The sequence below is a fragment of the Ichthyophthirius multifiliis genome, assembly GCF_000220395.1.
Source record: "Ichthyophthirius multifiliis unplaced genomic scaffold scaff_1120509251430, whole genome shotgun sequence".
In the NCBI taxonomy this organism is placed as follows: domain Eukaryota; phylum Ciliophora; class Oligohymenophorea; order Hymenostomatida; genus Ichthyophthirius; species Ichthyophthirius multifiliis.
The window spans coordinates 1-60684 of NW_004085881.1; the positions used below are offsets into that span (position 1 = coordinate 1).

The 60684-nt window shown below is 16.3% G+C and overlaps 13 protein-coding genes across 13 annotated transcripts, besides 76 other annotated features; 8 read left to right on the plus strand and 5 right to left on the minus strand. All coding sequences in view use genetic code 6, as the record gives it.

Moving 5' to 3' along the window:
• Window positions 1-472: 472 nt before the first annotated feature.
• Window positions 473-514: a microsatellite.
• A 913-nt stretch (window positions 515-1427) lies between these two features.
• Window positions 1428-1496: a microsatellite.
• Window positions 1439-1497: a microsatellite.
• Window positions 1439-1498: a microsatellite.
• IMG5_202940 (Yip1 domain protein) lies at window positions 1497-3701 on the plus strand (the record flags this gene model as incomplete). Its single annotated transcript, XM_004023845.1, has 7 exons — window positions 1497-1844; window positions 2681-2757; window positions 2798-2908; window positions 2968-3049; window positions 3107-3163; window positions 3226-3500; window positions 3566-3701. 7 exons carry the CDS (start codon window positions 1497-1499, stop codon window positions 3699-3701), a joined length of 1086 nt encoding a protein of 361 aa, XP_004023894.1.
• A 118-nt stretch (window positions 3702-3819) lies between these two features.
• Window positions 3820-3867: a microsatellite.
• A 92-nt stretch (window positions 3868-3959) lies between these two features.
• IMG5_202950 (hypothetical protein) lies at window positions 3960-4737 on the minus strand (the record flags this gene model as incomplete). The annotated part of the gene is made up of 4 exons (XM_004023846.1): window positions 3960-4083; window positions 4137-4323; window positions 4378-4482; window positions 4602-4737. 4 exons carry the CDS (start codon window positions 4735-4737, stop codon window positions 4050-4052), a joined length of 462 nt encoding a protein of 153 aa, XP_004023895.1. The 3' UTR covers window positions 3960-4049.
• A 740-nt stretch (window positions 4738-5477) lies between these two features.
• Window positions 5478-5556: a microsatellite.
• Window positions 5557-5575: 19 nt separating this feature from the next.
• Window positions 5576-5637: a microsatellite.
• Window positions 5638-5732: 95 nt separating this feature from the next.
• Window positions 5733-5835: a microsatellite.
• Window positions 5753-5837: a microsatellite.
• Window positions 5756-5842: a microsatellite.
• Window positions 5843-6449: 607 nt separating this feature from the next.
• Window positions 6450-6489: a microsatellite.
• An 899-nt stretch (window positions 6490-7388) lies between these two features.
• Window positions 7389-7431: a microsatellite.
• A 14-nt stretch (window positions 7432-7445) lies between these two features.
• Window positions 7446-7478: a microsatellite.
• A 1521-nt stretch (window positions 7479-8999) lies between these two features.
• Window positions 9000-9029: a microsatellite.
• A 1484-nt stretch (window positions 9030-10513) lies between these two features.
• Window positions 10514-10552: a microsatellite.
• Window positions 10514-10554: a microsatellite.
• A 348-nt stretch (window positions 10555-10902) lies between these two features.
• Window positions 10903-10970: a microsatellite.
• A 197-nt stretch (window positions 10971-11167) lies between these two features.
• Window positions 11168-11214: a microsatellite.
• A 416-nt stretch (window positions 11215-11630) lies between these two features.
• IMG5_202960 (major facilitator superfamily protein, putative) lies at window positions 11631-12230 on the minus strand (the record flags this gene model as incomplete). The annotated part of the gene is made up of 2 exons (XM_004023847.1): window positions 11631-11911; window positions 12152-12230. 2 exons carry the CDS (start codon window positions 12228-12230, stop codon window positions 11631-11633), a joined length of 360 nt encoding a protein of 119 aa, XP_004023896.1.
• A 1047-nt stretch (window positions 12231-13277) lies between these two features.
• Window positions 13278-13309: a microsatellite.
• Window positions 13279-13307: a microsatellite.
• Window positions 13307-13349: a microsatellite.
• Window positions 13350-14678: 1329 nt separating this feature from the next.
• Window positions 14679-14730: a microsatellite.
• Window positions 14731-14762: 32 nt separating this feature from the next.
• Window positions 14763-14826: a microsatellite.
• An 840-nt stretch (window positions 14827-15666) lies between these two features.
• Window positions 15667-15738: a microsatellite.
• A 2579-nt stretch (window positions 15739-18317) lies between these two features.
• Window positions 18318-18376: a microsatellite.
• A 3799-nt stretch (window positions 18377-22175) lies between these two features.
• Window positions 22176-22221: a microsatellite.
• Window positions 22222-22614: 393 nt separating this feature from the next.
• On the minus strand, window positions 22615-26033 carry IMG5_202970 (map kinase phosphatase, putative; the record flags this gene model as incomplete). Its single annotated transcript, XM_004023848.1, has 8 exons — window positions 22615-23206; window positions 23264-23382; window positions 23436-23673; window positions 23725-24109; window positions 24258-24872; window positions 25158-25664; window positions 25758-25839; window positions 25905-26033. The coding sequence occupies 8 exons, from the start codon at window positions 26031-26033 to the stop codon at window positions 22615-22617; spliced, it is 2667 nt and encodes an 888-aa protein (XP_004023897.1).
• Window positions 23224-23262: a microsatellite.
• Window positions 23828-23858: a microsatellite.
• Window positions 24573-24703: a microsatellite.
• Window positions 25675-25742: a microsatellite.
• Window positions 26034-27199: 1166 nt separating the features above from the next.
• Window positions 27200-27272: a microsatellite.
• Window positions 27273-27622: 350 nt separating this feature from the next.
• Window positions 27623-27674: a microsatellite.
• Window positions 27623-27680: a microsatellite.
• Window positions 27681-27851: 171 nt separating this feature from the next.
• Window positions 27852-27891: a microsatellite.
• Window positions 27853-27891: a microsatellite.
• Window positions 27855-27906: a microsatellite.
• A 1455-nt stretch (window positions 27907-29361) lies between these two features.
• On the plus strand, window positions 29362-30681 carry IMG5_202980 (ribonucleoside-diphosphate reductase small chain, putative). Its single transcript, XM_004023849.1, has 2 exons — window positions 29362-30263; window positions 30319-30681. Exons 1-2 carry the CDS (start codon window positions 29379-29381, stop codon window positions 30532-30534), a joined length of 1101 nt encoding a protein of 366 aa, XP_004023898.1. The 5' UTR covers window positions 29362-29378; the 3' UTR covers window positions 30535-30681.
• Window positions 30682-30892: 211 nt separating this feature from the next.
• Window positions 30893-30946: a microsatellite.
• A 751-nt stretch (window positions 30947-31697) lies between these two features.
• Window positions 31698-31749: a microsatellite.
• Window positions 31702-31762: a microsatellite.
• Window positions 31763-31866: 104 nt separating this feature from the next.
• Window positions 31867-31909: a microsatellite.
• Window positions 31910-32711: 802 nt separating this feature from the next.
• Window positions 32712-32754: a microsatellite.
• A 170-nt stretch (window positions 32755-32924) lies between these two features.
• Window positions 32925-32959: a microsatellite.
• Window positions 32960-33074: 115 nt separating this feature from the next.
• Window positions 33075-33109: a microsatellite.
• A 434-nt stretch (window positions 33110-33543) lies between these two features.
• Window positions 33544-33595: a microsatellite.
• A 161-nt stretch (window positions 33596-33756) lies between these two features.
• Window positions 33757-33789: a microsatellite.
• Window positions 33790-35278: 1489 nt separating this feature from the next.
• Window positions 35279-35349: a microsatellite.
• A 1214-nt stretch (window positions 35350-36563) lies between these two features.
• Window positions 36564-36596: a microsatellite.
• Window positions 36597-37258: 662 nt separating this feature from the next.
• Window positions 37259-37285: a microsatellite.
• Window positions 37286-37633: 348 nt separating this feature from the next.
• Window positions 37634-38168, plus strand: IMG5_202990 (hypothetical protein; the record flags this gene model as incomplete). The annotated part of the gene is made up of 3 exons (XM_004023850.1): window positions 37634-37876; window positions 37898-38082; window positions 38132-38168. The coding sequence occupies 3 exons, from the start codon at window positions 37634-37636 to the stop codon at window positions 38166-38168; spliced, it is 465 nt and encodes a 154-aa protein (XP_004023899.1).
• A 1342-nt stretch (window positions 38169-39510) lies between these two features.
• Window positions 39511-39615: a microsatellite.
• A 249-nt stretch (window positions 39616-39864) lies between these two features.
• Window positions 39865-39936: a microsatellite.
• Window positions 39937-39947: 11 nt separating this feature from the next.
• Window positions 39948-40091: a microsatellite.
• Window positions 39951-40057: a microsatellite.
• Window positions 39960-40057: a microsatellite.
• Window positions 39962-40057: a microsatellite.
• A 1-nt stretch (window position 40092) lies between the features above and the next one.
• Window positions 40093-40132: a microsatellite.
• Window positions 40099-40134: a microsatellite.
• Window positions 40104-40159: a microsatellite.
• Window positions 40105-40154: a microsatellite.
• Window positions 40142-40172: a microsatellite.
• Window positions 40173-40208: 36 nt separating this feature from the next.
• Window positions 40209-40260: a microsatellite.
• Window positions 40211-40260: a microsatellite.
• An 802-nt stretch (window positions 40261-41062) lies between these two features.
• On the plus strand, window positions 41063-42742 carry IMG5_203000 (hypothetical protein). Its single transcript, XM_004023851.1, has 2 exons — window positions 41063-42052; window positions 42282-42742. The coding sequence occupies exons 1-2, from the start codon at window positions 41487-41489 to the stop codon at window positions 42739-42741; spliced, it is 1026 nt and encodes a 341-aa protein (XP_004023900.1). The 5' UTR covers window positions 41063-41486; the 3' UTR covers window position 42742.
• Window positions 42743-44055: 1313 nt separating this feature from the next.
• Window positions 44056-44101: a microsatellite.
• Window positions 44102-45388: 1287 nt separating this feature from the next.
• Window positions 45389-45478: a microsatellite.
• Window positions 45428-45497: a microsatellite.
• Window positions 45498-45598: 101 nt separating this feature from the next.
• Window positions 45599-45632: a microsatellite.
• A 224-nt stretch (window positions 45633-45856) lies between these two features.
• Window positions 45857-45919: a microsatellite.
• Window positions 45871-45931: a microsatellite.
• A 166-nt stretch (window positions 45932-46097) lies between these two features.
• Window positions 46098-46131: a microsatellite.
• Window positions 46132-46181: 50 nt separating this feature from the next.
• IMG5_203010 (kelch repeat protein) lies at window positions 46182-47867 on the plus strand (the record flags this gene model as incomplete). The annotated part of the gene is made up of 2 exons (XM_004023852.1): window positions 46182-47084; window positions 47226-47867. Exons 1-2 carry the CDS (start codon window positions 46266-46268, stop codon window positions 47865-47867), a joined length of 1461 nt encoding a protein of 486 aa, XP_004023901.1. The 5' UTR covers window positions 46182-46265.
• Window positions 47868-48172: 305 nt separating this feature from the next.
• Window positions 48173-48913, minus strand: IMG5_203020 (peroxiredoxin 2, putative; the record flags this gene model as incomplete). Its single annotated transcript, XM_004023853.1, has 1 exon — window positions 48173-48913. One exon carries the CDS (start codon window positions 48911-48913, stop codon window positions 48299-48301), a length of 615 nt encoding a protein of 204 aa, XP_004023902.1. The 3' UTR covers window positions 48173-48298.
• A 444-nt stretch (window positions 48914-49357) lies between these two features.
• On the plus strand, window positions 49358-49833 carry IMG5_203030 (hypothetical protein; the record flags this gene model as incomplete). Its single annotated transcript, XM_004023854.1, has 2 exons — window positions 49358-49387; window positions 49438-49833. The coding sequence occupies 2 exons, from the start codon at window positions 49358-49360 to the stop codon at window positions 49831-49833; spliced, it is 426 nt and encodes a 141-aa protein (XP_004023903.1).
• A 196-nt stretch (window positions 49834-50029) lies between these two features.
• Window positions 50030-51531, plus strand: IMG5_203040 (translation elongation factor g, putative; the record flags this gene model as incomplete). Its single annotated transcript, XM_004023855.1, has 4 exons — window positions 50030-50929; window positions 50977-51171; window positions 51220-51366; window positions 51424-51531. The coding sequence occupies 4 exons, from the start codon at window positions 50030-50032 to the stop codon at window positions 51529-51531; spliced, it is 1350 nt and encodes a 449-aa protein (XP_004023904.1).
• Window positions 51369-51419: a microsatellite.
• Window positions 51532-51650: 119 nt separating the features above from the next.
• Window positions 51651-53461, minus strand: IMG5_203050 (hypothetical protein; the record flags this gene model as incomplete). Its single annotated transcript, XM_004023856.1, has 3 exons — window positions 51651-52303; window positions 52359-52892; window positions 53047-53461. The coding sequence occupies 3 exons, from the start codon at window positions 53459-53461 to the stop codon at window positions 51651-51653; spliced, it is 1602 nt and encodes a 533-aa protein (XP_004023905.1).
• Window positions 53462-54079: 618 nt separating this feature from the next.
• Window positions 54080-54115: a microsatellite.
• A 580-nt stretch (window positions 54116-54695) lies between these two features.
• Window positions 54696-54762: a microsatellite.
• Window positions 54717-54752: a microsatellite.
• Window positions 54763-55259: 497 nt separating the features above from the next.
• On the plus strand, window positions 55260-57728 carry IMG5_203060 (protein kinase domain protein; the record flags this gene model as incomplete). Its single annotated transcript, XM_004023857.1, has 11 exons — window positions 55260-55494; window positions 55582-55676; window positions 55728-55867; window positions 55919-56191; window positions 56232-56597; window positions 56652-56741; window positions 56790-56879; window positions 56926-57102; window positions 57231-57413; window positions 57474-57563; window positions 57638-57728. 11 exons carry the CDS (start codon window positions 55260-55262, stop codon window positions 57726-57728), a joined length of 1830 nt encoding a protein of 609 aa, XP_004023906.1.
• Window positions 57145-57213: a microsatellite.
• Window positions 57729-57766: 38 nt separating the features above from the next.
• Window positions 57767-57795: a microsatellite.
• A 165-nt stretch (window positions 57796-57960) lies between these two features.
• Window positions 57961-57998: a microsatellite.
• Window positions 57999-59461: 1463 nt separating this feature from the next.
• Window positions 59462-59551: a microsatellite.
• The last annotated feature ends 1133 nt before the right edge of the window (window positions 59552-60684 follow it).

Consider the following 60684-nt stretch of genomic DNA (forward strand, 5'->3'; position numbering starts at 1 on the left):
AATGAAAGTAATTATATATACTACATACTTATATTTTCTTTTTAAAAACACAATCAATTAAATTAAAAAACTATTAAAATTTTGATAGCTTTTATTTTTAATTGAGTTTTTAAAATAAAATAAAAAACAATACGTAAAAGTGATATTTAAAATAAAATAAATATACATGCCCTAAAAAAAAAAAATATGACTTATTAACAAAGCAATTCATCTTATCATAAAATTAACGGAGTTTTAAATAAATATAAAAAGTGGTATAAATTAGCTATTAATTTATTTTGGCCCTAAGATTCTACTGATTTAAATCTAACTAAAATCATTTGAATAAATGATTGAAATTAAAAAAATACATTTCATAAATGGACAAGAAAATAAATAATAAATTTTAATTAAAAAAAAAAAGATAGATATTTGAATTAAAATAATTTATTTTATACATATAGTCGAAACTATACAAGAAGTAAACGCTTACATATATAATATATATAAATATATATATATATATATATATATAATTTATTTTCAAATATTTTTCATTATATTATTTTTTTTAATTTTGATTTATTAAAAAAATTCTTAAATTGATTTTTTTTTATTTATTTTGTCTTTATATTTATAATATATTTGATTTTAGTATTTTTATAAAATTGAACAGATAATCAAAATAAATCCATCCTATTTTTAATATGAATATTATATAAAAATTAATTTTATATAATTTGTGTTTAATATATTAATTGATTAAAAAAAACATATTTTTTATTATTTCTATTTAGTTATTAAAAATATTTATTATCATTACAAAAAAATAAATATACTATGTTTTTTTTAGTTAAGACTTTAAATTTTAATTTTTTTATTATGAAAAAAACAAATATTACATATTTTTTAAATATTATAATTTTGTTAATAAATGAAATATAAATTTAAAATTTAGTTAATTCATTTGATAATAAATAAAGGTTTTGAAACCAAACGAGCCAAATTAAGAAAGTCCTTTGATTCATGCCATGCCAAAAAAAAGTGAGAGCTGGAAGACTTATTCTTATCGCGTTAGTATTTACTTATATAATTCTATTCCTAGATAAAATTATAAAAAACTTATAAAATTGAATTTAAAAGAAGAATAAATTTACAATTTGTTCTTAAAGACATAATATTTTTATTGATATTATTTGACATTAAGAAATATTAAACTTAATTTAAAGAATAAAAATCAAATACTAGAAAAATAAAATAATTTTTTTATAAATTAATTAAGTCAAAAAGATTATATTTATTTATAAAAAAAAAATTATATTAATTAAAATTACTGATTTATCATTACAATAGTTATTTATATTTTAAAAACTCTAAAATTCATAAATAATACTTATTTTAATTTACAAAAAATTGCATTATTTTGAAAAAAAATATTATTCCATTATATAAAATAACTAAAAATAAAAAAATTAATTAATAAAAAATATAAATAAAAAAATTAATAAAGAAAAAAAATGCTTAATAAAGAATAAAATTTCTTTACAGTAAAAGACGTTGCAGCAGCCTCATTTATTAGAGCATATGCTGACCACTTAAAAAAAGCAAACAAGCTTAAAGTTCCTTCATGGACGGAATGGACAACAACATCTACTGCCAATGAATTAGCTCCAACAGACCCTGATTGGGTTTATTTAAGAGTAGCTGCAATTGCACGTAAAGTTTATTTAAAACCTCATACTGGTGTTTCAACTTTAAGACATATTTTTGGATCAGTTAAAAGAAGAGGGTGCTTAAGAAACATCCACGAGCATGCACATGGTAAATTTATTAGATGGTCCTTGTAATAATTGGAAGAATTAAAAGTAATAAGAAAAGATAAAAGTTCATCCTTAAAGAAATTTTCAAGAATTATCACCAAAGAAGGAATGACTGAACTAAATAGAATTTCAACTTAAATTGTATTACATAATAAGGAAAAATAATAATAAAATTGAAGTTAAATAAATATATAGTGATTTTTATTAAAGAAAATTTTTGTTTAAAACATATATATTTATTTTTAATAAAAAGTAAATAAATACATAAAAAAAAATTATTTTATTTTTAGATTTATATAAATTTATTTTTAAATATAAAGTAAAAAACATATATTTTTTAATAATTATATTATTATAAAAAAATATTAATAATAAATATAATTTTATTAAATATTTTATAAAATGTATTTTTAAATAAACAAAAAATGATATTTATTATATTACGCTTTTATTAAATAAATTTTAAAATAAAGTTTTTATGATTTAGATTTTTTAATTGATCATAAACTTTTATTTTACTAAATTAAAATTACTTTAAAAAAGAAATACAGTTTCTAATTAGAAAACAAATTAATAATAATTTTTTTTAAAATCATTATAAAAAATAAAGCTATTTCTATTTAGAATAATATATTTATTTATATATTTTTTGTTAAAATATAAATTTTAAAATATTTTAAAACTTTATACTATAATTAAAATAATTATATAATATTATTTATCTTAAATAAAAAAATAACAAAAACAACTTAAAATAAGACATAGAATTTAAATATTAAATAATGAGCAAAGAAATAACATCTTAATTAGTAGAAGGAACATTAAATGTAACAAATTTAATAAATATAATTATTCATAATTTCATATTAAAATTAAAATAGGCATTAACTGGTAACAATAAATCTAATACAAATAATTAATAAAATTCAGCTGGTTGTTGTCCTTGTTGTACTTTAACGTATTAATTTATTATTATAATTTAAAATAAATAAAAATAGTTTTTGGAGAAGATACTTTGACGTAACAGAAGGAGACGTGGCAAAAAGATTAAGATCAGCATTATTTTTGACACCTTCATTTTGCGAAATCATGGAAGGACATCCAGATTTGTAAAATATAAAATTTTTATAATTATTTCTAAATATTTATAAATAAATTAAAAATTAAGATATGGACCATTTTGGATTTATACAACCATAGTTGTTATATTATCAATATCTTCAAATATTTGTAGTTATTTACATTTACGGGTAATAAAAACATAAAAACTAAAAATGTATTTATTTATATTATTTTTTATGAAAAAGGGATCTTAAACATTATTTAATTATGATTTTAACTTTGTTTCAGTAGCAGCGAGTTTAGTAATAATAATAAAATAAATATATAAAAAAATAGGTTTAAATAATTATATATTTATTTCTAGGTATATGGTATTGGTATATTGACACCTATTGTATTATGGTGTGTTGTTAAGTTATTATTTAAAGTAAAAATCAAACTTATTTAAACAATATGCTTATATGGCTATTCTGAAACTTGCTTTATTATTATTTCCTGCCTATTACTTATTCCAAGCACAGTAAAATAATAATATCAGTATATTTTAATTTTATAAAAAATAAAAAAGATTTTACAATGGGTTTTGATTGCTTATGGAATGATTGTTTCTTCAACGTTTTTCTTTAGAAATATAAAAAAGTAATATATATAATTATACATATTTACTTTTTTTAATTATCATTATATTTATTAATTAATATCAGAGAAATGGATGAATTAGATTCCAATTAAAAATATGTTGTTTTTGCTATTGTTTTAGGTTTTCAAAGTGTATTATGCTTAACATTCAAATTTTATTTCTTTAGATTAATTAAAATACCTGATACACCATAAAATTGATAAAATATTAAATTTATAAAATTAAATGTTATATTTATTTTCAAATTTATGAATAAAAATCATATAATTTTACAAAAAGTTTTTTTTATATTAAATTATTTTTTTATATAACTTTTATTATTTTTTTAAATTAATAAAAATATATTTTTTTATGAATTATAAAAATTTATCTAGTTTTTTTTTAAAAAATAAATTTTTAATGAGTTTAAATAATTTATAATACATTAAAAAAAATTAATATTTTATAAAAATGAGAAATAAATATAAATATGCGAATTTGTTTTCATTTTATATAATTCTAAAACTTATTTTAAATTAATTTTACTTATTAATTTTTATTTAAAATTTTCATTATACTAATGCTGATGCAGTGTTTGCATTGCTTTTTTAAAAATAATTAAATTTTTGAATAGTCTATAATTTTTTTAAAATTACTATTTCCAAGTAGGAGGAAGTTTTTAATTAAGTTTGTAATATCTTACCAATCTGTGTATTCTAGATTCAACAAGAATAACTCTGAATTTAGAATCTTTGTCTTTTCTATTTTTTTCTAAATGTTTTCTTATAGCAACTGCTTTTTTAATTAAACAGTGAAGATCTTCAGGAATCGAAGGAGCACAACCTTTTTTATTATTTATAAAAGTAAAATTTATGCATTTTTATATATTTAAATTACCATTTTTTTTCAAAATTCTTAATATTTTTTAGCCTGTTAAAAATCTTACTTAAGGAATACCATGCTAATCTCTAAGAATTACACCAACTTAAGATGGAGTAAGACCTTAATTTTTATTTTATGATTTTTTATTTATATTAAAATATTTTTAAAAAATAAAAAAAATAATAAATAAAATAACAAATATAATTTCTAAAATCATAATTTAATTTTTATATTTTTACCTTTTTTAGCTAATTTAACGATTAAATCAGATGCTTAAGAAGGACTCATATGGAGCCATTTCGGCGCTTTTCTTTTATAAGGTAATGCAGATCCGGAAATACCTTTTCCTTTTCCTTTCATTTACATGCGTCCCATTTTTTTTTTTTTATTATTTAAATTAAAATAAATATTTAATATTTTCTTTTTTTTAACTTTGTTGTTTGTTTATCAATTAATTATTTTAATTTTTTTATATCTTTTTTAATTTTCTCTTTTTATTAATTTTAAATAAAAATAATAATATGAATATTCTGTTAATAATAAAAAATGTTTAAATGATTACATTAAAAAATTTTCACTATAATATTCTTTTATCTATATTTATTACTAAATGAATTCATTAAATAAAATTGAAATTTATTTGTACTTATCTTTAATAAATAAAAAGTTAATTGAAAAAAAATATTCAATTATAAATTTGTAAGCATAATAAAAAAAAATATTATTTACATTTAATAGTAGTTAAGAAATTTAATTTATAAAATGTTTAATAGATAAATTAATTTTTAGATTATATGTATATATAGAATCATGAATAGACAAAATAAAATTAAAAAATTTGCATTGGCATTTTAATTATATATATAAATTCTATCATTAGAACGCAAATTTATTATATAAATTGAATTTTTTTATGAATAAAAAATTATATTTATTTTTAAATTTTTTGCAATATAAAAATAAAATTTTAGTTAGTAAATGTATTTTGTAAAAAATAAAAATTAATAAATTTATATTTTAATATAAATAGTAATAATTATATATATATATATATAAGAATTTAGTTTATAAAAAATATTTTTTAAAACATAATTAAAATCTATGTAATAATTCATAATAAAAAAAAAATTAATTTATTATATATAATAAAAATTAAATAAAAAAAAATTTTAAATTTATATAATATAAATAAAATCATATTTTTATTAAAATAATAAAAAAATTAATATCAATATATTTAAAAAATATTGAATATTAGTATATGTATAAAAAATAAAAAAGTTAAGAAAAGATTTATAATATTAAAATAAAAAAAGAAAATAAGAATATTAATTATATTATATAAATTAAAAAATATATATGATGAATATATAAAAAAAAAAATATGTATAAAAAAAAATAAAAATATAAAAAATAAAAAATAAAAAATAAAACAAAGTAAAAACAAAATAAAAAATAAATAAATAATAAATAAATAAATTAATTATATTATTTTTATATATATATAATTTACATAATTATTTATATATAAACTATATATTTAAAAATTATTTTAATATATTATATTTTTTATTTAAAAAATAACAAATTATTTTCTTTTTTTTATTATTAAGTTAAATTATAAATTTTTCAATTTTTTAATTTTATATAATATAAAATAATTTTATAATTTTTTTATAAATAATAAAAAAAATTTTAATGTATTTTGCAAATTAAAATTTTATTCTTTTTTCTTAAATATAATAAAAATTGCATTAAAATAATTTAAATTTTAAATTTTATTTTTTGAAAAAACTTGCTAAACTTGAATGTATTTAACCTATTAATTTAAAATGAAAATAAACTTATTTAAAAAATATCCAACAATATCCTAATCGAATAGCTGATGCCTAAACTTTAGTTTCTGCTAAGTATAACCTAAAATCGAAATTTTAGATGGCTGCTAATACATAAATATATAAAATAAATAAGAATATACCTAATTAATTTTTGGATGACCTAATAAATGTTATCGTTAACCTTAATAACTATTAAGTTAAAAAAATAAAGGGATATTTTTATCTTAATTTAAATATTTTGAGTCTCTTATTATTATATATTTATAAATTATTAAATATTATATAAATTTAAAATTTTACTCATAAATTTTTGATTATTTATTTAAATTAATTAAAAATACATATATTTTATTAAGGAAGTTAAAGTTTTACAAGTAAAAATTAATTCCCAATCTAATAAGAACTTTTAAAATATAGTGGAATAAGAATTAAAAAAAAATATAATATTAAAAATATACAAAAATCAACCTAAATCAATAGACTTAGCATGATTATATTCTATAGACTGTAAAAATATATAAAAATTGTTAGTTGAATTAGAATTCAAAGATTTAGAAAAATATTGAAACCAAAAGACAGCAACAATTTATGTTTCTGAATTTTATAAATTAAAAAAGGTAAAAACTAACGAATAAATATATGAAAACTATAGCACTGCATCACATTTTCTAATATGTATAAAATTTCATGAATCAAAATGTTTAGAAACAAAATGATTTATAGAATTTAGAGCTGTAGAGGTGTAATGGCTATTAGAGTGAAAGAGATTTTGAATATAAAGCTCAGTTCTCCTGAAGGTTATTTTATAAATTAGAAATTTAACTGGAATTAAGAGCATATTTTACTAAAAACTCTATTAAAAGAAAAGCAAAGAAGCAAATTTTGAAGATTATTTATTATGTGCTTAGTTTTAAGGAAAAGTTATGAAACTTTAGAGGAATTAAAGCTTAAGGAGGTATAAAAGATTATTTAACAACTTTCAAACATACTAATTTAACGTAAAATATCATAAGAAATAGTAGTAAGACATATTTCAGAATTGAAAATTAAAAATATTTAAAATTTGTAAAATTAAAATTATTTTATTTAAGATTTTTTTGTTTAATTTAACTTTATAAATTTTCTTATTATTTAAGTATTTAAATATTAATATTTTTTTTTTTAATTATATTTTAAAAATAATTTATTTAATTATTATTTTAAAAATAATATTTTTTTAATATAATTATTTAATTATTTAGTTATTTATTTTAAATAAAAATTATTTAAAGATAAAAAAATAATACAAATTTAAAACATTTAAAATTATTAAATAATTTGATGTAATCTTAATAAGAAATTGAATATGATATTGCGAATATAATTAAAGGTATAGCATTTTATGAAATTCACGTAAAATTTTACTTTATTAATAATTTTTATAAAAATAAACATAATTAAAAATCGAACATTTAAAGATTGAAAATTTAAAAATAAAAGCATGTGAAAATCCTAATTTTGATCCATTAGATGCATGGAATTGTATAAATATCAACAATTAAGAATATATAAATTAAGATTACATAAATAACTTTCCCTCGTAATAAAATAAACAACACTAAAATAAATATTTTATTTTAAAAATATTTCAAATAATAAAATAGTGCTAATAGGATTGCTTGTGGTCTAAAAGAATGTCAATATATAATAAATTTAATTTCTAGAAATGGAAAAACTTTATTAATTTGCAAGAGTAAAAATTAAAAAAATATTTTTTTTAATTTTAAAATTCAAAAATTCTAAAGATTTATAGATTTCATATTACCAAAAACAAACTAAGCCCTTCGAGAAATTTCTCTTTAAAAATAAAATAGAAATCGATTTTAAATATCAGATATAGTGCAAAGAACTTCTTCATTATTAGTATCAGAAATACTATTTAAAGAAATATAAGGTTTTAGAGAAATAGAAGATCTAAGGAAAAGTTTATCAAATCAATATAATATTTAGCAAATTTTTAAAATAGTGGATTATAAAGAAAAAGGAATTATAGATTATGTAGTGTAAATTAAATAAATAAAAATTTATTTCAAATTTTATTAATAAAAAAAAATTATAAAATTTATATTAAAAAAGTTTATCCTAATTTTTCAAAAAAAATGAAATAATATTTACTTAAGATGAATATGATGCTTTTATTTTTCGTACAACTTTAAATAATGATAATAAATTAGATTATGAAGAATTAATTCTCGCTTTACTTCCTTTAGATCCTTTTGTATATCCTTCATTTAAAAACAATTTCAATCGATCTAATTTGACATAATATGTATTATAAAAAGCTTAAGAATTCAAAGTCGATGTATAAAATCCTCCTTTTCCTAATTTTTAATAGACAAGCAACAAAAATAGAAAAAATAATTAAAATTTTAGAAGTTCATTTGATCGACATACTTAAGAAAGATAATCATATAATGTAGATTAAGGATATATGAAACAATTAAAATATTATAATTAAATTTATTATAAACCATGCAAAGATTATAGATATTTTTAAGGAAATTATGACTCATATTTAAATTTGAGGCATCATGATTAATTTTTTGATAAATATTACCAGTTTATATAAGAACGAGATAGAAATGAGTTTTTTTTTAATAGGTTTGGAAAAAGATATGCTTTTGATAATGAATTAGATTCTCTTAGAAATAAAATAAAATTCAGAAATGACATCAATAAAGAAGTTTATGAAAATTTTAATGATAATACTGTTAAACTTACTAACAAGCCTGTGTCTATTTTAGAAGAAAATAAAAACAGTAAAAATAATTTAAATAAAAATAAATTTAATAATAATTTTGATTATGACTTTGAATGAATTTTTATTATTTATTAAAACATTTATATTTATGTATTTGTTTTTTTACTATTAAAATTATATTTTTTTTAATATAAAAAAAAAACATTATAAATATTTATTTAAAAAAACAAAAATATAATAAAACTAAATTTATATCATTCAAAATTATAGATTTTTCTAAAAAAAATAAGTTTTAATAATTTGTTTCTTTGTTTTTAAATTTATTTCTTGAAAATTGATTTTCTTATATATTTTACATATTATTAGTACTATTTTTTATATTAATTTAAATTATCAAGATGTATCTATTTAAAATAATTAATTATTCATTAAATTATATATATATATATTACTTTATCTTATAAATGTCTTTATAATTACTTTTCATTTCCTATAAACTCTATATCACATAATCTACAAAAATTGGTTTTTTCTTAAATTTCCTTATATTAAATTTCTTTAAAATCTTAAGGTGTTACTTATAGCTTACCTTATTTTATTAATGCAGTTTCTCTTTGTTAATTAAATATTTCCAAAACTTCTTGGATTTCGTTTTCTTTTTCTAAAGTTCTAAAATGTTTTTGAATTCTTTTATACATTTCTAATTTTATATTTATTTTCGGCTAATTTAATTTAAAAAATATATATAAATAAAAAATAAGAATTAAAAAACAATTAAATATATACTAAAATAAAGTCTAAAAAACATAAAATAAAATATTATATAAAAATTATGATAGATTTATTTGTTTAAAAAAATTAAAGTTGAATGAATTCAGTAAATGAAGAATGTTTAACTCAGTAAGAAAAAATCAAAAATCCTTAGAAAAATATAAACTCAATTTTTATTATGAATTCATGAGAAACAATTTTTTTGCAACTTCATTGATTTTGATTTATTTGGATTTCAAATATCATAGATTATGCTTTTTTATTTTTTTAGGTTTAAAATTTCAATTTATTTATAGTTTTATTATTAATTATCTATTTTTTTCTCATTTTCACTATTTTATTATATTTTTTTATAAAAATGTAATAAAATGAATAAAAAAAAACTAAAAATAGTCAATCAAAAGATAGTAAGCATATTTAGAACGACTAAAATAAAATTATAATCAAATCATTTAAATCTAAAAGACTGTAACTATTAAGGTGTTTAGAAAAGATAAAAGTAATTTTTATTCTGCAAATAAAAATTTAATGAAAAAGAATTGTCTTTAAACGACATAAAAAATAAATTGAAAAACATATATTATAATTGCTTATTATTTGATATAAAGTAACAAACAAGTTTAAGAAATTCCTTCAAAATTAAAATAATAAAAATATTAATGGGAGAAAAAATAATAGAGACGAAATTTTCTTTTAAGATACTAAAAAATTATATAAAGAATAAAAAAAAAAATAATAAGAATAAAAAAACCTAAAAATTTAAAAGCAAGAGAAAAAGCAGAAATCGAATGGACAAAGAATAAAATTATCAAAAAAATAAAATAAATTTCAAAAAATAAAAAACAAAAAAATTAATTTTTATAATTATAAAAAGATAGAATCAAGAAATTAGTTAAAAATAAGATTTTATATATAAATATAATTCTAAAAATATATAAACAATTTATATTAATAAAAATATTATTATTAAAATTATTTTTTATTTAAATTTGTTTATATAATAAACTCATAAATATTAAATTGAATATATTTATATTAAAATAGTTTTTAAATAAAATTCAGAAAAAAGAAAAATAAAAGTAAAAAAATAATATATATTAAATAATAAAAATAAATAAATAAAATTTCATTATTTAATAATGCTAAATTAATAAAATAAGAAAAAAGTTTTGTAATTCAGAATAAAAGATAAAATAAATAAATAAATAAATAAATAAATAAATAAATAAATAAATAATTAAATAAATAAATAAATAAATTTTAATATATTTATTTTGAATATTATTTTAATTATTAATATACTTATTAGTAAGATTTTTAATAGATTAAATTATATTTTTTATTTTTTTATCTTAATATATTTATTTTTTTATTTTATTTTTTAAACATTTTTGTCAATATATAAGAGTTATTCTTTATATAATTATATATATAATTTTTTTTATATTGATTGATTTTTTTTTAATTTTCAAATTTTTAGATTTTTCAATTTTTTAAATTTTTACGTTTAAGTGTTTAATCAATTGCTTTTTAAATTAATAAAATATATTATAATCTTTTTTATATAGATTTTTATTAAAGGATAATATTAATGAATATATTTGTTAAATTTTTTTCAGATTTTATATTTTAATATAAATATAAATATCTTTAATTTAAAGCTATGGTTTTTAGTTAAATTTATTTTTAAATTTTAATAAATATTAGAGTTTTCAGTTTATTTGAAAAAATTTTCTAGTTCAGAAAAACAAATTGCTCCATCATAAACTTTTATTTATTATATGAAAATAAATAATAAATAAATAAATAATAATAATGAAATTTTTTTTTTTTAAAAAAAAAAGAAATATTAAATCTAAATATTGAAATAAAAAGATATTATTTTATATAAATAAATAAATAAAAAATTAATTATTAAATCATTCTTATTTATAGCCATTTTTGTCTCTTTCAACAACAAAAAAATCTTCTTCCTAATTATTTAATTCTTCAATTTAATCTAATAATTTTTCTCCTTTAGTTTCTTTTAAAGGAATTAGACATAAAACTCCTGCAATTCCTATAACTCCTAAAGGTACCATAGCTGATAAATTAATTCTTAAGCAAATTAGTTTAATATATGGGGCAGCTGTACTACCAATAGTTCCAGCTGCTGAACTAAATCCTAAAGCCAGATTTCTGACAGCTGTAGGAAATAGTTCTGTAATATAAATATAAACAATAGTCCATACAAAACAAATAATAAATCTCATAATACCAGCGACAACAATTTATAGTATTTTTTAATAACATATTTTATCTCCAGAACAACTATCGGGTATTTTAATAAAAATAAATGAAAAAGAAAGTAAAGTAACAATTGTTAGACCAATAAAGCTAAGACGTTTTCTTTTAATAGATGGAATAAAATAATTTGTAATAGAATAAGAAATTAGTTCACAAATTCCTATAATAATTGAATTTATATAAATATTAAATCCAACAGATGTTATAGCAAATGTAATTCCATAATAAATCATCTGTATTGTCAAAAATACAATTGCACAGCAAATATTTTTTACTCTCAGACTTTTATATTTAAATAAATCTATAATAGAATAAGAAATCTTTTAATTATTTTTAATCACACTTTATAAAATATTAATTTATAATGGATTTTTTTTATTAACTTTTGCTATTTTATTTAACACTTAAAGTCCTTTTTAAGTGTTTTATTCATGTAAAAATTTAGGTGACTCATAAATTAAAAACGCGCCAAAATTTAATAAGGTTATAGGCACAAGAAAAGTATATAAAATCAAACTTCTCCAATAAGGCATTAAATAGGCTATTAAAACTAGGAAACACTCGCCCAAAGCATATACTACTTAAACCCCTATAGATGTATATTCCCTAAATTTGCCCAAAGAATGCTCATTTAGAAAGGAAAAATGAATAGTAATAGCCGGATTAGCCCCCAATCCTTACAAGAAAAGTCCTATAAAGCAAAAAGCAAGGTTCTTATTAGTCGTAGCAATCAAAACAGTACTTAAAGTGGCAATAAGCCAGCTTATAATCAATGCATTTTTCCTTCCTTTATTATCAGCAAACCAAGAAAAAACAAAAAACCCAATTAAACTTCCCAAATAAGTCATAGAACTCATAATCGTATATATATATGATCTATCACAAACTAAAGGAGGATCATAATAAAAAATAAGCGAATTTTAATTAAACTTTATATAATCCATAAAATTCTCTTAATCACAAACCCAATCCTAAGTACAATCTAAAGAAAATTTTAACCCTTTACAATCATATTCAGGATCCATAAACACGAAATTAGATTACATTAAAATCATAGCAGTAAAAAACCATTGTAATGAAAACCATAAAAAAGCACGGAATTAATACCAATTCGCACTTCCTACTTCATCTAAAGCTTCCTCAAATGTTATTTTAGATATATTTTTTTTTTAATGTAAATTTGAGGTAAATGAAACATGAAGTTAATTATTATCTTACACTGATATAATTTCAGAGTAGCTTGGATTAATATTATTCATAATTATTTTTATTTTAGATATTAAATAAAATAAATAAAATAAATAAATAAATATATATATATATATATATATTTCTATATATATATATTTATAATTTTTTTTTTATATTATGATTTACTTTTATACATATATATACTTTTTTTTATTTTAAAATAATAATATATAAATAATTCAATTATTTGCCATATTTATATATTAAATTTTTTCATCCATTTTTTTATATATATATATTTTTTTTTTAGTCATTAATTTATCTTTTAAAATACTATTCTTTTATAAAATATTTTAATTTTTTATTCTATTATTTTTATATAATAATTTAATTTAATTTTTCTTCTTCAATATTATGGTGTTTATTTAATAAATTATTTTAGATCATTTGCAAGGTTTAATACTTTTTAATTTTTGTTTTCTAAAAATTTATATTTATTGGCTTTATTATTTATTTTTTCATCTATTACAAATGTAAAATTAAATTATTATAATGATAATAGCTTCTATAATAGCTCTTTTATCCTCTCTTTTTTTGATATTATTAATTTTTGTTGGTTAACCCATAGATTATTTTTAATATAGGTTCTTAAGTGAATATATTTACTATCGCAAACATATATATATATTTAAAATGAATTTTTTAATATATATTTATGATTTATTTATCTTTTTTAAAATTATTAATTTGTAAACAAACTAAATAAACAAATTTAATACTAATTCGGTATTTATTATATTTATAATTAGTTTATTTGAAAATTTTACAATTATTAATTGTTTGATTTGCTTTTCTTTCATTTTCTCTGTGTTTTTTTTTTGTCAACTAATTTTTTTTTAAATATAAAGAAATATAAAAAAAATATTTTAATGTATTATAATAGGTAATTATATTTATATTTTGATTATCTTAATTATTAAAGGTATTTAAAATTATGATAAGGCATACTATGCTTCTTTTCAGCATGAATAAAAAAGAAAATATTTTCCTCTACATTTTATTTTTTAAAAAGATAAACATATGGCTATTTAAAATAATAATTAAGGAGTAATTTTTTTCTGTTTATTCTATCGCTGTTTATTTATTTTTAGATATATTAATATAGTTATTTAGTTATTATTAACTTATTAACTTTATTTTTTATTAAATATTTTTAAATTATATGTATTTCGTATATAAATTTAAAATAATTATTTTCTGTATATAATTTTAATTAATAATCAAATAAAAGTTTATTAATTTATAAAAATAAAAATAAATATTTCTTTATAAAATTAAAAAAAAACTAAATGAGCATTAATTAATTTTTATTAAAGTAATTTTATTCTCATTTTGTATAATATTTATTAACTGATTATACTTAAGTGAGTTTAACAAGTATATTTAATTTATAATATAAAAAAGATAAAATTGAAATATAATAAATTGGCAATTATTAAAATATTTTTTAAATAATATTAAATATTTTAAATTATTAAAAATTAAATAAATTATATATGAATTTTTTTTAAAAAAAATAAAATATAAATATAAATATAAATATAAATATAAATATAAATATAAATATAAATATAAATAATATCATTTATTTTATTTTTATTTGTATTTATACAAAGTAGATCATAAAAAGATATTAGAATTTTTTATACTTTGATTAATTTTTTTTTATATTTTCCACAAATTTTAAATTTTTAATTTTTGATAAAGACTAAATATTATGTTTATATTTGAATTGTTTTTAGCACTTAATTTTTTAAATATAATTTTTTTTTTTGCAGTACATTATCTATTTTAATCTGAAATTTCTCTTAATTATTCTAATTCCTCTTTATTTTCCACATAAATATAAAATTTACTTTATATTCCATCATATTTTATTGCTTAATATAGCATTTTTAAAACTTTATTAAAAATATATGTTATAGTTTAATTATATACACATATAAAGCCGTGTGTTTCTTTATAATGATTTAATCTCATTGCTGATAAACACCCTTTACAGGCTGTATCCCGTATTTTTAATTTTATTACCTTATTATATATTTCTAAAGTTTTTATTTTAAAATAAACTTTAATTGTTGAAATATAAGTTTCGCTGAAATCTTAATTTATATATTAATTTAATATCGAAGTTTTCGCAGAATTAGAAGGTCCTATTAGTATTATTTATAAAACCCTGGTATAATGATCTCCCTATAAAAAATTTTTTTGATTAGGTTTAAGAAAAAGCAAAACTATTTGAACATGTTATGGATAATTAGGCAGTTTAGCAAAAGATATTTTCAAAAATTAATTTTATTTTGGTCTATGATACTCAAATTATGTTATTTTAAATATATAATCTATTGTATTTTTAATTTTTATTTTTTTTCAAAAAAAATGTGAATAAAAAAAATTATTAATAGATATTAAAAAATAAAATAAAATTATAATTTATAAATAAATTAAATTTTAAAAATATTTTTATTTATAAATATAATTATATTTATATTAAACTATTATATTTAAAATAATTCTAATAGTTCATACTAATTTTTATTATTATTTTTATCTATTAAAAAAACAATAACGTAATTATTTAATTTTAAACTCATCCTATCATGATCATTCCTCTTAATCAATTTTAATTGCTTTATTAAATTCAAATTTTAATTGGTTTTTATTTTATATAAATCCCCTTCTTCCATGTCAACTTATTTATATAATTTAATATAAACTAATTATTTTAGATGCAATGTATTTTTAGAATTGAAATGGTTTACGAATTTAATTTCGAAAATCTAACTATTATTATTTTCTAAAAGCTTAAAAATATCAAATTAAAATTAATTTACCAAAATTTTATTATTTTTTTGTCATGCAATTTAGATCATTTTTTGAAATACAAAAAAATTATCCAAAAAAATAATTTTTTTAAAAAATAAATTTTAAAATTCGTATAATAAAATTTTATTAGCAGTATTAATAAAAAATTAATTATATTTATGATTTTATCTAGATAATATAAATTAGTTTAAAAATTCAAATTTAAAAGAAATAATCTATTATTATATTATTTTTTCTATATTTTTTTAAAAGAAAAATCAAAAATAAATAAGGAAAGAATATATTGATAATAATGACCTTTTTGTTTATTGAGTTTTTTATTAAAAATAAAATAAAGAAAAACAATAAGAAAAGGTAATATAATAAATATATTTATATCACTCATTAAAGTTTAAAAATATTTTTAATAAATTTACCCTCGAAAAACTTGATTTTTATATTTTTTGAGGGCATGCAGGTTATAGAAAGGTTTTAAATGTATGTATATAAATATATATTTGAATTTTCATATAAATATTATTTCACTTCTTATACTTAGATACTTTTTACTTTTAATTTTTTATAAATTGTTTTTATTTAAAAAATAAAATAAAAATCATTGTTTTTATACTAAAAAATACATTTAAATTTTATATGAAATAAAAATATTTATAAAATAAAATTAAATTAAATAAAGTTTCGAGAATATAATAATATTATCATACTTCTCCATACAATTTAAGTACTACATTTTTACATATTTCACTTATTTTTCTTTAGTCTAAATGAGGATTTTTCATCTTTGCTATTTTTTAAATCCCAAGCATTTATTATTTATCATAAATTTTATACTCTAAAATAGCATTTAGAATTTGTTTTTTTAACTCTTCATAAGGATTATATCCACTAATATTGTTATTAATACTAACGTAAGGGATATTAATATTATTTTACAAATTTAAGTTTTCATTATTTTTATTTTAAACACTCTAAAAGCATTCACTTTATTAATTTTGAAAAGCTTCTGAATAATCTAAAATATTCTAATCTTAAATGCTTTGAGAAGGTTTAGCGAATCCATATATATAATCAATAGAATATCTATCTTAATTATTAGAAGAAGTAAAAGGTCGTTTTTTATTTGGGCTAAAAAATGCACTATATTAATGTTTTGAAGGTTATTAAAGAAGCATGGAATTTTTTAAACTTTATTATCTTATTTTGCCAACATTTTTATTTGAATTTAAATTTACTTCTTTTAATTTTCTTACTAAATTTGTAATATTTCTTTAATGATCTTACATTTAAATATTTTTAGCAAATATCTGACGGTTTTTTATAAAATATTTTCTGTTGAATGCTGTTGGTTATTTCATATCTATATACCCTTTTTTTAAATCTTTTACTTTTCGCTATGATTCATATACTTCTCGAAATTCCAACTGTAGTTAACAAAGGTTTTTGCGCTTTTGATTGCTTATTTAGTTTATATGCTTATGGGGTTCTTTTAAACTAAAATTGTTACTTTTAGTGTTTATTAATGCTAACAAATGGTTCTTCTGAAGATTATCTATATTTTTTTTTCCTCCTAAATTCCTACGATCAGGTATAAAATACATTTTTTTCTATTTTAAAATTTCTTATTATTAAACGTTATGAAAATTATTATTTTTCTTTTTATAAATAAAATATTAATTTAATGATTATTTTGATTCAAGTTTTATAATTTTTATTTGGTATTTTTTTTTAATTTGTAAAAACATAAGAAAATAGTTAATAATTTGTAAAGTTAAAATAAAATTATTAATGAAAATTAAAAACAAAATAAATGTTATTAATTTATATTTTTATATTAATTATAAAAAGATGTATTCAATCTAATTAACAATAAATAATAAATTTTTATTAAATTAATTATTAATATTTTTATTTTATTTATTTTCGACATCACTTATATTTATTTTTTTATAATCTATAATTTTTTTTAAAAAAATAAACTTACAAGAAAAAATAAACTAACTCTTATACAATTTTGTTTATTATTTTTTAAGATATTTTTTCATTTCATAAAAGAAGTTATAATTAACAAAGTAAATCGTATTTTTCGCATTTTCAAATTCTTAGCTTTCAAAAAGCTACATATGTTAAAAGTCATATATTTTAATCAAATCCTGAATATTAAAACTTCCTTAAAGTTTTCATTTGTCAACTTAGTTTCAGATAAGAGTTTTTCTTATTTATATTTTAGTCTATTATTATCTGCTATATATTAATTTATTTCTTTTAGCATATATTAATTTAATTTCGTTTCATATTTTAATTTCAAATAAATATAAATTGTGTCGATTTTCCTTTTTCTAAAAAAAATTTCCGCCAAATTTTTAATCAAAAAACTATTACCTTCAAATTTTTTTGTTAAATAAGTAAGTATGCACTCAAATTTTGTTTTTTTAATTAAGCTCTTCAGTCAGATTTTTAAAAATTAATTTAAAAATTACATATACACAGTATTTTTTAAAAAAATTATTCTGTATAAATCTTAATATATAAATTCGATTCTTTATTACATTGTTTTTTCTTTCTAAAGTATAAAACAATTAAACAGTATTTATTTTTTCACTTTAATAATTTTAACATACTTATTGATAATTTTCAGAACTCATAATTTAAAAAAGTTTTCTAAATAAATATTGACTATTTCTACTTATCAAAACTTTGTTTTTCTAACTGTGTTATAATACCCTGAAATTTGTTACCTTAATAAACGACTAAAATTTCCTTTGGAAGCCCATTCTAATTCACTTAATAATATAATTATATTTGCTATCTGTTTGAATTTTTTTAAAATAATTCTTATTGCCCCTACTTTTATTTTATTAATATTGGTTGATTTTGGAGAAAAAAAATTATTAATTTTCTATTTTTTAATTCTGATTTCTTATAAGTATATATTGATAATTAATTTTCTTTTTATTATGTATCTGTTATAGTTTGATTTTAAATTTCTATAAAAACTATAAAAAATTAAATAAAACTAATTTTTTTTCTGCCATACTTTCTAAATTTATTTATTTTGAAATATTTACTTACATTTTTTTTTATAATATTTTTTTTATCGATTGAGTTTTTAAAAAATATGCTTTATATATTTTTAATATTTATATAATTTAAGATAAAATAATTACAATATATATATAGTTTAAAAAAAAATATATATTATATTATATTTTAGATTAACTTAAAAATATTTTTATATTATCATTTTTTATTTACTTTAAAAAACTAACGTTATTATAATATATTATAAGATTTTATACATCTCTTTTAATCTTTATAATTTTTTCTTCTAGAAATTTAATTAATTTTATTTTTATTTTAAAATCTAATAAAAGAAAAAAAAAAAAAAAAATTAAATAAAGCAATTTAAAAATAAATATTATAAAACTATAAAAAATGAAAAACTAAAAGCTAATACATTTTAAAAATCATAAAAAAGTTGAAAAATATGCAGAAAAGAACGATTTGTTATTAGTTATATTTAAAGATAAAGTTTTTAATTTGACGAAATTTTAATTTGAGCATCCAGGTATTAATTAAAAAAAAAAAATATTAAAATAGAAATAGGAGGTCCTGATGTTTTTGAAGATTATTGTGGGTAAGATATAACAGAAGTTTTTTAGAATCCAAAAATTCATAATCATTCATAAGAAGCACATAAAATAATGCAAAAATATTTATTTGGAAATTTTGAATAAGAAAAATAATAATAAATGTAAAAACAAGATAATTTATAAAAAGAATTTCCTTATTTAAATAATGAAGACATATTGGTTTTTGAAAATTTTAAGCTTGATATTAAAAAAGGGCTAGTTAATTAAATATATTAAATTAAGGATGATAGAATATATGATCATATTAGTCAGAATCCATATAAAAAAGCTATTGGAACTAAAATGTTTGACAATGAAATTTTAGATATTCTATCAAACAACAATATAGGAATAAATTTAATTTTATTTTTAATTGCTTTTATATATAATATTTACAATGCATTCGATCTTAAAAATAATTATACAAGAGGGTTTTTTGATAAATAATTAAAAAATTAAAATTTTCCTTTATTATATGTATCAATTTTATTTTTTTCAGGCTTTCTAATTTCAAATTTATGTGAATGCATTTTATTAAGAATTATTTTAAATAAAAATTTACTTGGAAAAACACTTCATTTTTATTTAATAGGAATACACTATTTTTTTCCTTTAGATAGGTTAAAAACTTAAAATATTTTATTTTAATAAATATAATAATTTCTATAGTGCAAGGACATGCATGTAGCCTCTATTCGTAATTATTGTAGGAATTATAATAAGGATAATTATAGGTTTTGTACTTTGGGGAAATTCGATGTATTTTGTAATGAGTGGAGTAGTATTAGGATATTTATATTATGAATTCATTCATTATTAAATTCATAACAAAAAAGAATTTACATTAGGATTTTATAAGAATTTAAGAAAAATACATTAACTACATCATTTAAAATAATTAAAAGCTGGATATTAAGTAACAAATCATTTTTGGGATTATATATTTGATTTAGAATATAATGAAAATAATTAATCTATTTAGAATTCATCTAATAAAATTAAAAAATGAATCTATCTATAATATATGTTTAAATCAAATATTATATTTAAATTACTATAAATGTAAAAAAAAATAACATTTAATTTATAAAACATTATTAGAAAATATAATATTATTAATTTTAATATTTTGATAATATAAAATATTTTTTTTTAAAAAGAAACTATAAAATATTTTTAAAGTAGCAAATAAATCGAAATAAAAATCTATTTTTTTATTTAATAATTCGAGTTAAAATCATTTTCAAATAAAGAAAAATAATTCCATTCAAATCTATCTATAGAAATTTAATATAAAAACATTTTTTATTTTTCACTATTAGTAAATAGTTTTTTTAGCTAATCTCTTTTTTATTGAAATAAGTTAAACATAACTATATTCTAAAATTTAAATTTTATTTATTAATTTTTCAACTAGATTTTAAAATTTAAAACATTTTAAGTATAAAATTATTAAAATTAAAAATGCAATTCATAATTTTTTCTTATATTTATGTTTTCATTTCCTTTCTCAAAGTAGAAATCCTTATCTCTAATTAAGGCAATATTTTTAAGTCTTTACATATTTTCATAAATTCTAGAATCTCTTTTAAATTATTTAAAAAACTTTATTTTCTTAAAAGTCAATTTAATATGGAATGGCTTTACAATTCAATGATTTTGCTTTAAATAGTTTGGTTTCTTTATTGAAATAATTTTTAGGATATATTTTATATAAAATTAAAATTTTAAATGCTCATTTTAATATTTATATCTTTCAAGTATGTTTCAATTAAAAGTTTTTTAATATTATATTAACTGAGGGTATTCTATATAAATACTAATAATTCTTTACAATTATCTTTTGAAAATATTAATTAAACTTTTTCTTTAAATTCACCATTATTGTGCTCTTAATAAAAACTTTTTTTAATCAAAGAAAGAGTATCTAAACATTTTTTGATAAATAAAATCCTTTAATTTCATAATAAGCTTTTTTTTAATTTTTAATTATATTTTTCATAAAAATTAATCGTTTAATAATTATAAACTTTTATTATTTTCAAATCGCTTGCTTTTTCGAAGTAATTATCTTCATATTAAATATTACCTATAATTAATCAGTTATTTATTATATATAAAATATTATAAAAATGCTAATCTTATAATTATAATTATTTTAATATTATAATATATTTAAAAAATATTTACGTTTTTTATTTATTTATTAATAATAAAATTAAAATAGTGTTTTTAAATTTTTTTATTAATTATAAATTTTTTAAAAATATCTTTTTTATACTTTATTTTAATTAAAATTATTTTTTATGTATAACAATACATCAAATTAATAAAATATGTGCTTTTTTTACTATAAAAAAATTAATTTAAATAATTATAAATATTAATCTTAAAATAAGTAAACTTGAATGTGATCAAAAATTTATATATTATTAATATTTTTATGAAAAATATATAATCAAATAAAATATTATATATTTAAATTTTTTTAAAATATTTATAAATTTTATAAATATATCTTTAGGATATTAATTATTATTTGTTTTTGGATTAAAGAATAAAATAAATAATAATAATAAAAACAAAGTTAAAAAATGTTGATATATGATATAGTTTATAATAATGAGGATTTATGGCTTTTTAACAATTTAAGATATTATGTCCTTTAATGGTTTTTAATATTGCTTTAAATTATTTATAAAATTTTATTTGTTTATATAATACAACTTTAATTATAGAAATCATAGATAGATAATTGTAATTTACATAAAAAATAATACACTACATATTATATTTTCTATAAATTATTATATAAAATTTAATAATTTATTATTTTAAATTAATCTTCAATTTTATTAGAAATATTCATTAAAATCTTCACTTTCCTTATTTGGCTCCTTTTTAAAAAATTTCAAATAAAAATTTAAAAAAATATAATATTTTACTTCATTATAAATATATATATTATGAGCATCTTATTAAGGAAAATTATTTTATATAAGATTATCTAAAAATCCTTTTTCAACCTCATCAGGTTCATTAAATTCATAGCCTTTCCAAATATGTATTTTAATAATACCATCTTATTGTTTACAAAGAATACACAAATTCTCTTCACTAAGATCATCATAATCAAAAATTGTTAAAGGTTTATTGTATTCGGGATAAATAAATAGAATAGGTTTTTTATCTTAATTACTATAATTATTTTTTGGTTTATTTTCTTCTTCATCCTCATAATATTTTGGTTAAAATTACTTTTTAAAAAAATATGATATATAAAAATAATTTATCTTTTTTTTTATACATTTTAACATTAATTTAAATCTAAAAACCAATTATTCCATTCTTTATTTATTTGAGTAGTAACTTCAGGTTTTTAATTAAACCACAAATTCCAAAATTCATCATTTTCATATCCAGATTATATAATTTCAACATTTTTTGGAGCATTTTCATTTTTTTATAATATTCCAATATAAATTAAAGCATATTCTTAATATCTTTTTCAAATTATAATATATTTAGATTTTAATTTAAAATATTTAATTTTAATTTACTTTAAAGATCTTTCTAAAGGTAATTAATTTCCCAACCAAATATATATTTTCTATTGACTTTATATTATAAAAACTCCCCTTGGATCTAATTTATGCACAGAAAACAAACCCTCTAAAAGCTTTTTATTTTTATTCATAAATTTTTAGAAAATAAATATATCATTTTAAATACCATTTTTGCAACAATTAAATAAGGCTATTCTAATTAGTGACTACATACGCACCATACTCTAGGATTTATTGGTATACTTTCGTATGTAGAAAAAAGTCTTTTGTGAAAATTAATTAATTAAACCAAAAATCCAGCATTAGGACTTGCTATATCTCTTGCTTTTTTAACTTATGCTAATGCATCTTAAAAATTATATTTATATTTCCATATCATGTAAGCAATACATAAAGTAACAGATCTGAAAAAATATTATATTAGTAAAATAGTAAAAAATTATAAAAAATAAAACCTTGAAATTCCTTAAATACAATGTATTATTACTCTTCCATTTTAACTAGCAATTTCTTCTAAATATGATATGGTTTCATAAAAAATACATTCGATATTCTTTATATTATATATATTATTATTTATATTATTATTCTTTTTGTAATTTTATATTTTTACTTCAGTTTTAACATCTTTCAAGTGATATGTTCTATATATAAATTCTTCTGGAAATTTATTTATACAAACATCACCTGCACAATTTATAATATGGGTAATTTTTTTTTCTTTCAGTTTTTATTTGTTATAAGCTACTTTTTCTCCACTAACATATAAAAAATTAGGAATCACCTCACTACAAATCTATGCAAAATATTTTATTTTTGCTATTGGATTTAATTTAAAACCTTAAATTTCCTTTATTATTAAATAATAAAAGTTAAAAAATAAAAATATAAATTACATCCTCTTTGTTATATCCAAAATTATTTTATTCATCTGAAATAAAATCCTAATCATCATCAATAAATTTGTTTTAATTATAAAAATTTAAACTATTTATTTCATTTCTTTTATCATAAAAATTATCATTTGCGGTATCTTCATCAAACTAATCATATTAATTTTTTTATAAATTAAGTTTGTATCTATTATTTTTTTCTTATTCATCTTCTTTTATATTTGCAAATTTGATATTAAATTTAATTATAGGATCGTTCAAGGTTTCGAATTAATCAGTATTATTAATTTATTATAAATCTTATAAATTATCATTAATTAAATTGTTAATTTTATTAACTTTCTAACTATTTAAGTTGGATAAATTCAAAGGTTTCATTGCAATTCCAGATTTGAAATTAATATTTTTGATATTATTATTATTATTATTATTATTATTATTATTATTATTATTAATATTATTATTATTATTATTATTATTATTATTATTATTATTATTATTATTATTGTTACTTATTTCATTATTATTTATATTATTATTAATGTTGTTAAAATTAGTATTTAAGTTGTTGTTCATTTGAGAACTGGTTTCTTCACTATTATTTTATTTCTTTTTTTTTTATTAAACTTTTATAAAGTTATTCAAATAAACATTTTAAGGTTAGTTTTATTCACAAAACTATTTTTTAAAGCAACGTAAATAATTTGTTTCTGAGCTTGCTGTTGTATTTGAATCTACACTTGTGTTTGATTAATAATTTTAAAGATAATTATATTCATCATTTTATTAATATTAGTTGCTAGCTTATTCATTATTTAGATAATTCTATTAAATAGATTCTTAAGTAGAAGAATTTATAAACAAAAATTTAAATAAAAAAATTGTTTAACTCATTTATCTAATTTCTTTTTCTAATTCTATTTTAATTTATTTTTTATTATTATTTTTTTAAAAATTTAAAAAAACTTTGATTTTTCTTTTATATTATTTGATACCAGGATTATTTGGTTTGTTAGAAGTACTATTTAATTATATTACTTTTCCAATTTCAATTTTATTTGCTTAAATAATACCTCCTTAGAATAGAACCTATTAAAAATCTAATATAATAATATTCAAAAATAAAAAGTATACTTGCAATAAATTTTCACCCCCTTTATTTAATTAAGCTTCTAAATTATAAGCTTAAGAAAGTGCTAAAGATTTTATTAAAGGATTCGAATTTTTTCCATTCCATACAAATATCATGTGTTCATAATTTAAATATTATTTTTGTTTCCTTTAATTTGGCAATAAAAAACTATCGAGTATCTAAAGATTCAATTCACTATTTGATAAAGGATTCTCTAACCCTCGCGGAGTCAAATTATTATAAGATTATACTATACCCCACATTGAATGAGGAAAATTTATAAACGCACATCTATTAGAATTGTTTTACTATTTTTAGCATTTATAGACTACTAAAACTAAATAACATTCAGTTGATAAAAAAGTAAAATCTAATTATTTAATATATATATATGTATATTTATTTAAAAAAATATATTATTATGTATATTTTAGTATAAAAAAATATAAAAAATTATTAATACTAGAATTCTGAAGGTTTTATAATGATATAGGCTAGCTTACTATTTTTTTTAACTTTGCATCATCTTCGCGGAATTTCCAAATCTATATTTTTTATATTTTATTTAGTTTCAATATTAAAAAAAAGAATATATTTAAACATATTTTACTTTTATATTTTATGTTATTGGTTCTGGTATGTTAGAATCAAAGTAATCTTTTTATATATTATTTATATTATATTCTAGAATATCATCTAATTAAGAAACATATTTATCTATGCTTATTTTGCTTCCCATTTTATATTATTTTTTGTATTTATTTATTTATTTTTAAAAAAATATAAATATAAAATTAGAAATATTTAAAAATTACTATAAAAATATATTTATAAATTATTATTATAATAATAAGTTTGTTGATATTTCAATTGTTTTTTGCTTAATTTTTTCTTATAAATGTATTTTTTAAAATAATTCATAGAATATGGAATAAGCTTTTTAAAAAAATTCATTATAGTATTATTTCTTAACGATATTTTATAATTTCCTTAAAATTTATTAAAAAAATTACTTAATAACTATATTTTTATAAACATTAGTTAATTATTTATATACATAAATTTTAAATTCGAATTTATCTTAAAAAAAATATTTTTTTTATTTTGGAATGAAATGATCCATTATATTCTTGTATTTTATTGAGTTATTATTTTTAAGTATACCTAAATTTATTTTTTAGTTTTTAATTGAATCATATTAGTCGTAATAATTTTATAAATAAAATTTTGTAATAATAAATAAAAAAGTGAATTTTTAAAAAACTCCTTAATAAATTTATTATTAAAAGATAAAAAAATTAAACATAGAATTGTGCCTTAAAAATTAATCGCAAAATTAAAAAATAAACATATTTTGTAATAATTTATATTTAAACACTTAGATATTAAACTTTAAATATATATTTTCATAGAGTGCAAAAAACTTAATAAATATTTATTCTCCTGTTAAATAATTGTTAGTTTATAGAAATTTTTCGAATTCACAAAATTTAAGATAAAATATCATTTATTCATTTTTTTAAATAACTGACATTAAATTAAAAAAAAATATTTAAATAAAATAAGTTTAAAAGTTTAAATATAAAAACATAGAATCATATAAGTTTTAATTAAAGACTAAAATTATTAAAAAACATTGTTTATACAAAGTTAAAATTAGTTTTTTAATCGAAAATATGAAATTTCGAACTTTACTTCAATTTAAAATATGTCTAAATTATATATTTTTTATTAAAAAAAAACTTATGCAATCTTAATAGTTTTATTATTGTTCTCTTAATAAAAGAACAAAATGCTAATGAAAGATATCTAGTAAAAAAAATAATAATAAGAAAATAATGTAAGTAGACTAAAAATATCAAAAATAGAGTAGGAAAATAATAAAAAAAGCAAATAAAGATAATCTAAAATAATAATGAAAAAAAATATTAATATATAAATAGTAAAATATAATCAAATAAAAAATTAAATATAAATAACCTTAATAATATGCTTATTTTTTATTAAAAAAAATTAAAAGATTAAACTGATTGTATAGATAAGCAAACTAAAAAAATAGTAACATAAATAAAAAAAATATAAATAATTTTAATATATAGAAGAAAAAAAAAAATTAATTTTTCATATACAATATTAATTTTATTTATTAAAATAATAAATAATTAATTAGTATTATCTTATATAATTTAAAGAAAAGTTAGAAAATAAGATTTAATAAAAAAAAAAAAACATTAAAATTAATAAATATATTAAAAAAGAAATGCTTTATATTTTATTTATATATTTTTTTTTAAAAAAAAAATTAAAATTTATAAAACTTAATTTAATTATAAAAGAAAAAATTATATAAAAAAAAAAAATATAATAATAGAAAATATAATATATATATTTACACCTTTAATTATAATATTTTTAAATATAAAAAAACCCAAATAAATTATTAAATTAATGGATAAATATTTTAATATCCAATTTAAACTGAATAAAAAAAAAAAAAATCGTTAATAATAAAATTATTAATAAGATATAAAAATTAATATTAAAAATAAAATAAAAAATATATATATATATATTATATATATATATATTATATATATTTTTTATATTATATTTACAATATATCATTTTAATTTTATATGCGTTATAATAATTAACTAATATAGTATTTCTAAATTATTCTTATATTTTTTTAATAATTTTTACTTTTTTAATAATAAATAAAATTTAATTTTTTTTTATATTTTTTAATGTTATATTAATGGAATAAATTTTATTCTTATCATTATATACTTATATTTTAATATTATTAACATATTTAAATATTTTTTCGTATTTTTATTATTTATAAGTTTAATTCTTTGATATACATATTTTTTATTTTATTCCTTTTTTTCTTTAAATAACTTCATAAATTTACTTTTATATATTATTTTTTCTATAAAAATTTTTATTTCTTTTCTTTAAGTTTGCGTTTGTTAATTGTTGATGTTTTTTTTTTATTTTACAAAGTTATTTTTTATTTTTTAAACCTATTAAACATACAAGAAATAAAAATTTTTATATTTATAATTTATTATATTAAACTAAATAAAATATATATATTAAATTAAAAGATATAAGAAAATAGTATTTTCACATTAATTTTATGATTAAAATTAATTTTTATATAATTTAAAAAAAATAAAAAAATAAGAATGGAATTTATAATAAATAAACTAATTTTTAGAGAATAGGTTTTTATAGGAAAAATAAAAAACACAAGAAATATAATTTATATTATGAATTTTACGATAATTAATATATAATCTTAACTATTAAATCAAAATTAGAGCTTTTATAATCCTATTATTTCTTTTTTATTTTAGCATTAAATTGAAATATATATTTGAACATAATCTATTCTTTATTTTTTAATATTATATTTGTTATAATATTTAAAATTAATAACTTTTTAAGATTTTTTTGAATAAAAACTATAATTAAATATATATATAAAGAAAACAAAAATTAGAATTTTTTTTTTAAATATATAAATTAAAATAATATATTAAAAATAAATGATAAAATTAACAATAAAATTTTATTTGAAACATTTTTTAAATATATTAATTTATTTTGAATAGTATTAAGTAAATAAATGCAAAATAGTTATTTCTAAATTTCAAATTTAAATATTAAAAAAAAAAGTCGTAAAGATTTTAATTCATATATATAATTTGAAATTAGAAATTTCTATAGAAAGAAAATACAAGATTTAAAACACATAAAAGTATTTTTTTTATCAAATAATTTTCTTTAATTATTATTTTTTTAAAAAAACGTAAATAAATTCTGCACAATATACATTTTTCAAATTAATTAAATTAAAAGCGCCTATTAATAAAAAATCATAATATCAATAACTTTTTGTGTTATATATATAATATATTTTGAAAAAAGCAGCGCTATATTTTTTAATTTTAAATTTTTATTTCTTTATAACCTTTTTAATTCACTTCTAATTTAAAAGCAAAAAAAATAAAATATAATAATATTAATATAAAAAAAAAAAAACTAAAGAAAAAAAAGTCGAAATAATAAAAAAATGTTTCTTAACAACTAAACTAAAGATAACTTTTTATAACCTTAAAATGAAAAAATAAACAAATTCCTTTTAGCATCTGAAAAACCTTTAACAATCTCAAAATAAACCAACTAAACCAAACAAAGAAGTGATTTCGAAAGTGAACCAATTCTTTAAGAAAATCCAAACAGATTTGTTATGTTCCCAATAAAATATAATAAAATATGGGAAATGTACAAAAAAGAACTCGCTTCATTTTGGACAGCAGACGAAATTGATCTTTATTAAGATTTGAAAGATTGGGAAAGATTGACTGATGGCGAGAGACACTTTATTAAGTATGTTCTTGCATTTTTTGCAGCTTCAGATGGAATTGTTCTAGAAAATTTAGCTGAATAATTTATGTGTGAAGTTTAAATTCCAGAAGCAAGAGCTTTCTATGGATTTTAAATAGCTATGGAAAATATTCATTCCGAAACTTATTCTTTATTAATAGATACTTATATAAAAGATGATAATGAAAAAGAGTTTCTTTTTAAAGCTTGTCTAAATATTCCTGTAATAAATAAAAAAGCTTAATGGGCTTTAAAATGGATTAATAATAATGACAATTTCGCTTCTCGATTAGTTGCATTTGCAGCTATTGAAGGAATCTTCTTCAGTGGAAGTTTCTGCGCCATTTTTTGGCTTAAAAAAAGATCTTTAATGCCTGGTTTAACTTTTTCAAATGAATTAATATCAAGAGACGAAGGATTACATACAGATTTTGCTTGTTTGCTTTACTCAATGATGTAAAATAAATTAGCTAAAGAAGAAGTTAATGTTATTATCGCTGAAGCTGTTGAAATTGAAAAAGAATTTATTTCTGAAGCTTTACCTGTTGAATTAATTGGGATGAATAGCAACGTACATTTTTATATAAAAAATTTTATTAATTAATTTTTTTTTATATTTTTTTTAGATGATGAAAGAATATTTAGAATTTGTTGCAGATAGACTTTTGTATTCTCTTGGTTATCCAAAATTATTTAATTCAAAAAACCCTTTTGAGTGGATGGATATGATATGTATTTAAGGAAAAACTAATTTCTTTGAAAAGAGAGTTGGTGAATATTAAAAATCAGGAGTTATGTCTTCTAAAGAAGATAAAGTTTTCAGATTAAATGCTGATTTTTGATTTAAAAATTAATATAATGTCATCTCTTTTTTATTATAAAATAAATGGTCTATATACATATATGTTAAATATTCTTATAATATTATTATTTTATGTTTTATATAAAAAATATTAATTTCCTTACTACTTAATCATATTTAAAATAAATTTAGTTTTTTATATTTTATAACATAGTAAATTTCCTTTTTTTAAAAAATGAATTTTCTTATTTTACAAATATCATAAAAACTAAATAAAAAAAAAAAACTTTATATATAAATTTAAATAATATTTTTAAATAAAAATTTAAAAAACAAAATGAACAATAAAATTTTTTATTATTAAATAAAAATGATAAATCGAATAAAAATCATAAACTAATATAAATAAAATATTATTACAAAATATAAATAAAATATTAATACAAAAATAATGTAATTACTTAAATTATTAAATTGATTATTATATAAATAAATTGTAATAATAATATAAAATTAATTGTTTAAATAAAAATAAGAAAAGAAAAAAATTATAACTTATAAAATTATTTAATTTTATATCTATTAATTAATATATTTAATTTAAATTAATATTAATATTTTTAATTTTGATAGTATAAATTTTTTTATTATTTTTTACTATATATATTATTTAATTTAATTTAATAAAATCTATATTTAATTCAAAATATAACTAAAATTATTGTTATTTAAATATTATTATAACTATAAAATAATTTATTTAAATGTTGTTTAATGTATTTTATTATTTTACTATTTCTATAATTCATATAATAAAAAATTATTAAAAAAATGAAAATAAAATTAAAATATAAAAAACATTATTAAAAAACTCATAATATTTAATTTTAGGTTATAATAAAAAAAAAATTTCGTTTAATTAATTAAGGGTGTTGTTTTAATGGGTTAGCCACACCTAGGAATCGTGCAAGCCTAGGGCAACTATGTTGGGACCAGGGCAAGCCACTAGTAAACCCAACCCCAATGAAAAATTAATGTGAAACCACATGTCCCTAATAGGGACAGTATCAGTTGTCACACTGATAAGAACAGATACTACACTTGATCTTAGCCAAAAGGCCGAGAAGGTATGAAGGGAATCTTTTTTGCTTTTTAGTTTTTTCTATTTATAATATATTAAATTAAATAATTTTATGGGTTTTCAATAATTATAATAAAATAATAATAATATTAAAAATAAAAATAAAAAAAAATATTAAATTAAAATATCTATTTTTTTTATTAATATAAAAAAAATATAATTTTATTTTTATTAAAAAAATTATTTATTTATTTTATTGTAAATGTTTTTTTACTTTTATAAAATAGAAAATTTTTAATTTAATTATTTTTTTTAAATATAATTTTTTTATTTACATTATATATTTATTTTTATACACAAATCTCAATAATTATTTAATTAAGGCTTATAATTTATTAGTAGTATCTAAATTTTAATAATTTTTTTTTATATATTTGATATAAAATCAATAGAATATAAAATTTAAAATATATTAAAAATTCAATCATATTTTTAGGGTAAAAAAGCCTAGTATTTAAGTATTATCTTTTATTTAGTTTCTTTGCTAATTCCTAAATCATCCTATTTTAAATTTTTAAAAAGTTTATCTAAACATTTAAAATTATATGTTAAACCTGATTATAATATTTAACATGGGTTAAAATCTATTATTTTATAAAGTAAATCAACCTCAATGTTTTGTAAAATATTTATTTAAGCTTTAGTTGAATTCCCAGTTCTTAGCATTCATTTAAATATTTTTTTCAATAAATATATTATATCACTATTTAACAAATTTAATTATAGTAAATAGAATTTTATGTTATTGTAATTTTTAAGAAAATTTATATTTTATATTTATTTAATATAATGAATTTGTTAGCTTTTTTATAATCTTTCTACTTCTTTCAAGATAGTTGTATTAGATTAATTATTTTAAATTAAATAATTATTATAATGCAAAAGTTCAAATATATAATAAAGATTTAAGAGCAATAAATTAAACTCGAAATCAAGAACAAGGAAGTTTAGAATTTTAAAAATTTATACTCATAATAATAATTGATAAAGGCCTTAAAATATGAAAAAAATAATACCATATTCTAAAAAATCATAAATTATAAAAATACAATATATTCAATTAATAGTTTACTATTAAATAAAATAAAAAATATTAAAAATTAAATTAAAAGTATTAAATAGTTTACTATTATTTATTATTTTTATCAAAAAAATTACTATTAATTTTCTATCTATTAATATATCATATTAAAAATTTTTACTTAGGTATTTTTAGCAATTTAAAATATAAATACATACTAAAAAATATTTGTAATTTTATAAAATATAGTTAAATTATTAAAAACTTTAAAATTATATATTATTAAAAAATTTAATTATTAAAGAAGAATAATAAAAAAGTAGGTTTAATTGATAATGAATGCATTTTAAGATTTAAAATTTTTAAAAAAATAACTAAAATAATTGAAACTAATAAAAACCACATAATATCTAAACAAAATTATAAAAAAATAATCAATTTTAAAATAATAATGAAAAAAAAAAAAAAAAAAATTTATATGTTTAAAACAACTTTCTATATATTTGTTAAAAATTTCGTTTAATTAATTAAGGGTGTTGTTTTAATGGGTTAGCCACACCTAGGAATCGTGCAAGCCTAGGGCAACTATGTTGGGACCAGGGCAAGCCACTAGTAAACCCAACCCCAATGAAAAATTAATGTGAAACCACATGTCCCTAATAGGGACAGTATCAGTTGTCACACTGATAAGAACAGATACTACACTTGATCTTAGCCAAAAGGCCGAGAAGGTATGAAGGGAATCTTTTTTGCTTTTTAGTTTTTTCTATTTATAATATATTAAATTAAATAATTTTATGGGTTTTCAATAATTATAATAAAATAATAATTAATTATTTATACTTCAAAATAAATATTATTATAAATGGTATATGATATTCTTTCTATTATATAATTATTTAGATTTATATAAATTTTTAATTTATATAAAATTTTTAAATATAATTAAAATAAATAAAAATAATTTATTTTGTATATAATATAATATATTAATATATAAATAATATTTTTTTTTTGTTTATTATATGTTAATTGAATTCTGGATTTAGTGATATTTTTATTGTTTTTCTTTTTATAATAAATTTATATATTATTTTTGTTGTTTTATAATTTTATATGTTTTAAATATTTATTCAAAATAGTTTAATATTTAAAATTATTATATTTTTAATAGATTAATAGTGATGAAATTAATAAGAAATTTAATACTAAATTAAAGACTAAAAATTTATATATTTTTTATTTTAATGAAAATATTAAGCGAAAGATTTTACTTTTTATTTATAAAAATTAAATTCATGAAATTTTTTTTTTATTTTTTGAAAAGTAAATTGAAAATATTTTTTTTTTAAGAAATAAATAAAATTAAAATTTTTAGTATCTAAAATTCATTATCCAAACTCTATATATTATTTGTTCTTACTTTTTTTATTTTCTCCTATAATTCTTTTTAAAAACATAAGTCACAAGATTTTTAAAAAAATTATAGAAAACTAATAAAATATAAAAACCAGTAATATATTAATATCTCTAATATAAAATATAAACGATTTAACAGATAAATATTAAAAAATAAAGAAATTAAAGCAAAATCAACTAAATAATTAATATAAGTTAAGAAAAGTTATATGTTTATTCGAAAATTTGAAATATTAAAAGTACGATATTTTATCTATTTATTAATAATATAGAAATTTTTCTGCTTCGGTATTATAGACATAAATAATAGTATTTTTATTGATTTCTTAATAATAAAAAATAGATTAATTAATAATTAAAAAATTAATTTACAAAAATAAAAATATAATGGTTAACTTCATTATCTTTATTTCAAAAAAATAATAATTTAATTATAAATTTATTTTTAAATTTTATTTATAATATAAATATGTATATATATTTTTTATTTTATTTTTAATGTAAAAATTACGAATATATGAAATACTTAGTTAATATTTACTTATTATGATCTAATATAAAACTTATAAAAAGACTTTATTACAGTTTTTTTATTTATATTTGGGATAATAAAATTATTTTAATGAAATTTTTACATATAATTATGTTTTATAAATGTAATTACTTTTTTTCAGTTGAGTTTTTTTGTTTTTTAAAAAAAATAAAAAATGTAAAATATGCAAACTTGAAAATAAATAATAAATATTCTTTTAATATTTTGAAACTGTTCAAATAAGATTTTATGATGTTACATATCATTATCGGCTAAATTGAAGGCTTAATAGTATAAATAAGATATTACTAAAGTATAAGTGCATTTTTTTTTGAATAATTTCACCAAATTTTGTAGAATAATATATCGAAATATTTAATTAATTTGAGAAAAATATTACACAATCTCCTAAATTTTTTAAGGGATGTGAAATACGAAAAATTTACATATTTTTTAATTTTTATATATTTTTATGATTACTACATATAAAAAATGCTAGAAAATAAGGATTAACATATCTAAACAATAAATTATAAAACTATTACATAATATTAAAAAAAATTATAATAAACTCATACTAGTTTTTTTATAAAATATTTTAAAAAATATTTATATATTGTCTAAAATTTAAATATATATTTTACAATGAAAAAATATGTAAATAATTTTTATATAATATATATTTAAATATTTTTGATTTTGTTTATAATATATATATATATATATTTTAATTTAATTATAAAATTGTTGCAAATATTTTTTTTGGTGTATACTTGTTTTTTTAATTATAAGTTAATAATAAATTATTTAATTTTAGTATGCATTTAAAAGATAAACAAAAAAAATATAGAATCATTTCAAAGTATAATAAGCAAATAAAATATAAGTAATTTAAAAGCTATTATTATAATTAAATAAAAACTGTTTATAAATACTATTAATAATAATTTAACAATTATTTTACAAAAGTTTTTAAACTTCTTAATTTAAATTAAATTCATAATTTATTTTTATTTTCTCTAAAATTCATTTTATATTTATTTTTAAAATAATATTTTAAATTTGTGTCAAAATAATTTCGAAATTATGAATAAAAATTAACCATTTTTTCTATTTAATAAATATTGAAATTTAAAATATATTTGAGTTTGATGAGAAAAAAAAATAATAATATGAAAACAAAAAGGAATTTCAAAAAGATGAAAAATCATAACGAAAGATAAAAATTATATAGAAACGAAATAAAGATTTCGTATTCTGTTGCAAATTTCGCATTTTTCAGTTATTAATTTTTCATATTTTCTTTATTTTTAAAAAATTAACATCAAAAAAAGGTCGTTATGATTTTATTGTTTTTAAATTTTATTGATTGAATTTAAGAAAAAATTAAAAAATAATATAAAAAAAAAATTATAGATATAAGCATATTATTTATATTAAATAAAAAAATAATTTATTTTATTATTAACTATAAAATAAAAATATTTTTTTATATATATAGTATAAAATTTATTTCGATATATTAATATTCTTTAAATTTATTTATTTTTTTAACTTTTTAGATATGTTTATAATTTTTTTTTCCCATATAGCATGTCAAAAATTTAATTAGTCCGTAGAGCTACAGACTTTTAAAGTTAGCCTCGTTCAACCTTCATGTTTAATACAATTTTTTATTAAATTATAAAACTTATAATATCATAAAGTGTATGGAATTTAAGGATCAAGTATGGTATAAATTATTGAAAATTTTCTGTTTTTACTTATTGAAATATAATGCAACTTAATATCATTGATATTAAAACTTATATCAAAGGATTTAAACTCTCATATATAGTTTATTTTTGTGAAAATAAGAAAATTTTATTTTTTGAGAAAAAGTGACAACACTCTTATTATAATATCAAAATATTAATTTAAATTTATTAGTGTTTGTGAATTTATTTTGTGGATCAAATAATTTAATATTATTATAATTAATATTTATTAAATAATAGATATTTTAGATTTGTATTTATCCTATTTTCTAAGAAATTTATTGTAGAATTAAAAATCAATTTTTTATATTTTTTTTACTAAAGCAATTTATAAACTTTATAATGGTTTTATTATATAGAATATGAATGATTTTTTATACTTTTAATAAAAAAGGTAGAATCAAATATATTTTATAAATTTTTATAAATAAATACATTAAATTTAAATTATTAAAATATAAACAATAAAATGTTTACATATAATTTTGGAAATTTCTTATGAAGAATTATAAACATAAATAAATAAATAATTTACTAAAAAATAAATAGATTTTGTATGATTTAGCTGATTTAAATTATAGTATAATGTATAATGCTCTATATTTGTTTGAACTTTTTAAGCGATTATAGAAAAATTTTTGCACAATAAATGTAGAAAAAAATATAGTTGCTTTTGGAATAAAAAATAATTTAAATTTAGAAACTTTGAGATAAACATAAAAATAAATTAAGAAGTAATTTAATTAAAATATTCAATTTAAAGATAGAAAAGTTTATTTTTAAATAATTTATTTATAAAAATAATATTAAATATATTTATAAAAATATGTTAGTTATTTTTTAATAATAAGAAAATAAAAGTATATATTAAATATTTAATTTTTTTAAATATTAATATATATATATATATATATATATATAATTTTTGCAAAATTTCTATTTTCATTATTTTTAACTAAATTTGTGAAAAATTTGCATTCGTATTCACAAATTCTGAGTACGCGAATTATATATAATTCTTAAAAATTTGTAATTCGTATTTGGCTTGTCAATGATAAAAAATCCTTTATGTAGAATCTTTATATATATTAAATATAAATTTAGTTATTTAATCATTATTTTTTTATTTTTTAAATAATAATTTGTTAAAATTTGATTTTTATTTAGTTATAATTTAAAAAAATAACATTAGGAAAAATGTGTTTTTTTAGGATAATATTAATAATATAACTTGTTTCTATATCTTTCTAATATATAAACTCAGTAGGAATGTTTATGTAACCATCTTCGAATTCTAAATATCCTAAAGAAAAATATGATTGGGTAAATGCAGCAGATGTATAACATATACGAAGTGAGGGATTAAAAGTAATTCCTATATTTTCTAACTACACATATTAAGAAATAGATTTTCTACTTTCCAAAGTAAATGGAGTTTACTTTCCTGGAGGAGATGCAGATTTATGGTTAGATGTATAATAAAAAGAAGGTTTTACAAGAATGACAAATACTGTACAATATATATTAAAAAAGGCATAATAATTTAATGAAAAAGGAGACTATTTTCCTTTATGGGGAACTTGCTTAGGATTTTAATTAATGAGTTTAGGATTTACCAACTACGAAAAAATACTTGATGATGTAAAAGACTAGAATAACACTAAAAGTGGAAATATAATAGCTTTAAAAGGAAAAATGTTTGAATAACTTGATGAAAAGTATATTCAATATATTGAAAATGAAAAATCTCTTTATTTTTATCATTAGTGGGCTGTTTTCCCAGAAAAATTTAATTAATTTTTGAAACCATTGTAATTTTAAGCTTTAGTTTTTTGTAAAGATTTATAGGGAAAATCATTTGTATGTGCTTATGAACATGAAAAATATCCATTTTTCGCTGTTTAATTTCATCCTGAAATTCCAAGGTTTGTTTTAAAAAGAAGTGTTGATAATTCGCATGATAATAATTAAGTTGAACTTTCTAAATATTTCGTAAAATTTTTTGCAGATCAAGTAAGAACAAATGAACATATTTTTGAAAGTGATGATTTTGTAGATGAAATTGAAATTCATAATTTTAAAGTTTTTTGTTTAAAGGAAGATTTTGCAGAATGTGAATATTTTTTTGAAAGAAATAATTCCTGTTTTCTTTAAGATTTTATTAAAAAAAAATTGAAAATATATTGAGTTTTAATTATTAAATAATTAATGCTTTTTGTAGTTTAATTTTTTTTTATATTTAAATTTTTTAAGAAAAAAAATTATAAATTTTAAGAGGAAAAGGTCATTTTATGTTTCAAAGCTTTGATTTTCTTTATATTATGCAAAATATTTTTTATTAAAAAAAGATATTCTTAAATTATAATATACTCATTAAAATTTACTATAAAAACATTTTAATTATATTAAAATATGAAATTAATAACTTGATTTTTGTTGCTTTTTAAACAAACATATATATATATATTTCTAAAATAAAAAAAAACGGAACATAATTGTTTATTTTACAATAAAAAACTATATTTAATTTTCTAAATTTAAATATATCTAAATGTCTAATATTTTGTATTTAATACCTTATATAAAATATTATTAATTAAATTAATTTATTATAAAATTATAAATTATTTAAAATACACATCGCAAATTGGTAAAATAATAATAAGCTTTTATTTTATGCTAATTAGAATAAAAATAATTTTATATTTATTATCATTAGTATTTTTTAATTTTTTTTAATTTATTAACCATTTTTTTTAAGAAATCATAATTTTTAAGACGAAAATAGCAAATATAGAGTTTAGAATTCTATTTATAAAATAAATATTTCATAAAAATAATTTTAATACATAATTAAAGAAAGAATTTGTTGAATTTTTAAATTTATTAAAAAATTAATTCGAACTAATTTATTATAAAAAATTATATAAATCAAGAATAAAAAATTCAAATAAAGATATTAAATAAACTATTAAGATATTATAAAATAAAGATTTATATTATATTTAAACTAATAAAATATTAAAAATATAATAAATATTAAAAAAGAATAGTTATATTTAAATAATAATGATAAAAAGAATATAAAAAATTAAATTTATTTATTAAATATTATTATAAATATATAAATATATGTTTTTCATTTTAGAATAGAATGTATATAGTTATATAAAAATAATATAATTATAATAGTTTATATTTAAAAAATAGTAATGAGTATAGTATGATAAAAAAGAATAGAATGATAATAGAGTAAATTGAAATAAAATAGCCTGCTTAAATTACATAGAAAAAAAAGTATATAATATAATGAGGCATATAAAAAATTTAATTTAAATTAGCTAGCTAATAATATTAAGTAGCATGGATAAAAAGAAATCTTAAATAATGAAGAATTAAAGCAAATATATAAAATGTTTTAATTATAAAAATATGCATCATATAATATTTATGTTTAAAATTAAAATATAAGTGAGAACTTTAAATAAATTTTAAAATAAAAAAATACATGTATAATTATATATAGATATAAAAAACATTTAAATATATATTTATATAAAATAATGTATAAACAAACAAAAGTATATATATTAATTTTATATATATATTTATATAATAATATATATTTATTTATATATATATTATATTTATACATATTTATATTATATATTTATATTTATATTTATATTATATGTTTTTTTTTTTATATATATTATAATATCTTATACATATCTTTTTTATTTTATATATTTTTATTTTATAATTTTTATATATTTTTAAATTATTAATTATATAAATTAATAATTATTTTAATATCTATTAATATATTTTCATCATTTTTTTTTAATTTTATCTATTTTACTATTTTATCTATTTTACTAATTTTTATATATTTTTAAATTGCTAAATAAAAGTATTTTGCTAATATTCATTTTTATTGATATCATCATTATTACTAAATATTTAATTTCTAAAATATAAAATAAAAAAAATATAAATTTATAATATTATATAATAAAATTACTTATTAAATGTAGGGAAATAAAAAAAATAATAATAAAAAAATAAATAAAAATGATGAAAATGATGTAAAAGTTTTATTAAACACAGATAAAAATATATAAGAAGCTATTAATATAACTTTATTATGCATATAAGAAAGATTATAATTAGATTAAGTTTTATAAACATTATTATAATATTAATTTTAATATATATATTTTATTCAGTTAAATAAACAATTGGTTATGTCTTATTTTAAAGAGCTTAGTATGAATTAAATTGTAGCTAAAGATAACATATTATCATTTACAATATATGGCAAAAAAAGTTAATTTAAAATTATTAAAATATTAGGCTAATAATAATAAGACTAAGAAATTGAATAAAATTATATAATTTCAAAAAAGTAAATAATATTTAAATATATAATTATTATAAAAAATATTAAAGGACAGTATTCTAACTTATTGAAATAGAAGAGACATAGTAAACAGATTAAGAAAAGAATAATTAAAATAGTTAAAATTATGCAAAAAAATAATTAATTATAAGTGGAATTGATAGATATGAATAAGAACTTGAAAATTGTATAAATATTTCTATAAAAAATTCTTAATTATTTGTTAATTCAGGAATACAACCAAACAAAGTTTTTTTTTTAAATAACATATTATTATTATATTATTTATAGGGAATTTTAATTACAGGTCCGTCTGGTACAGGAAAAACTCTTTTAATAAAAAAGCTTATATAAAATCATCCTGAAATTCGTTTTTTAATTGTAGATACAAAATCCCTTTTAACAAAATTAATAGGGGAAGGAGAGAAGAAGTTAGAAAATTATTTTAATTTGGCGGTATAGGAAAAAAATGATAATGGTACGATAATATTTATAGATGATTTACATATATTATGCGATAAATCAAACAAAACAATTATAAATACATTTATAGTAGAATTAGATAAAATCTAATCTTAAACAGACCATATATTAGTAATTTGTGCTACATCAGAATAAAAAAAAATAGATGAGAATTTATGTCGAGCAGGTCGTTTAGAAAAATAAATAAAATTCGAAATACCAAAATAAAATGAAAGGTTAGAAATTTTAAATATTTATATGCAAAATTGCACTCATAATTTAGATGAAGATATGATTTTTTAAATAAATTAATAATTACATGGATTTACAGGAGCTGATATTGTTTCACTAATACGAGAAGCTCTATTGGAACAAATAAAAGAAGATAAAAAAGTACTAGATTTTTCGAACTTTCAAAACGCACTCTCTAGAGTACATGCAAGCGGAATTAAATAAATATTAATGGATGTACCTAAGGTCTTATGGAAAGATATTGGGGGATATAGTAATATTAAAGATTAAATAAAATAAGTCATAGAATGGCCACTTAAACATCCTGAAGCATTTAAAAGAATGGGTATTTAGCCTTCTAAAGGTATTCTATTGTACGGGCCACCAGGATGCTCGAAAACTATGATTGCTAAGGCTATTGCTACTGAAAGTAAACTAAATTTCCTTGCTGTTAAAGGTCCTGAGTTATTTAGTAAATATGTAGGAGATTCAGAGAAAGCAGTAAGAGATGTATTCAGAAGAGCGAGGCAATGTGCGCCATCTATTATTTTTTTTGATGAAATAGATGCTATAGCGACTTAAAGATCTATAAAGTAAGTTATATATATTAGTTTTTCATATTGTTTCTTATTTTAAATAACTCAATTTAAATAATTATTTTTTAATTATTAGTTTTTCAAGTATAACCAAATTATAAAAGATCTTTTATAATTTGTAAATACAAGAGATTTTATTTAAATTATAATTGAGTTATTTTTTTTTACAAAAAAAATATAAAATATGAACAAATAAATATATTATTATTAATTTTAAAAAATAAAGTACTGACGTTTCAGAAAGAGTGCTTTGTTAAATGCTAAACGAAATGGATGGTATCGAAGGACTTAAGAATGTTGTTATTGTTGCAGCTACCAATCGTCCAGAAATTATTGATAAAGCCTTAACTAGACCTGGAAGATTTGACCACCTAATTTATGTTCCTCCTCCTGATTTATTGTGCAGAAAAGAAATACTAAAAATTAACATTTTTGATAGTGGAATGCCAGTTAACCTTGATGAGATTAATATTGATGAATTAGCTATTAAAACAGAAGGCTTTTCAGGAGCAGAAATTAATTTGATTGTTCGGGAAGCAGGACTAAGTGCCTTAAGTAGAGATATTTACACTAGTGTGGTTGAAAATAAAGATTTTGAGAATGCTCTTAATATGGTTAAACCTAGAATTACAAAAGAAATGGTCCAATAATATATTAATTTTGCTAAAAATTTAAAGTTTTTTTGAAAATATTGTTGTTTTATTTTTTAATAATAAATTCATAAAAGTAGAAATATTTTATGTTTTGTTTGAGTATAAAAATATGTGCATATTATATTTTTATCTTATTTATAACTTTGATTTTTTATTTTTTTTAATTAATTAAAATTAAAAATATTTAATATAATATAAAATGGAAATACAACCTTTGAAATTTGAAGATTTTAAAGACTTTCATCAGAAACAAATTAAAAAAATTATAAAAAATAAAGAAAAAGACTTATAAGAGGAACTTAATTTTTTGAATTTATATAGTTTAGTTTTATAAAGAATTCTAAAAGAAAAAGAAAATACAAAGATTTTAATAATTGAAAATAATAATTAATTATTATTTTAATATTTAACGAATTTAGGATATAAGAATTGTACTTATATTGATTTTAACCAAATTAAATTTAAAGTAAAAAATGAAGAAAAGCAATAGAAAGACTTTCTAAACAATTAATTTTAAAAAAATGAATTTAATATTATTATTGAAAACGGCTTTTTAGACAGAATTTAATTAGAAAATATAGATATATTTTTTTAATAAGTTGTGTCTATATTAAATGAAGAAAATGAAAGTTAATTTATTTCGCTTTCTTTTATAAATGTTGCAATTTTTTAAGATTTTGTTTAATTTATCTTAGAAAAAAATTATCGAATTTCGTTTTTTTAATGTGAATAGAAAAAAAGTAAAATAATTCCTTTTTTAACACAATGCATTTTTATGTAAAAAGAAGATGAAAATAAACAAAAAATTAGTTATTACATTGATAATTAATTAATTAATTCTTTTTTTAATAAATAATAATTTTTTAGTTTTGTTAATTAAATTATATAAAGTAATTGTTTTTTCATAAAGATTAAAAAGCTAAAAATCTCATAAATTATCTGTTTTAAATTTTTATCAAAATATAATATTTACTCTATCGATTCATCTAATTAAAAATAATTAGATTTAGTATATATAAAAATTATATGTATTTTTAATTTATTTAATTATTAAAAAAAAGAAAAAGTGTGGATGCTTTATATTTAAACATGGAAAAAGATTTTAATAAAGTGTTATCAACTAAATTTTTAATTCTAATAATTTTTGTAGGATTTTCTTTGTTTTCTTAAATCCAGGCTTTAGTTTCGGAAATTTCGAATCAATATAATTAGAAATTCAAGAACATTTAAATTAATTAAAACCAAAAAAAATAAAATAAGAAATAGAGTTTATTTACGAAGAGCTAAACGGTAAAATATATATATTATTTTTTAAAAAATATTTTTAATAGAGAAAGAAATTATATTTTAAAATGAAAAATATATTATTGAAGAAATAAATTAAAATGAAGAAGATGATAATAATTTGAGGATTTTTATTTTGAAAAACGAAGACATAAAAACAGATTCAGTTTTTAGAATTCCTAAAAATGGTCAAATAGATGAAAATCATATATTATGTGAAAATTCGATGTAAAAATAATATTTATATACAGTTTTTTTAAAAAATAAATAAATAAAAAAGTGCTATAATATCAAGTTTTTCTCTTTTTGATACAGATTTTTTTGAACAAAAATATATGTAAGAAGAATTAAATATTTTAATTTTTAATAGAAGATTACTTGCATTATCTAAATTTATTTAAAAACATTTTCCTAATATAAATTTAAAAATAATAGAAGAGAATGAAGAAGAATATAAAGTAAAATAATAATATTTATAATTCAATTAAGAAAAAAGAACATAAATAATATATAAATAACATTTGAAAACAAAAGAAGATACATAATTTGAAGAATAATTTATTTAATAACACATAGAAATTTTTGATTTTATAATAATTAGTATTTAGGAAAATATTATCTAATACATTGAATTTTTGAAATAAGCTTAGTAAATTTTGAAGAAAAAAACAGGAATTTTATGTATTATTTTTGAAGAATTTTAAAAAATTAAAAAAGAGTAACTCTAAATACTGACACGATTTTTTGAATTAATTTATTCTTTCAAAAAAGATGATGATTCTGAAATATTATTTTTAATAAATACTAATTTTTAAAAAGAAAAAAATTAAAATGAGGAAGAATTAGTAATTGTTAACATTTAAGAAATAAAATAAAAGAAATAATTAGAAATTAATTTCAAAAATTTAATTAAAATTGTAAATCCAAAATGGAATAGCACATTAAATATAGAAAAATATTGTTCTAATATTATGCTTAAATATCCTAAAATTAATGGTAATTGTTTTGAAAGGACTAACTTTTATTTTAATGAAGGGAATGATGTTTTTATAAATGCTACAAAAAAGTAATATGAAAAAGATTTAGGAAAAGTTAATAAAAAAGAAAAGCTTAAATCTAAAAATAAATAAAAATGAAATTATATTATATATTAAAATTAATAATATGTATATCATATTTTTTATTTAATATTATATAAAAAATATTTTCAAAAATTATTGAATTTCTTATTAAATAAAATAGAAATTATTAATTGAATATAATAGTAAATATAACATAAAATATATAATTATTCTATATAAAACATGAATATATATTTTTTTAAAAAAAATTAAATTGTAGAAAAATAGTAAATAATAAGATAAAAAAATTTTATAGATTTTTGAAATATTAAGAAAATATTATAATATATTTAATAAAAAATTTAAATTAATAGTATATATATATATAAAAATAAATATATATATATATAATATATATATATATATATATATTTATTTATATATTTTTTTTTTATATATATAACATTTAAAATATTTATTTTTTAAATATCTTTTTCAATATATTATTTTAAATCATAAAATAATTTATAATAATTCTTATTTTTTTTAATAATAATTATAAATTTAATATAATTATAATTATTTAATTTTTTTTTTTTTTCTTTTAAATTTTTTAATAAAGATTTCATAATTATTATTGAATCTAATGTTATTATTATAATATTTGTCAAAGAATATTGTTTTAAAAAATTTAATATAAAATTTATATTAATGAATCATAAATAATAACACTATAACAATTTAAAAAAATAAAAATATTAATTTCTTTTTAAAATTATTAATTAAATTTAATTTAAAAATACAAAAAATTATTATTTTAAAAAAAAAAAATATAGATAAATATAAAAAAAAAAAATTATTAAATAAAGTTAAAAAAACATATATAATGCACAGAAGAAGTATTAGTTAATTTACTAATAACTAAGAAGCAAATTCTCCTGAATAATCTTAAACATAATTTTAATTTTAATAGTAAACAAGAATATCAGAAAATAATATTAATTATTAACAAAATTTCGAATTCGAAGTTTAAAGAAAGTATTTAAAAAAATAATAAAAAATAAATATTAAAAAAAAAAAAAAAGTAACAATACTAGATATTCATATTAATAAAATATAAGTTAAAGTTAATAAATATATCCGATAGAAGAATTCGTACATTAATAAAATTATTATAATATTCATGACTCAATTGGTGATAAAAATTTCTAAATGTTTGATTAATAGATGTGGGAAAAAGTAGATTAAAAATCATACGAAAAGCCATGTTAACGAAGTAGTTCAGCGTCAATAATACATAATGATTGCTTATATATTTTTGGTGGATTTACATTTAATGGCCGTTTATCTGAAATAAATTAATATAATTTCAAAACCTAAAAATGGACAAAAATAAAAACTAAAGGATAAAAACCAACTGCTAGAGAAAGTAATGGAGCAACAGTTTATGATAATAAGATGTATATTTTTGGCGGATATGATGGTGTTTGTTGGTTAAATGATTTTTATTCACTAGATTTATATACATTTGAATGGATAAAATTGTAAAATAAAGGTGATGTTCCAAGTTAAAGATTTGGATTTGCTTCTGGAAAATATAAAGATAAACTTGTTATTTTTGGAGGTTTTGAGGGTACATATTGGTTAAATGATTATTATGAATATGATTTTATTGAAGGATTTTGGAAAAAAATAGTCCTTTTGAACATTACACCTTCAGAAAGATCATGTCCTAGTTATTTTTCTGTAGATGAATATTTGTTTATTTTTGGAGGTTTTAATGGTGTCGATAAATTAAATGATTTCTATAAAATTAATATGAGGAAAGGAAAATGTATTAAAATATAATAAAAAGGAGAAATCCCTTCTTGTAGATATTTTCATAGTTAAATATGTTATCAGAATAAAATTTATATTTTCGGTGGATATAATGGATAAATTAGACTTAATGATTTATATGAATTCAATATTTAAACTAAAATTTGGAATAAATTAGAATAAAAAGATCCTCCTGCTGGCCGTTCTTCTATGGTATTTATATTTAATATGATTTTTTTAAAAAAAAACAAATTAACTTAAAATGAATTATATACCTTTATTATTTTTTTATAATAAAGAAAATTTCTATAATAAAAAATTATGAAATTATATTATATTTTATTTTTTTAAAAGATTTTTTAAGTTTATGAGAATTCTCTTTATTTATTTGGTGGCTATAATGGATTTAATGTATTAAATGATTTTTATAAATTTCAATTTCCAGCAGGAATAATCCCTTAGTCTACATATTTAAATGATATGTATTAGTTAATAAACAATAAATAATTAAGTGATATTTAGTTTTAAATTGATGGATAAGTTATTTATGCTAATAAAAACATTCTATCTATTAGAAGCGAATATTTTAAAATGATGTTCACTAGTGGATTAAAAGAAAGCTTAGATAATCAATTACCTATTTAATTAAAAGATGTTTCTTATGATGCTTTTATGAATATGATTACTTATATTTATACAGATCAATTTGATTCGAATTTACCTTTAAAAGGACTTATAAGCTTAATTCCTCTTAGCGATTAATATTTTTTGGAAAGATTAAAGTATTTATGCGAAGAATCTATTATTAATTAAATAAATTTTATAAATGTGATTGACTGTTTAATTATTAGTTAGAAATATAGGTGTGCTATTTTAAAAAAACATTGTTTTAAATATGTTCTTGATAATTTAGAAGAAATTAAAAAAAAACCTGAATTTCAAAAACTTATTAATGAGCCTAACTTACTAATGGAAATTCTAATGAATAAATAATGACATTGTATATTGAATAGTTAATATTTATTAATTTTTATATTGTTTTTTTTATTATATTAATATGTTTATTTACAATTCTTATTTTTATATTAATTTAAATAACTATTGTTACTTAATATATATATTTTTCAATTTGTTTTCTTAATATAAATTTTTTTTTTATAATTTATTAAAATTTTTAAATTTATATTTTTAATTAAAATATTTATTTTTTTTAATCAAGAAAAAATAATTTATTGTGTTTTTTAAAATTAATTTATTTTCTATTAACAAAATTTATTTAAAATAATGTTCAATTTTTAGTTAATTTATCTTACTTTTACAAATAAAATTTATAATAATTAAAAAGATATAAAAAAAAAAAAATTATAAAATAAATCAAAAGTAAAAAAAATAAATACATATTTTAATAAGTATTTAAACTTATTTTTTCATTATTAAAAATGCTCGTTTTCCCAATATTATTTTAATTTGTTTTAGTCAACTTTAGGTACTTATGATTTAGTATGAGGTTTCCATTTGGCTGGACACATTTCTCCGAATTCTTCATAAAACTAATATCCTTAAATAAGTCTAACTATTTCATCTACATTTCTTCCTACAGGAATATCATTAATAGATATATGTCTAATAATTCCTCTTGGGTCAATTATAAAAGTACCTCTATAACAAGATCCTTTTCTAGGTCCATTCGGTATTAAAGTACCATAATCTCTACAAATTTATTATGTAATATCAACTAATAAAGGTATTTATAAATTAGCTATACCTCCTTTTGATTTAGGTTTAGAAAGCCATTCGTGATGTTAGAATTAAGAACCTATTGAGCATCCTAAAACTTCACAATTTATTTTTTTTAATTCGACTGAATGATTAGAAAATTGTAATATTTCAGTAGGGCATACAAATCCGAAATCATTTGGATAAAAAAATAAAAGTAACCATTTACCTTCAAAATCTGATAAACTTATTTTTTCAAATTTATCAGTTACAGAAACTGTTGAAAATTCAGGAGCTTTTTAACCTAAGAAAGCTTTGCTTGTCATTTTTTTTTATAACTTTTTTAGAAAATAAAATATAATTAAATATAAATATAGATATATTAATATCATATATTTAATTAATTAAAAATGTACAAAATTAATATGCTTTAATTTCAAAAAAAAAAAAAGATATAATTTTATGTCTGTGAATATATATATATTTATATTTAAACTAAATAAAATTTAATAAAATAGTTAAAAAAAAATGTTTTTTAATTAATTAAATAAACATACATTTCTTTAACTAACTAAATCATAGAAAGTTCTCTAATAAAAATATAAAGCTTTCACCTTTCTATATCCTTTTTACTTCGCAAGTTTGCGCAACATAGGTATTTCAGCTCATATAGATTCTGGAAAAACAACATTTACTGAACGTGTTCTTTATATGCAGGTAAAATAGGAGCAATACATGACGTCAAAGGTACGGATGGAATAGGAGCAACAATGGACTTTATGGAATTAGAGCGTGAAAGAGTAAAATATTAAAATTACAAACATACATGTATATATAATAAAAAAAATAGGGTATAACAATATAAAGTGCAGCCACGCATCTAAAATGGAAAGATACTAATATAAATATCATGGATACTCCTGGTCACGTAGACCTTACTATAGAAGTAGAGAGAGCTCTTCGTGTATTAGATGGAGGAGTATTATTAATATGTGGAGTTGCAGGTGTATAGCCTTAAACGTTGACTGTATTTAAATAAATGCAGCGTTACTCAGTTCCTCGTGTAATATTTATAAACAAACTTGATAGAATGGGTGCTAATCCATTTGCAGCTGTAGATATGATAAGAAAACGTTTAAAATACATGCCGCAGCTGTCTAAATACCTATAGGAATTGATCAAAGCCTAAAGGGATGTATTGACTTAATTTGATGAAGGCACATCTTTTTTAAGGCGAAAAGGGTGATTAAATTGTTACTAGTGATATCCCTGAAGCTCTTTTAGAATAAGCAAAATAAAAAAGACAAGAATTAATAGAAATTATTGCTGAACTTGATCCTGAAATAGAAGAAATATATTTAGCAGAAGGTGAGATAAGTGTTTAAGCTTTAAAAGACGCAATAAGAAGACAAACGATATAACTGAAATTTTCTCCAGTATTTATGGGATCTGCATATAAAAACAAAGGAATATAATTATGTTTAGATGGTGTTTGTGATTATTTACCAAATCCCTAAGAAAAAATAAACAAGGGTTTTTTAATAAAAGGTGATAAAAATGAAGAACCAATAATTTTTTAACCTGATCCTAAGCTTCCTTTTGTAGGATACGCATTTAAATTAGAGGAAAATAAATTTGGATAGCTTACATATATAAGGGTTTATTAAGGAAAACTTAAAAAAGGTGAATATGTATACAATACCACTGTTAAGAAAAAAATGAAAATCTCTCGAATGATTAAAATGCATGCAAATTAAATGGAAGACATCAACGAAGTCAGTCCTGGTGAAATTTTCGCTATTTTCGGAGTTGATTGCGCTACTGGAGATACTTTATGTGACGGAGATTTATAATTCTAGGCTAGATGTAGTTCCATGTTTGTACCATAACCAGTTGTTTCTTTATGTATCAAACCAAAAGATAATAAAGCTAGTGTGAAATTCAATAAAGCTTTAAAGAAATTCCAAAGAGAAGATCCTACTTTTAGAGTTGGTATTGATAGAGAAAGTGAGGAAATTATAATTTCGGGAATGGGTGAATTACATCTTTAGATTTACGCTGAAAGAATGAAAAGAGAATTCGATTGTGAAGTCATTGTTGGAAATCCAACTGTCAATTTCAGAGAAACTATTACTTAAAAAGCATATTTTGATTATTTACATAAAAAACAAAGTGGAGGTGCTGGCTAATTTGCTAGAGTTATAGGATATATAGAACCTCTTATAAATCCTGAAGACCCTTAAGATTATTCTTGTCAATTCTAAAATAAGGTCACTGGAACATCTATTCCTAATGAATTTATTACAGCTTGTGAAAAAGGATTTTATGAAGTTATTGAAAAAGTAATATACATTTTATATATATTAAGCATAATAATTCATACAAAAAGGGACCTAATACCGGATATCCAGTTATTAATATAAAATATGTACTAGAAGATGGATAAACACATGTTGTAGATTCTTCGTCTAATGCTTTTATGATTGCTACTAAATATGCTTTCTAAAAAGCCTTTGCTTCTGCTGGACCTGTTATTTTGGAACCTATAATGAATGTTGAAGTTACTTGTTCTGGTTCTGAATATGTAATTATTTTTTATTATTTATTTGTTTATAAATAATTATTTTATTAGTCATAAGTTATGGCTTCTATTTCTAAAAGAAGAGGTTCTATTACTAATACAGAATCTAGAGATGATATTTTTGTACTAAATGCTGATTGTCCTTTATAATAAATGTTTGGATTTGCTACTGAATTAAGAGGATTAACTTCTGGACAAGTTTATTTTTTTATTAATATATATTTTTTTTTAGTATTTATATATATTATTTTACAGGGAGAATTTTCAATGGAATATAAAAACCATGAAGCTGTTCCTCCTTAAGAAGCAGAAGAAATCAGAAAATAATATATGTAAAGAAGAAAAGAAAAAGGGCAAGATTGAAAATAATAAATAGGAATAATTAAAATATATATATATATACATATTTATTACATATAAATAATTTAGAGATTTATTTTTTGCTATATTAAATATTAAAAAGAAAAAAATTATTATTAATTTCAAAATTCTTAATAGATTTTTACACCTTTATATTTTATAATAAAAAAAAAAAAAAAAAAAAAACTTTTTGAATTTTCAAGTTCTTTCCACTATTATTTATTAATATCAAAATTTTATAAATAAACTTTTAACTCAGGTAAAAAAGAAACACAAATTTCAAAAAGTGGTTTAACTACAAAATCAATAAATCCAATTTAGCTTTTAGGAATATTAACATTATCCCTATCACATAAATAAGTTACAGGTAATCCTAATTACTTTTCATTATCTCCTTAATTAAAGAATTCATTCATGATTTTAATAGACCATTAATAAGATATTTTCCAATTTTTAATAGGATTACTCAGATCAGCTGCATGGATTAGAATTTCCATGCAATTTTATTTATCTTTATTTTTTATATCGAAATCTAATATCTTTTTAAATAAAAAAATAATAATATATTTAAATATACCTGAATCTAATCTTGTTTTCATTTTTCCAATATCAGAAAAGTGACGTGACATATCAGTAGCTAGAATCATATTTATAATAATTTGCCTTATTATTTTGAATTCTTTTATTGTAAATGATCTGAATATATTTATACTTTCATTATTTAATGTATCTTCAAACATTTTACTCACATGAAAATTTTCTAATACACTTTTATCTTTTTATTTTTAAAAATAAAAAGATAAATAATATATCTATTTATTTAAAAATACCATTATATTTAAGAGCTAAATTATTTTAAGTATTTATCATATATTAATTATTAAGCCCCGGATGCTAATAGTCATGAGAAGAAGCTGATATATATATTGCAGCTTCTTCTAATGGAGAAACTTCTGCTAAATCTATAAAGTTGCATTTAATAAGAAGAAAATGCATAAATTAAGTAACATCAAAAGCATGCAATTAACTATGATAAATAGCTTCCTATTTATAATTGTTTTAAATATTTTTGGCAAATCCAAAAAAAATTTTAAAATCAATTTAAAGTTAATTAATTAACTATCTTTTTTCAAATAAAAATAATAATAAATAAGAAAGTTCTTCTCCTTATCCGAATTTCTATAATTCAAAACAGTCAAAACATGAAATATCTTCAACCTTAATTTTTTTTTTTTTAATTATAAAGGAATTAAACATTTAAAAAATATAAAGCATAAAGCCTTTAATAAAAAATACATAATTATTAAAATAATCTAAAATATTTTAAGGAACGATTGTAGTTTAATATTATTGTTATTATTAACCTAAATTAATATTGTATTTATTATTCTTATTTTATGATATAAAATACTGAAAGTTTTATCTACTTCTTTTTTAAAACCAATCATCACCCTTTTTTTATATTATTTTATATCTAATTTAATCAAATATATAATACTATTATTTATTTGCCTTCACTTTTTTCCTCTATTTAAGGTTCATAGAGACTATTTTATTAAATAACTTCTATTATCCATTAGAATTTTCTAATAATGGATATATTATCGAACACATCTTTCAAATTTTCTAAAATCTAAATTAATTTTTATGCCGGTGTTCTTATTTAATTTACTATTTTAGAGTTTTTAAATGTATTTACTTTTCTAAAAAGTAAAAATATTCTAAATAATCTAAACAAAGCCCTAAATATTTAAGCAATATTCGTAAATGTAGTTATATTATCAAACTTTATTTCAATAATAATTAACATAATACTTATTATAATTATAAATGCATCTAACAATTATAATTTATCATTAAAATACTATTTTTAATTATAAATATATTCTTATTTTATAAAATAAATTTAATTATACTTAACATGATTTTGCATATACGTTTAAAAATATTTCGATTGTAAATATCACTAAAATAACTAATTCAATAAAAATCAATATTTTTTATATATTTTGTGTATCTGTATTTTCTGTAAAATTATCCAAAATTATATTTATACATATTATTAATGTATAGATTAAAACTAATAAAACAATAAAAAATTTAGTTGGTTTATAGTCAAGAAGAAATTTTATTCTTCTTCTGTTTTAACCAATTAACCTTTTTAATTATTATATTTTTTATTTTTTTTTTATTAATACTTTATTTTTTAATTAGATTTCTATTTTTTTTACTATTTTTAATCTTATAACTTTTATAGGTCTTCAAATTTTCTTATTATTTATTGTTATTAATTATTTTTTATATCATAATTAGGCTTTTTAACAATTATATTATCAAATCTTGTATTTTATTCTTCTCTTTAAGTAACAAGTATTTGATTTTATTGATCTTTTATTTATTTATTTGTTTCTTCACTTTCAGTTAAAATAATTTAATTTTATGACATTTTAAAAAAATGTTAAAGAAAACAAATTAATATAATAAATAATTATAAATATTATTTTAATAATATTTTTTTATAAAATAATTTATTATTTTTTAATATTAAAAATAATTGAATTTTATTAATTTAATTATATTAATTTAAATTGAAACTAATTCAAACAAAATTATATAAATACAAAAATGGAATATCTTTATAGTAATAATTATTAAAAAAAAAAAAAAATTCTTTTTTTTTCTTAATTCTATTATATTCTAAATTAATAATAAAGATTATATATTTAAATAATTCTTTTACATAAATAAATAAAAATATAGACTATAATTATGTCCAGTATTTTTTTTTTTAATATAAAAAAAAGCTATTAACCATTTTTCTCTCATTTTTTTTTAGTTGATTGAGTATTTTTTTAAAAAAATACAGATAAATTCATTATAAAAAAAAATTATTAATATTTATAAACTATAATAAATATATATATTATTTAAATTATTTATAATGCTTTGAATTTAATTTCATATTTTTCCATTTTTTTTTAAGAAATCATTAAAAAAAAATCTATTTTATAATATTCAAAATATATAAATTTAAAAATATCCATTTTTTTATTTATTTATTAATAATACTTAGAGATAAAAATAAATAATTATTCAAAAATAATATTGTAAGAATCAATAAATAAAATTAAATAAAAAAAATTTATTAAAATCGAATTTTTTATAATTTTAAATAAAAATTTAAGAAAAAATAAAAAAATTTATAATAAAAAATTTAAATAAAATCTTAAAAAATGAATTAATATAAATAAAATGAATTTATTGAAGGCGATGAAAAACTCTTTGATAAATACTAAAAAGGATAATTTATTGCACAGGGAAACAACAAAGTTTTTGAAGCCATAAATATTTATACAAATTCTACTACTGAATGTTTAAAAGAGATAAAAATAGATTTATAAGATATCTATTTGTATGGTAGTTTTAAAAATGAAATTCGAATATTAGAAAAATGTGTTTAGTATCCACATCCTAATATGATAAAATATTACGGATATTTTATATAAAAGTAGTAAGGATTATATAACGGAAATATAATAATGGAAAAAGGCTTACTTTCATTAGATAAATATAAACGTTTATTACAGAAATAAGCTAAATAATAATAATAGACTCCTTAATTTAATGAATATGAGTTAGTTAATTTAATTAAAAGCCTTATTGATGTATTTGCACATTTATAAATAAATAATATAGCTCATAGAGACATAAAACCATCAAACATAATAGTAATGGAAGATTAACTATAAAATAAAATATTTAAAGTATGTGATGTTGGGGTAGGAACTCAAATAAATCCAGATTAAGATAATACAATCAATAGAAGTATTATAGGAACAAAAACATATATGGCTCCTGAAATTTATGATAATTTAAATGAATAATTTAGCGAATATAATCCTTTTAAAAGCGATGTTTTTTCTTTAGGGCTTCTTTTTATAGAATTATGTACTTTTGAAAATATTGGTGAAAATAGATTAAAATAATAAAATTTCTAAGCTTATATTAAAACTTTAATAAAATTTATCAAATAAAAATTCTTTTTGATTTAAGGTCTTTACTAAATTATAAAATAAATGCTTATTTATGATAAAAACGAAAGACCTTGTTTCTTGAAAATATAAGAATTAACTAAAAATTTGAAAATAGTATTTTTAATTTTATTTAACTATTTTTATTTTTAATTTTTTAATAAAAAGAGAAGTTATAGTATGTTTTAATTTGCTAAATAAAAGTCTCATTAAATATGGGAAGGAATTCTTTCAAATACTAACTTTAATTAATAAATTTAGGAAATAATAGATAATAATTGTAGCTATTTAAAAATCAACTTAGATAGGTAAATTTTATTTAAAATATAAAAAATACTATATTATTTATCTTTCATTAGATTTGAAACAGAAAAATAATAATAAGCACTATTATTGTTAAGAGAATAATTAGCTAAGCTTAAATTAGTTAAATACTATTTTATTATAGATTAATAAAAGATAACTATTGATTAGTCGTAAATGATAAGTTAAATATTAGCAAAATAAACTAGCTTATCAAATTTATAAATTTAGTTTTATAATAATAGTTTAGGAGAAGCAGGTGCAATTAATATATTTAAAGGAATTTCATAATGTACTAATTTAAGAATATTACACATTAATATATCACAGTAAAACTTATAATTAATTTTATATAATATATAAAAATAGTAACAGCATTTTATCCTCTTCAATAATAAATGGGTTTTAATGTTTGAGAAATTTGGAAAATTTAGAAGAGTTAATGATTGATTTTACATCAAATGGATTATAAATAGAATGTACAGATACCTTAAGTAATACAATTTCCTAGTTTTCTAATTTAAAGATTTTAATTATTAAACTAAGCAATAATGAATTAACATATAAAGGAATTAAAATATTAACCGAAGCTTATAAAAAGCTTAATTAAATAAATTAATTGCATCTTAACTTTTCACAAAATAAAGAACATTTCGGGGATTAAGGTTTTATTGAAATCGGAAATCTTATAGAATAATAGCCAAAATTAACAGATTTATGTATAGTCCTTTCAGTGTAAAATTTATATTGAATTTTATTTTTAAATTTTTCAATCTTATTTATTATTAGAAATAAGTTAAAAAATAGAGGATTAGAGCAATTTTCTTTAAGTTTAAAAAAACTAAAAAAATTAAAAAGTTTGAGCTTATATTTATGGGGGTAATTGAAAATAATTAATTAAATAATTAATATTTTTTTTAATAAAAGTAATTAAATACAAGGATCAGCTTTTTAAATGCTAGGTTAGGCATTATAAGAATTAGAAAATTTACAAGATTTACAATTGAATTTGTCAAAGTAAAAAATTAAAAAAAATTGACTAATAATTAAATAATATAAAAAGTAACAAAATTACACTTTAAGGAATAAAAGAAATTTCAAAAGGTTTATAATTAAAAAGTAAATTAAAAAACGTAAAATTAATTATGGATGGATGTGATTTAAATACAGAAGATATGGTATATATTGGGAAAATTATTGAAAATAGAAATTTAAAGAGTTTTTATTTAAATATTTCCAAGTAAATTTTTATTTTTTTATAAAAATATTAAACTTAATAATAATATATATAATATATATATATATATATATATATATATATATATATATATATATATATATATATATATATCTATTCATATTTTTTAGTAATAAAATTAATTTTGATGGAATTTCACATTTAGCTTAAGGAATTAGAAATTCTCTAAATTTAGAAGAATTATCTTTGAATTTTAATCATATGGGTGGTATATCCGGGTTAGGTCATATTTTATTGTTTTAACATATTGTAAAATGTGAAAAACTTAATAGTTTATTTTATAGTGCATAATAGTAAAACAATACATATATATATTTCCTTAATAATTATATTTAAATATAAACAATTTTAAGGTGTGATATAAAAGAAAAAGAATTTGAAGAAATAACTAAAATATTAGGGCCTCAAAAAAATATAATATATTTAAGCTTAGACTTAGATAAGTAATTAAATTCTTTTTTTATTAATAATATCTAAGAAAAATAAATTTTATTTTTAATTTTTAAAAATTAAAAAGTAATTTAATTTCAGATAAAGCAAAAAGCTAATTTAAATTAGATATTGAAAGTTATTTTAAACAAAATAAGCTTATAGAATTAAGTATATGAGAAAATTTAAAAACAATATAAAAAATTGTTATAGAAAGATTTGTAATAAATTAATTTGTATAAATTATTTTAAAAGTATTTATTATCTCAAAATATTTTTATATTTTCCTTTTTTATAAATTTTACTTTTTACGGAATATTAAACTTATTTTTAAAAATTTAAATAAAAATTAATTTATTCAAATACATAAAATAATTTGAACTTTTTTGAATTAAAAATTAAAATCATTTTATAAAAAATTGTATTTAAAAATAAATAATATGTTTTAATTTTATGTGAATTATAAATATGATTAAATTCGCAATAAAGAAATACTTTAATAAATTCTAATCAGATTTTTTTAAAAAAAATTGACATTGATTTTTATCAACTTCCATATATAAATAATTAAATTAAATTAAGAAAGAGATAAATAATTATAATTTATTTAATAAGAATTCAAATGTATATTTTTATAATATTAATATTTTCACAACTTTATTTAAAGAATAAATTTAATATTGTGTTAAATTATTCATTCGTAACATTCGCATAATAAATAAATTTTTGTTTTTATAATGAGATTAAATTTAATATTATCAATACATTTATAATTATTATAATTGTATTCCTTTATAAAATATTAATTTGATATTTATTAATAAAGGAAAATATAGTTAAACTTTAATTTTTTTGTTTTTTAGAGGATAATTTTTCTAAGATATTTTTATTATTGAAACTTTAGTTTTATTTATAAAAATAAATATTATTAAGAAAAGTATATCCTATCAAAATTAAAAAAGAAAAAGTATATTTTCTTATAAAAATTATTGATTTTGACAATACTTTTAAATACATATTAATTAAAATATAAAATTGAATAATTTTTCTTAAAAAAATGTAAAAAAAAATATACAAAAATTACATATAAATATTTTTATCATAAAATTGGAATTGAATTAATTGCATCCATATTAATGCTAAAACTTCCTCCACAGAAATTTTTATTTTTTAATTTATCTTTTTCTTTTCGGAATCCCTTTCCACGAACTTCTTTTAATCTTTTATTACCTTCATCTCCAAATAAGTCACCTTTTCCAAATTTGGCTTTCGCTTCATGAGAATTATCAGCTAGTTAAGCAGGAAGAAATTATAATTTACTGTCATCACATTTTTAAAAATATTTTCTTACATTAAGCTTTTATTCTTTTTATTCTTCTACTTATTATTATACTTAATTCTAGTATACATCTTCTTCTTGTGTTTATTTTTTGTTATTATCTATTATTTTCGATAATTATTAATTCTTTTTTTATTTTTTTAAGGTTTTTCTTCTTCTGATTCTTCATAATTACTATTTTATAGTTTTTTTTATTCTATTTTTCTTTCTTTTCTTTTTTTAAGTTTTTTCTTATAACTCTTAAATTTCTTATTCTTCATCATCATGTAAAATGAATTATTTTATCATTTCTTTGTGATTTGTAACATAAAATTTTATTATTTTTAAAGTTTTTTTGATGAAAAAGCGCATTCCTTTTTTAAATTTATTAATTTAAAAAATAATATACTTAATACTTTATACATTGTTTTCAAAATCAATTCCAGATTTTTTTTAAAGTTTTTTAGCAACAGACTCCAGCCCAATTTAAATAAGATAATTATAAATTAAAGGTAATATATCAGTTGAAACTATTTTTCTTATTTATGGTTTATTTTATTTCATATTCCTTTTAGTTTATTTTTATTAAATTAATTTTATATACTTATTTTTATGTATGTTGTTTTTTTTTTTTTTAATTTTTTATTTATTATTTTTTGTACTTTGTATTTTTTATACTTAATTATATATTACTTGTAAATATTGGTTTATTTTGTTTTCCGGTAGTTTTTTAAAAAAACAGAATCAAAATAAATAAAAAGGTAGTTGTCTAATTTAAATCACCTTTTTTTTGTTGATCGAGTTTTTAAAATTATATTAGGCTTTGAATCAAATTTTAAATAATTTTTTTATAAAAATATTCTAAAATTTAAATTTAAAAAATAATTACAGATTTTGTTTAAATAAAAATAAATAGATTACAAATTTATATTAAAAATTAATCATCACTAAAAGAATATAAAAAAAATATATAATTCAGAATATTTTTATAAATATTAAAATAAATAATTTAAAAAAATATATTTTGATCAATAAATATATATATATATAAATATATATAATTTTAATATGTCACCTATTTATGATTTACTAATTTCTCTTTACATACATATATATTATAAATAGAAAGCATAAAAAAACTATATATCACTAATTTTATAATTTTTTTTAAAAATTAATTAGTTTTATATCGTTCTACTTATCTTCTTACCCTTTATTTAATTTTCGAGTTAAATATTGATTTTAAAGAAGAAAAAAAAGTGAATTTTATAAGTTTTACCATATACATTTATTAATAAATGATACATTAATTGTTTTTCGTTTTTTTATTATTTTTAATTACTGTAAAATATGATTTATTACTCATTTCTAAAGTACTTAAGTTTACCTTTTTTAAAGGTTTAATTTATAATTAGTAAATAAAATTGCATTACCGTCAATATTATTGCGGCTTTAAATAACAATTTCTCATTTATTAAAATTCTTATTTTAATAATATAAATATTTTATATTAATATAGATTTAGATAATTATTATTATATATACTTATAGTTTATATTTTGCTCAGTAATAATTTATTTTATTATCAAAATTAAAAATAACCTAAATAAAATATGAGTCTTATTAAATACTAGTACATTTATATATAAATATATAATATTAATATTTTATTTATGAAAATGTCGAAAAATCAAATATATTTTTTATATGTTTAAAATTAATTATTTATATATAGTGCAAAATAAAAAAATTATAAATTTTATTAATTTTATTCATTTAATATATATAAATATTTTTATTTTTTAATAAATAATATA